This window comes from Gymnoscopelus microlampas, assembly GCF_963454915.1.
Source record: "Gymnoscopelus microlampas genome assembly, chromosome: 18".
In the NCBI taxonomy this organism is placed as follows: domain Eukaryota; kingdom Metazoa; phylum Chordata; class Actinopteri; order Myctophiformes; family Myctophidae; genus Gymnoscopelus; species Gymnoscopelus microlampas.
This window is the reverse complement of record NC_139955.1, coordinates 46527805-46599893: the sequence shown is the minus strand read 5'-3', so window position 1 is coordinate 46599893 and position 72089 is coordinate 46527805. Positions and strand designations below refer to the sequence as shown.

Sequence of the window (72089 nt, the reverse complement as noted above, 5' to 3'; positions counted from 1 at the left end):
TAACCTCTTAACACATTCACTGCCAGGTATTATTTGATTATAATTATTTTGCTGCTGCCAGCAGCTTTTGCTTCTCTCTGTCCCTTCTTGGACAAAAAATGGTTATTGTGTTGATGATGTATGGGGTATGGAGTTTTCTGTACTTTGTTCAAGTTAAATAAAGATCAAATAAAAACACTTAAAAAAGGTTATACATATTACATTTTAAATTTATCTTAAATGTAACCCTGAGAGAAATATAGCAATACTCAATGACACATTATAGGTTAGAGGAACACAGTTCTACATTCAGAAATAAGTTCAATCTACTGTATGACAAACATCTTCTCACCATTCTGAACTAATCTTGATTTTTCTTTTTCTCTTGTAATACAAATATATAGTAGTCCAGCCCAGTCCAACAGTGTTGGGTAACGTGCGTTAGTAACGTAACGTCGTTACGTAATATATTACCGAAATGCGGTAACGGGTAATATGACACATTACTACAAGGAGAAGCTGTAATATAGTAGTAAGATGACACTAACTACGTTACTTAGTGCGTTACTGTGATATAGTGAAGTTACTATTAATACTGCTAGTTTGGGAAAGCAGCCAGTCCAGCAGGGGGCATGCACACACTGTCTGGGGAGCCAGGGTGATTATTCCCGCAAAGGGAAGGGTTAAAGGACGACTTCACCACTTTTCAACATATCTTCATATAATAGGTCCTCACTAATGCTCATGATAAAATGATACCATTTTTTCCTAATCAGTCTGTGTCTCAGAGGAGGGCTGTAGACAGTTCAAAAACCCGTCTACCAGTGACATCATCGATGGGGAATCCAAGCTAATAGAAACGGCAGGCTTTGTATTCCTGAAAAGTTGCAATGCAATAATAGATCCCATTGTTCTCGCCTTATTAAAAATCAGAATAAAAAAATGGTAATCTTTTTGGAAAATAAAATCCTGCCTAACGATGATGTCACTGGTAGACGGGTTTCTGGACTGTCCACAGCCCTCCTATGAGACACAGACCAAGTAGGAAAAAAATATATAATTTTATCATGAGCATTAGTGAGGACCTATTATATGAAGATATGTTGAAAAGTGGTGAAGTCGTCCTTTAAGATACTGAAGTTACTGCACCAGTCCCACTCAGGCATGTCTAGGATGAAAAGCCTGGCGAGATCATATGTATGGTGGCCTGGCATGGACCAGGATGTGGAGAATGAAGTGAGGGCGTGTGAGGAGTGTCAAAAACACCAGAAGTCACCACCCAGTGCACCGCTACATCCCTGGGAGTGGCCTGAGTCACCGTGGTCGAGAATCCACATAGACTATGCAGGGCCTTTTTTAGGAGCAATGTTCCTGGTGATAGTGGATGCTTATTCAAAGTGGATGGACGTCTACCCCATGAAAACATCCACGTCCCAAGCCACCATAGAGAAGCTGCGCCAGAGTTTCAGTATTTTTGGCTTACCAAAAATGTGCGTTTCGGATAATGGCAGTTGTTTCACGAGCGAAGAGTTCGAGGCATTCATGAGGAACAATGGCATTCAGCATGTGAGGTCAGCCCCGTTTCACCCATCCACTAATGGGCTGGCCGAGAGGGCCGTCCAGACTTTTAAAAACGGAATGAAGAAGATCACAGAAGGGACTATACAAACCAGAGTTTCAAGGTTCCTATTCAGCTACCGCATCACACCGCATGCCACAACCGGTGTGTCACCAGCGGAGTTAATGATGGCCAGGAGGCCCCGTTCTCAATTTGACCTGCTCATGCCAGATGTAACGGCAAAAGTGCAGCGAAAGCAGCAGAAACAGAAAGAGTGCCATGACACAACCAAGAGACTGAGATGTTTTGCGCCTGGAGATAAAGTGTACATCAAGAACTACTCCTATGGTCCTAAGTGGATCCCTGCCGTCATCCATAGCTCATCAGGCCCCGTGTCCTATACGGTCATTTTTGGAAATGGCCAAATCATAAAGAGGCATGTGGATCAGGTCCGTGCCAGGCTGATGGACGCTGTGCCCAGCGGGATGCCAGAGGCGGGAGCAGGGGAGTCAGAGGACACTAGTGGCGGCGCTGTGAACCGAGAGACACTCAGCCGGAGCTGGAGCCGGAGATTCCGGTCCCATCAGACCCCCCTGCAGTGACAACGGTGAGACGGTCGGGGCGGGAGAGGCGTGTGCCCGAGCACCTCAAAGACTTTGTTACTTAGAGTGAGATTCGTTCCAGAAATAGAGCAACAATGCGCTCTGATCTCACTGGAAGGACGTTCCTTCCTAGTTTAGGCCTTTCTTTTTTGTTTGCAAGTAAAGGACACTTTTCTGCATTGTGTTAAAAAAAAAAAAAAAAGAGAGAGAAAAGGGAAATGTTTGTGTTTTCACAGTGGCTGATTTTTTTGAAAAATATTGTTTTCTGGTTGCAATGTGTTAAGTGGGTGATACTGCTGGCTGTTTACTTAAAGGGGAGGAAATGTGATATAGTGAAGTTACTATTAATACTGCTAGTTTGGGAAAGCAGCCAGTCCAGCAGGGGGCATGCACACACTGTCTGGGGGGCTGGGGGCTGTCTTGGTGTATGACGTAGTTCAGGACCCGGATGCGATGTCTCAGTTGAATTGCCAGCTACCAGCGGAATGTGTTGTTATTGTTTGATGCTGGAGTTTGAAGTAAAAAGGATTATTGTGCAACACCCGTGTGGTTATTCCCAGTGACTATATAACAGTTACCCACCAGTGAATGTGTTTTTTGTATCCACCCACAAAGCCGCAGCCTACATTCCCGGAAAACTACAAAACCCACTGACCCGTTCGATCCATTATTATTTCCTGTCGGCGCGCTTTGCGATTGTGAATGTGATGCACCAGTCCAGCACACCACAACAAACAACAACAACATTGACACCAGGGGTCTATTCCACGAAAGCGGAATTAAATTATCCTGGTTTAAAAGGAAAATCCAGGTTTGACAAGCCTGCGCTGTTCAGCCTGGTTTATTCAGTTCCACGAACGCCAAGCCGGGCTGAGAAGGAGTGACTTTGTCAAGCCAGGATCGTTAAACCAGGCTGAATTTGAGTTCACCTATTGCTATAAAAGACCATGAAAGTCGATAGCAGAGTCCTTGAACTTGACCAATCATGGAGCCCAAAACCAGAGTGGCGTTCTTCTCTGTGGCTGAACAGCAGCACTGCAGCATCTCATGGAATCATACAAGGAATTAAAATGTATAATAAGCAAGAAAGGAAACACGGCCGCAATAAATATAGATCCAGAGAAAGCGAATTAGCAAATTAAATGCAAAAGTTGTCCAAAAATATGCAACTAATTTATATACAAGTGACAAGTCAATAATAAATATATAATTCAGTTTAAACATGAGGAGTTTATGTGAATATTGGAATTATAATTATAAACACTTAGAATCATTTTCTAATTTTTAATTTCTAAAATCGAAGATCTACAAGTGAAAAGCTTCCCTTTTGGCGGCCGGGGGTCCCCGGTCAACGGGGGTCAACGGGGGTCCAGGGGTACACGGGGCCGGGGGTCAACGGGGGTTCGGGAGTACCCGGCCCCCCGTGTACTCCCGGACCCCCGTGGACCCCCGGCCGCCACGGGGACCCCCGTGGACCCCCGGCCACCATGGGGACCCCCGTGGACCCCCGGCCGCCACGGGGACCCCCGTGGACCCCCGGCCACCATGGGGACCCCCGTGGTCCCCCGGCCGCCACGGGCCCCCCGTGGACCCCCGGCCGCCATAAGACCATTTTTTTCCGAGCTTGTAGATCAGGGGGGGCAAACTCATTTTGGGGTGAGGGCCGGATTGGTCAAATGGTGACTTGATGGGGGCCGGAACCAGTTGCGGGCGCACATGCGCGCTCTCACGCACTCAGACATTGGCCCAAAGGTTTGTCCAGTAGCCTATTCAGACCTCCAGGCAGCCTCCCCCCAGGCCGAAACCGAATTATTTTAAATATATATATATATACATTTTCTTAAATATTATTTTTGTACCATTGCTGTCATGGCTATGCCTCTGTTGTAGATCTACATGATTATGGCAACACTTATCATAACTATAATCCATAGATCAGTTATTTAAAGAATATTTTTAGAATTATTTATTTAATATTGTGTAGTAATAATACAATATGTCTCAAAACCTTAGCATGCCATACAGTTGCAAATTAAATAAATATGATTTCAAGAAATTAAAACTAACATTGAATAGCCTAACAAAAGGCAATATAATGTCTGCAGTTCAGGCCTGGAATTTCGTCATTTTAGGGGCAAGGCCACTTGGCCTTTGGTGTTGTAATTTTGGCTATTTGCACGATTTTAAATTGTTTTAAACAATAATAAAAAAGGAACATACAAGATTTCCAACGATAATATATAGCCAATGTATGGTTCTGTATCAGTATGAGTCAGTTTTTGCAGATTTCATTCTAATTGGCTACTATGCCTGCATATGAATTTCATGAGCCTGTTGGTCACCCTGTCTTGGCGAAGATATGCCCTGTTGCGCACTCTCCGCACAGCAACCGCAGGTGAAAGCAATTCACTTAAACAGGGCTGTGTTGTGCACCAAAAAACGGACTAAAACTGTCACACACACACACACACACACACAGTCAAGCGTTCGCAAGCTCTTAACTATCGCTGGTTATCCTACTAATGTCACACCCTCTGACAAGCGAATTCTAGTTTTCAAGATTAGTACAGCAACACTGGTTACAAAGTGGGGGGAGGTGGGGGTGCGGGGTGGAATGCAGCCCTCTCTCTACTTTGTGATGCATTCTCTCAGGTAGAGTTGAATGGTGATGGTCCTCTGTATGTTAATGACCTTGGCTGTGGCTTCACGGCTTGGCCATTGTTCTCACATAACAAGTTTGTCCAGTATTCAACCCCCAGGCAGCCTCAGTAAGGAACTGGCGGGTGCTGGCGTTTTTTTTCTGCCTTTTTTTTTTCTCTCTCGTTTTTTTTCCATTAGAGGTAGTATTAAATGCCGTTTTTTCAAATCACCTCGCGGGCCGGATTTGACGACGTCGCGGGCCGGAATTGGCCCCCGAAACACCAGTTTGCCACCCCTGTTGTAGATCTTCGATTTTCGCATAACAATTGAATAAGTGTGGAAAAACTCATTGGTTTACGATTGGAGTCATTGGACTAACAGCTATTTCACAAAAAACTGAAGAACAAGGCACTGGATTAATAAAGCTTGGCTGTTAGCCTGGTCCGGACCAGGCTAACTTCACAGCTAAATTGCCATGGTAACTAAGGCAGGATTGCTTCAATTTTCTTTCGTGAAACTGGATCATGGATAAACATATCCAGGTTTACTGGCTAAGTTAATCTGCCAAGCTAACTCAGCTTTCGTGAAACCGCTTCCTGGATAATTTAAACCAGGATAGCCGATTAAACCCGGGTTAAACCCGGTTTATGCCTAATCCAGGTTTCGTGGTATGGGCCCCAATGGCAGAGGCTGAGAATGAGATATTAGTTGAGGACAATAAGGAGGAGATTGAGGAAAATAAGGAGGAGATTGAGGAAAATGAGCCGCTTGGGGAGCGATCCGGGCGTTTCGTTTTCTGCGTGGATAATGATATATTCACACTATTTTTAATTTGTAAGAGAAAAGGACGAGAAGAACATTTCAGTCAAATGTAATCTATGCTGTGCAGTGCCAGGGAGGAAGACGAGGGAGCTCTCTACGGCAAAGAAAAGCACAAGCAACCTGAAAAAACACCTGGAAAAAGTGCACCCTAATACCAAACTCAAACTAACTTGGAAAAGAAAAGCAGATGACGCTGGCACGAGCAGCAATCTTAAGCAACAAAAACTTGATTTCACCAGACCAGCCCGTACTGAACGACTTGAACCCAAAGAAGTGAGGAGACTGGTAGCGGAGTATATTGTGGAAGACATGAAGCCTCTGTCAACAGTGGAGTCGCCAGCTTTTAGAAAGCGTGTCGGCAAAATCCCTGTTAAAACCGATAAGGTAAGATCATGCATGAGTTTATAGCCTGAAACATGACTGTCAGATATCGTGACCGTCCGTCATGGATGAACTTAAACCTGGTATTTAAACCTTCTCTCTTTTTGTCCGTACATCTACATAAACATTCATATTTCACATATAAAGTGCTGACCTCATGGCCACGGATGTTACAATTATGTACGTTCCCTCAAGAGTACCCGAATATTCTGAATTGTTAAATAAACAGCATTTTAATCCGATTGGTGGCCATTTCCCCCGTATTTTCTCCATATGCTTTCAACTACGTGACCCTATCGGTTGGGAGCTGTATTGCACTCTGATACATTATAACTCTATGAGAAAATGGCCACCAATCTGATTAAAATGCGTTTTATTGAACAATACGGAAGATACGGGTACTTCTGAGGGCCCGTACACAATTGTAACATCCGTGGCCATGGGGTCAGCACTTTATATTTGAAATCTGAACGTTTATGTTGATTTATGGAGCAAAAGGTGAGCAAGTGCAAACACCAGGTTGAAGTTCATCCATGACGGTCGTAACAGACGACCTGGTGCGTGTATACGTTCTCATAGAAGCACATGGCTCATTTGCATGCAAGACGTGGATCATGGTGGAAACTGGAAAGTAACTAAGTACTTTTACTCAAGTACTGTACTTAAGTACAATGTTTAGGTATGTTTAATACTTTATTGGAGCATTTCCAAATGTCAGTACTTTTACTTCTACTCTACTACATCTCAGACGCAAATATTATACTTTTACTCCACTACAATTATTAGAAAACTTTAGTTTTACAAGTTACTTTGTAGATTTGGATTATTATTACAGAACATACAGCATGATGTGTTTGTTCATTACTTATTTAGCATGTCCTATAGCAAATGTCTAGGTCTTTCTACTGTCCATGTGACCGAACTCCATGCATATGACCGAAATTTACCTCTTTTTCAAGGCATATTGAAGAAAGCACTTTAAACTTCATTTGCATTCTATGCTGCTCATGCCTTGTCCTTGTTCTGTGGACTTTAATTAAAAAAAAAGTATAGAAAGAGGCTTGTCTTGTCATGTCATTATAGGCTACATTATAGAAGATATATGTCTATTTGTGAATTGATTAATTTAAGTAAGTAAATTGATTCATTAATGTCATTTATAATCATATATTATAATTTAAATGCCTGCCCATCTGCCATCTCTGTGTCCCAATTTCCAAAAATAATTTGTGGGCTAATAATGATAATACAAAATCTAGATTATTTAATTGTTCAATTTTAGCTTTAAAAAAAAAAAGTAACTAAAAAGTAATATGTAATATTAATATATTACTGTTGCTCACTTGCTCAGACAGTAATATGTAACGAAATGTATTACTTTAAAAGGAAGGTAATAAGTAATAGTAATATATTACTTAAAGTAAAGTAACTTGCCCAACACTGATCATTTTGGGGGTCCTTGACATTAAATAGTTTGAGAACCACTGATTTAGAAAAGGGTTTGGAGGACAGCTGCTTTTTACAACAAACTCTCCTGGCGGTATTTGACAATGACTTCATTCTTCACCTTGTTGCCATTATGCTCTGTACTGTGTGTTTGCTGTATTCCTGTTTGATTAGTATAGCTCTGCATTTAACCAGTTCAACCACATGAATCCTAGCGTCCCTATTCGGGGGCTTGTCGTAATAGGCAAACATTCAGTGAAAACAAAAATCGTCTCACTACACGCCACGAGGCATTGTGTGAGCTTGTAGATCGGCAGAGATTGATGAGTGATAGAAACGGACGGGGCCAATTACAGACCCCTTGCACACCCATCTAAGTACAGTAAATTTCGGACTATAAGCCGCGACCTTTTTCCCATTTTTCGACCCTGCGGCTTATATAACGGTGCGGCTTATCTTTGGATTTGTATAGCTAACGGCCACTAGGGGACCTCCTAAATCTAGGGATTTTACACCCGCGGCTTATAGTCCAGTATGGCTTATATATGTACAAATCATTCAATTTAGCTGCTGCGGCTTATATTCAGGTGCGGCTTATAGTGCGAAAATTACGGTATATAGGGTTTAAGTCATTGAACCCCTATATGTACTTATCACACAATGAATAAAGAAAACGACTTCCATTTTCACTTTAAAAATGAAACATTTTTTGTTGTTGACAATTTGCACCTATAATGACGTGCCCAAAATAGGGACACCAGGTTGAAAGTGGTTCAAACACTCATCACTAATAAAGAGTGAAGCTGGTTTCACAGACTACAAAGGCTACATGCCTGCCAATGTCTGGATAAGTCTCTGCCAACTTGTGTAGTGATGGACGGCGACCAGGCGTGCGTTTCCAAACCTGACATTTCTTGAAGTTCTGTGCCTTGTAGAATAACAAGTGTATAACCTAGTTTAACCATGCAGTCAAATGGCCAATAGTTCACTCCTGGCCCTTGCAAATGGAAACGGTCATTGTTTTCCTTTTTTTTTTAATGATTGTGATTTATTGCATTTGGTTCCATTTGTACACTCTCAGAGTTAGATTAACATTGATTTTACAATATGAATTGGGGTCCCATAGAAATGTCATTAAATGGGGGTCCGTAGCCTAATGCATGTCAAACTGGGGGTCCTTGAAATTAAAATGATTGAGAATCACTGCTATAGAGCCGTAAAAATCTTCTCTTATGGGGGTCCCTGGCATATCTATTCAAATGGGGGTCCGCGGGCTAATAAGTGTCAATTTGGGGGTCCTTGACATGAAAAAGTTTGAGAACCACTGCATTAGTCAAAGCATCTGTGGACTAGTGACTCCTCAGTAAAATGTAAAATGGAATGTTTTAACTAAACCAATACTAAGAATCTTTGAATGGGATTGTGTGTTAATAGTGATGTTTTGTTTGTTTTTGCATGATCAAAATTTTGATTTGCAAATTCTTACTTTTGATTGAAAAAATAAGGCCCTGCTACAAATAATAACTTCTCTAGCTGTGGTCTTTTGGAGCAGTAAGGATGAAGTCATTAGTAGACACGATTTCGGGTTTTATCGTATTTGTTGGCTGTTCACGTCATCCAATGCCATCTGCAAACTCACAACACCTTGCATCGCCTATTTTCGCCACTAAATAGGCAATTTATGAAATATTGGAAGAGGGTTTGTGCCCAATAGCAATGGTCTGAGACTAAAGAACCCTACCTCCCCCTTCTCCCCTTGCAGGAGGAAACAAACTGCAGACCACGGCGAAAGCGGATGAGATGAAGGCGGCGGAGATATCCAAGCCAACGCCACACCCTCCATGGCTGCCCCAGAGATCAAGAACGATGTCTCTGATTGGCTGTCTGCGGCGGCGCTGGCTGCACTGCAGAACGACGTGCAGCCTGTTGGACACGACTACGTTGAAGAGGTATTCTGACAGTTCACTTGGGTGTTGCTTGCCAAAAATAACTGATCTACATGCTAACACGTAACACGTCGCATCACGACACATTGTTAGCTTGTAGATCAGTGTTTTGTGAGTATAAATGATATTGTTAAATTGTCCTCTTTTTTAGTAAGGCAAAAAAGTGTGCACAACTGCAGCAGCCCAAATAGGGAGACATCTGTTTTTTGTTTAACAAACCCCACTGGCCATGAACCAGAGGGGAAGGCCAGTGCTGTGGATGTGGGGATGTAATCGTTCTATATTAATTTGCACTCCATCAAACACAAGTATAAAAGAGTTAAAATGAAGACTGGCTCTGAGTCTGCCGTACAATTGTATTTTTACGGCGTTGCTCGGCCATACCCTACCTGTCTATGAGAGGGTCTGTGTGTAACAAACCACAGGACCGATCAGTGCCAAACTTTGCATGCACGCTACACAGAATTAACTCCACATTGGAGCCATGCTGTTGGATCCTATAAGAGTTCAAGTTAAAACCCACTGCTATAGAGGGAATTGAACATTTTGTGTTACCCATCTCCTTAGGTCCGCAACGATGAAGGCAAAGTCATCCGCTTCCACTGCAAGCTGTGTGAATGCAGTTTCAACCATCCCAACGCGAAGGAGATGCATCTGAAGGGAAGGAGGCATCGACTGCAGTACAAGGTTGGTACATTTTCATAGGTGCAGGCACAAGTGTTATTATGCCTAATGTATTATCTTTGGCTGATGTCGCTTGCTGATAAGAACTGATCTTCAAGTCATGTTTTAGCTGGGACAACGTTATTTTTAGCATGACAGGTTTTTAGACCGAAGCGAGTAATCTACATGACCCAGGACACTAGACTGAACTATTTTGAATGGTTAAACAATAAGTCATAAGTTGATCATGCCGTCATCTGTCCTGACATTTCCTCTTCGCCTGGTCTTTTAAAAAAAGGTGAACCCTGACCTTCAGGTGGAGGTGAAGCCTAGCATCCGTGCCCGTAAGATTCAGGAGGAGAAGACGAGGAAGCAGATGCAGAAAGAAGAGTTCTGGAGGAGGAGAGAGGAAGAGGAGCGCTGGAGAATGGAAATGAGGTACGATGAGGTCTTTGATGACCAGCTGATGTTTTTTTTTGTTTTTTTAACTTGCGTCTCCATTCTGGGGAAAACATCTGCCGAAAATAGTGCAGATGTATTTTCCACGGAGATTTGATGTAGAGGGGAAAACGGGAGGGAACCAAGTATAGACCGCTGGGTGATCCCAGTCGACTAAGTATATAGGGTATTTCGTGTAATGTTATACATCTTTATGAAAAGGTTTTGTATTAAAAAAAATCAATAGCCAAAAACAATGCATAGCCAAATATTTTTCCAGGACCCTTGATAAATTCCAGGACCTTTGATGAAGTTTGATCAATTCCAAACCTTTTCCAGTACTGGATTTTTTTTTTTTTAATTTCAAAATATTTCCAGGAATTTCATGACCGTGGGGACCCTGAGGGTTTAAGTCATTGGTTCTCAAAGTGGGGTCCGGGGACCCCCAGGGGTACTTGAGGGGTTCCAGGGGGTCCCCAGCTAAATGATGGACAGGGACCAAATGGACCCTTATGGGTCTGTAACTCTGAGAGTGTACAAATGGAACCATAACGGGTCCATACCTAGAGAGGCGTACAAATTTTCTATTATGGGGGTCCCTGGCTTATCTTTTCAAATGGGGGTCCGCGGGCTAATAAGTGTCTATTTGGGGGTCCTTGGCACGAAAAAGTTTGAGAACCACTGCGGTTCATCAGTGGACATTCTCCATGTCTAATATGCTGAACTCCCAGGTCACTGTTTTTTTTTTCTTCCCCAAACTGCTGAAACTTTCCAGGCGTTATGAAGAGGACATGTACTGGAGACGCATGGAAGAAGAGCACCACCGGGATGACAGACGCCGTCTGCCCGACGGAGGCTATCCTCAGGGGCCCTTAAGTAAATGTACTTTGTTACTTTACACCACTGCTAGATAGCCTGCCTGTAGATAGTGCTTTTGTAATAGTTTCTAATTGTAACACTCATACTGCATGAGTTGTTGTACCCTATATATCGTCTTAGTAACATTATTATGTTTTCTCCATCAAAGCATGCATGCTGTACGTGTGAAACAGCTTGACCGGCAGAAATACATCTGCTTTGAGGGACCACTGTCTTTTACATCATTTCTGGAGTGTGGTGAGTGAAACATTGTTCCACAGCACACCCTATGCCATTGATGTTGTACAAATGATTGGGGTCCATTTGGTTCCATTGTTACACTGTCTTAACCTGTGGCGTTCCCAGGAATTACATTTAGGGCAGGCGAGATCCCCCCCCCTTCGAAGAGGGGGGGGGGGGGGGTACTAAGGGGGGGGTACTCGGGGGAACAAGTTAACAACAACACTACACTGACTACAAAACTGAAAAACGTTAATAAAAACAATAATAAGTGTATATTCAATGTATGTATTTTTATTCTAAAACAAGAAATGACTAAAGTCATAATATAGCCGCTAGCGGCAGGCTTTTTTTGCCCCAATCTGCAGCACAAAATGTAAAAGTGGTCTTTAAAATGAAATCTCAGCCATTCCAATGCAACCAAAATAACTCGACAGAGAGGTTCATCGGTTGGCTACCAATATAAAGGATGTGTGTGTGTGTGTGTGTGTGTGTGTGTGTGTGTGTGTGTGTGTGTGTGTGTGTGTGTGTGTGTGTGTGTGTGTGTGTGTGTGCGCGCGCGCGCGTGTGTCGCAATGTACTTGTGTGAAAGTACAATAGTATTGGTATCAAAATGTACGTAAAGTTCCAAAAGTGAAAGTACTAAAATGTTTGAAAATAGCAGATCTGCAAGTAGGTATTATACTTGTAGGTGTAAAATAGGGCTAAAGTGTTAAATGTATGTTTTATAATGTAATGTACAATATTTGCCTCTGAGATGTAGTTGAGTAGAAGTAAATTAAATTTGTATCAGCAACAAAAATAGTTAGCCTAGCCTACTTATGCTTAGGCTATGAAAGTTAAGTGCAACTCTAATCCTAAGTGAAACCACCTTTCAGGGTGAAAATGGCGCAGCCTCGCTTCTCCATCTAAACGTGCAATACAGGGGAATCCGCAAAAGTGTGATGTTATGTGTCACGTAGGCTGACTAGGCTCTCTTGCATGAGTGAAATAAGCAGTCAGTTCTATGAAAACAAAGCCAAAAGAAGCGACTAGGCTACATGAGCAGTAGCACAGACTAGTACATTGGCTATTTGAAAATAGCATATCTACATGCGCGCAAAGTGTTGCATTCACAACGCTTTTTGAGCTTGTAGATCGGCTATTTTCAAAAAGATCTTGAAAAGAAAAAGTTAAAGAATATTTGGAATATATATATATATATATACACATACATATATATATACACATACATACATACATACATACATACATACATACATACATACAGTACATACATACATACGAGCAGTAGCACAGACTACTACATTGGTTATTTGAAAATAGCAGATCTACATGCTCGCAAAGTGTTGCATTCACAACGCTTTTTGAGCTTGTAGATCGGCTATTTTCAAAAAGATCTTGAAAAGAAAAAGTTAAATAATATTTGGAATATGTATTTATATGTATATATATATATATATATATATATATATATATATATATATATATATATATATATATATATATATATATATATATATGTATTTATATGTATATGTGTATATATATATATATATATGTATATATATTCTGTCAGTCATTGTACGTATATTGTAATGAATTGATTACTGCAACAAAGTAAGGATACAGCACTATTGTTACAACTTGTGCAACTTATTTCAACTTAACCACAACAACAATATCATTATGTGCATGCAAATATGCACTGAAGGGCAGAGCAGATCACTCACTCCAGACCGTTCTTTGCGATCCGGGGCGACCGTGTTTAGGGGCGAGGCAGAACGGCACTGGTCGCTCACCCCAGACCGTTGCGATTAGGGGCGACCGTGTTTAGGGGCGAGAGATAGTGAGTTGTGGCTCGTTGAGTTTTTCGGAGCCTCAACAGTATGTTCGTCTGTTAAGACCCCCCTGCGGGGACGGGCGATGTGAAGTCGGCGAAAAATAAATGTTCTAAGTAACTAAGTACATTTACTCAAGTACTGTATAAGCGTGCATCCGTTGTTTGGCCGCTATTAGACCTTTGCAGTCAGAGGTAAGGGGGGTGGGAGGACAACTGCCCCGCGTGCCTGCGCCGCGAGGGGAGGCGGGTGCTGCAAACGACGGCCGTCCATTGGCTAGGACGGCCGTCCATTGGCTTTAAAGTAGTGTCTCCCCATTGGCTGTGAAGTAGTGAAGGACAGCCAGGACAGCCAATAGCAAAAAAAGTGTCGAATACATGTCGGAAATCTGTTGAGTGGTAGTAGTGCTGTCTGTAGAGCCGCGCTTTCAGCTAGCGGCTAAAAAAACAGCATTACAGAAAAGGTGAACATGATGTTCTGCGCAAATGATTGACTAATTTCAACATTGCGATTACAACAGCAACAATAATAGCAACATCAAATAGTGTTCAAGCATGTAGTGATGTCTACAACATGAGATGACGGGGCTTGCTGCACTTGAAAATATCTATAACTGAATCATAGTTCAGACCTTCAGTTAAATCTCTCTCAAACGCTAGGAGACACAGACTATTTAGGCGAGAGTTTGTCATTGTACTTCTGTGTGTACTTTTTATGCCAGGTGAGTACAGGTGATGGCCCAGACCCCCACTCCTGGCACTCCTGGCACCCCATGAAGACAAAGGCATACATTTGCATCACTATAGGCGAGGGTCGCTCTGCTGAACGGTAGTGATTGGCTGCCTGCCCGCGTGAATGGACGAGCTCGGAGGCGGGTTAATGGCCCGACGGTCTTTTACTTTATTTTCTAGGGGTGGCGAGATTTTAGTTGGGCAGGCGGCCGCCTGCCCTGCCTCTATGGTGGGTACGCCACTGGTCTTAACATTGATTTTACAATATAAATTGGGGTCCCAGAGATAGACATGCCATTAAATGGGGGTCCTTGATATTAAAATGGTTGAGAATCACTGCTAGAGCCGTAAAAGTCTTCTTATTATGGGGGTCCCTGGCATATCTTTTCAAATGGGGGTCTGTGGGCTAATTGTCAATTTGGGGGGTCCTTGACATGAAAAATTGAGAACCACTGCCATATGCAACAACGTGCTGGGTGTACAGTACAAGGCAGTGAAGGCACAATCCATTTTATTTAGGATAGAGTGATTCAATGTCTTCAGTAGGGCTGTCAATCTTCCTCATATGATTGCTTTTTCTGTGGCTATTTTAATCCATTTTTATGACACATTAATACAAATTAAATCAATTGCACAACAGATGTATCAATAAGCTTGTGCAATCTTGTTTTGTATTCAGTTGCCAAGAAATTTGAAATTCCTAGTACCTCAGACTTAAAAGTCTATGATGACTTGAACACTGAAGTTGACGAGGAGGCGTTTCAGTTTTTTTTATAAAGAAACCAGACCTTGGTGTGTTGGAGATTTGTTCACCCCAAGACCCAAATCCTGAAGGCGAGTTCTGTCGCTTATCAACATGGAGCCTTATAGCCTCATCCATACAGTCCTGGCTAACCTAAAATGTCACACAGGTATATTTTTGTACTTTGAAATGATCTTTGTTTCTATACGCCCAATGTAAGTAAAAGAGAGAAAGTGTCTGAGGAAGAACTGTGTTGGTGTGTGGATCCTTCCGTATCCAATGTGAGCTTTTTACATTACACTTGCCACAAACATTCCTCTCTTGCTAATCACACTTGTTATGTCAACATTATTGCTAGATTCAGTGAGCCCCTCTGCAAGCAATTCCATTCCAATCTCCTTAAATATACTTGGCCACCAAATGTAGTGGCCTGTAGGACCAGACTGAGGAACTTGAAGGGGTCCTTGGGGGGGGGTTCCAGGGGGTCCCCAGCTTGATTGATTGCTAGGAACCAAATCGACCCTTAATGGGTCTTTAACTCAGAGTCTATAGCGGGAACCAAATGGACCCGTAGTGGTCCATTTGGTTCCATTTACACACTCTAGACTGATGCCTTGCCATGTAGATTGGGCTCCCAGAGATGAGAATCGTATGAAATGGGGGTCCATGTGACCTCATGCAAAACAAACTGGGGGTCCTCAAAATGATAAAGGTTGATAATCGCTGCTCAAAAATCTATGTACACGTGTTTCTCAATGGTTTGTATCTGTCTCTCTTTCTCTCCCATCCACCCCTGTCTCTCTGTCCCAATGGTTCCTTGCTGTTTCTCTCATTCTTTCTCTCTCTCTGACTCCTCTCTCTACGCCACTCTCTCTATCAACAGGGGTGCACATAACTGGTGCGCAGGTGCGCATGCGCACCCAAAATAAAAAATGCGCACCACATCAGACGACGCGAGGCGCTTTTGCACACCAACAGCTGGGACAGGAATTTCCAAGCTTTTATTTTTTAGCAAAAATAAAAAATAAAAGCTTGGAGATCGAGGCTAGGAATTTACTTCCTGAAGCCACACTCACACAATCACTCTAAAGCACCCGTCGGCCCCATGTACTTGGGGTGATTGTATGACTCGCGTCGCCTCGCATCGCCTTGCATCGCCTCGCATTGCCTCGCTGCGTGCACGCAGCCAGCAGCGGCTGTTAGAGACACTCGTCACCGATGACGAACGCACCGTAATGGTGCAAAATATGCCGTGAACGTCCCAATCTGGCGGATAAAATCAGCGCAGCAGCACAGGCCACCAACCTTGGGGGCTTTACCTAACAGCGTGAGAAAAAAAAACGGCGAAAATCGGCGGAATTTACGAACAGAGCGTCCTTTTTTTCTCGCCCCCCCCCCCCCCCCCCCGTTGACAAAACTGTCCGGTGGGCACCGTGCTGAACCCCCCCCCCCCGTTGACAAAACGGGAAGAGACCATGCGCACCAAGTCACATCTCCAGGTGCTCTTCTGAGTACCAGACCTAAAAAGTTATGTGCACCCCATCAACCCTATCTCCCTGTGTGTGTCTTTCTCTCCCACCTCTACCGGGGTTCCTCTCATCATGCTGTCCCTCAGGTACAGACGGCGCGGCCTCCAGCTACCATGTACCAGAACGGCAGGCTGAAGGAGGCCTTGGTCAGGTCAGTCAAAATGTGTACATCTGTTTCACCCATTGAGACCTGAAGCCGATTCTACATGTCTCCTAAATCTCAACATTATTCTGAAAAATGTATGTTTCTATATCAGTGGTGCTCAATCTTTTTCATGTCAAGGACCCCCAAAATGATATGTATTTGGCTGCGGACCCCCATCAAAATATGTTGTTCCAGGGACCCCCCAGAAGCAAAGATTTGAGTTAAAAATATATATATTCAAAGATTTGCACACATTTCACGATTTTTCAAAAATAGCAGATCTACAAGCTCATAGCGCGGCACTCGGTGCCGCGCTATGAGCTTGTATATCTGCTATTTTTGAATAGCCGAAAGTGTAAAATAATGCTTTTTAGCTCAAATCAAAAAATGACACAGTTCCAGGTCTTAATGGGTTAAAAACAACAGCAGTTGACCCAAATGGTTTCCAATCAGGAATGACTTGACAACAGCATGATAGTCATAATAACCATTATCCACAAAAAGCAAGTGGTTTAAAAATAAACCACTTGACTTAAATGATTATGTAGGTGTCCTCTGCTGCCTCGGACACACGCACGCACATTGTACTTTTACAATAACAAGACATAGTCTGGTTATGGCATTGCCTCCCTGTCAAATTGTAAGCAGAGTTGTACCGATACTTGTATCGGAAAAGCTGCCGATACTGCCTAAAAATTCTTCTGATGACTCCAATATTCTTACCTATTTTATTAGAAATGAGTGCTATATGATTTTTCCAGGTGAGTTTTTCATCTATAATTACTCCAAGAAATTTGGTAACAGTAACTCTATCTAGAATATTATTATCTATTTGTATAATATAATGTTATCACAATGTGTACCTGCTTCACTGTTGTCCTGTCAAGGTTCAAAGATTCAGGATGTCACATACACATACAATACAGCTCTGCTAGAGAGAGACCTACTAAAACATCCTAAAATATGTATTCAATTCCTTATTACCTTCAGTATTTATGGATCTTATTGGACCTCAGAATGGTAGAAGGCATTTAACAGGGATGTTATGAATTTACTGAGCAACGCTCTCACCTAATTCCCCATTCTTAATGACAAATATATGCCACACTAGTACGTTCTGTTTGACTATGTTCACATTGAGCCCATATTCAGTCACTCATTTTTAGATCTGACCAGCAGATAAAAATGAGGAAGTGAATGTCAGACAAAAGTGTTTTAAAGTGAAATGCCCTTTTAAGTTTAGTTTAGATAGTTTCACTATACATCATTCTAATTGTGTTTCCTTTAATTTGGCATAATAGGGTGCTGTACGTTAAGAATTGTTTTGTTGTTGAATTTACAGTAAATGCAACTAATGCAACTTTATCTCATTATAAATGGTAAATGTACGACATACTTGTAGAATTCTGGTCTTTTGAAAGGCAAAATATTACATTACTCTGAGTTTACTTTTGTGCAATAAAACTAATTTGAATTTTACATTGAATGTACGACATGTAGGCCTATAGATAAAAATACAGTTACTGTGACAAATATATATTTCACTTTCAAACATGTTTTGGGTCATTTTACCGTCTACTCTGGCTTTTGTGAAACCACAGACAGTTTTTAAGTTGCTTGTATTTAGTATTTAGATATTTGATATTCTGTTTAGCTGCCACGCCCCCGAAATGTCCATATATAGGCATTATGGATATCCAGTTGTCCAGAACTGACGATCTAACCTATATGCCCATATATGGGCATGACAATATATGGGTATATACTGATGACATCAGGGATCTCCAATCTCCATATATGGGTATATAAGGTACATGGACTGACAGATACAGAGATCTCCATATATGGGCATAAAAGGGACACATACTTTTTTACATTTATTTATTTTCTATTTCATATTTGATTTTACATTTATATTTTATAAATGAGGGGCCGAATCAATTTCAAATGACATGTAAGGCCCAATATTTCTACTAATGCTACACATTGCTACAAAATTCATCCAGTCATTTTGCGGATAAACAAGAAATTGAAGTTTAGGTCTGATAATGATCTACCCAGCATGTTCAAATCATACAAATACTTCAAACCATTTTCCAAAGCACACATTTATTTTGTATTATATATTCTTTTAACATTTGGGAAGAAACTGTGAATTTAACATTGAGGTGCCCTCATGGTTTAGGACCTGTATCCGTTTGGATTTGATAATGTAGATTTCCAGCATAAAAGTTAACTAAAACTGTAACAATTGGTCTTTTACTTTGAAAGGATAACCATTAACTAAAGGAAAAACAACAGGATCAGCAGGTTTTTAACTGAATTACTTTATATAATTAAGCCACAATTCATCATTGACAAATCACATGGTAAATAAATAATACTCTCAATGCTTTAAATAGACTTCTGTCTCTATCTCTTTCCCTAACAAACAAAATAAATAAACAAACAGATCAACAAATCAATATTTCTTTCACAAACCCCTTCCCACCCAAACAATTCCCACGATGTGAAACTGGAGGACCACGTCTACGAAAACCTCGAGGACGAGGCCATGGGGGAAGGAGACGAGGACGACCACATCTCACTTGACTCCCCGGCGGAGGACGACGACGCCGTCAGTCCCCCCTCCTACGAAAGGGCCTCCCTGCCACCCACACAAAGGCCGTCCACCATGAGGCAAAACTCCTCGGTGGAGCCTGGCCTGGAGCTCGACGACGCTAGCCTACACGAGCTGCTTCATCGAGCGACGGTACGCTCAGTCGTGGTGTGGCCCCGTCCGGAAGAAAGGGCCCCACAACAGGCCTCCCTTCTTGACGGCATCGGCGGAGCTAGGACGACGCGGGCGCCAAAGGACCTTATTCCCCTTACGCCCGCCACCCTGGAGTCCCTCCGCAAGTCGTGGGCGAAACCCTAGTCCTCTCCCGTTCCGATCCTTAAGAGTCTCAAATCTTTTTAAGATCAATGCAATGCTATATTGAAATTGTGACGCCCCACAATTTAGTCTGGTCTAGTCTGGGTGGTAGAGGGTGTTCATGCCTTGCCATTTAACTCTTGCCCTATAGGTGAGCAGGGTGGGGCCTCCTGCGCCGATGGCTCATTGGAGAACACCTGGGTCCGATGCCTCCAGGAGGCTATGAAAGCCCTGCCAGGCCAGTCTCTGTTGAGATCCAGAGGAGAACAAACCTGCTGTCTCCACCCCATTCCCTTATGATTATTATGTCTGTTACTTTCCATCCACACACTTCGCACCACCACACTATGCTCCACACATGCACACCTACACCACTGATTTACTGACTACACACCTCATAGGATCCGTAATATGTTCTGTTCGCCTTTCCCTTAGTTGTTTGTCATTAGGCCTTATTTAAAAAACACATCTTGCTTTACCTTTTACCCTGGTCTCCTCCCCAATATGTGTCAAGGCCGAGAGCCAGCTGTGGCAATATGTAGAACATAAAAACATTTTCTAAAAACGAGTGAAAAAAAAGCAGATGGCCATGGCCTCCGTGCCCACCCCCTCAGTTTGGTCTCATGCCCAGGGGCGCCGATTTATGTCCGTGCGCAACGCGGCCGGGTTTGTTACCTTTTTGTGTTTTTTTTGTTACTTTAATGCGGTTAATTTGGTACAAAAAATACTTCATGAAGTGCAGATGTCGTTTTTTTTATTTACATTTTTTTTGTGATTAGTTTGTGATGGGTGCTCGTCATTTCTACTGGGTGCTTTAGCCCCGAGGCACCCAACAACATTGAAACTTTCTTTTCAGTTCTGACTGGCTTTGAGTGGAGCAGACGGGCTAAACATAATCAGGAATGTACCTCCATGTTGACGTTACTGATCAGGAATGATCAGGAACAAAACTGCTTTAAAAGGTTGTTTCAACCCATCCATTACTTTTTTCCAGACCATCAGAACTATACAGACATCTGTAGAATACCGGGGCTATCTTTCTTGTTTTTTGATACGATACAGAAAAAGGTAAGAATTGAGAAGCCGATCGTCGCCTCAGCCCCGATCTGTCTCTCCAACCAATATGCCCATATATAGGCATATATGTACGACATCAGGGATCTCCAAATATGGGCATAACATTCCAGTGTTGCTTCCATGTGGATCTTCATCTGGCTAGTCTATGACGTCAGTCATCTACGACATATCGACGTTGTTGTATATATGGAGATAAACTGACACACCAAGCTCTGACGTCATAGACCCCCTCCTGGAGCCCCATCAGTGGTGGAAAAAGTACTCAAATTCTTTACTTAAGTAAAAGTACCAATACTGCAATATAAAAATACTCTGTTACAAGTAAAAGTCCAGAATTAAAAATGTACTTCAGTAAAAGTACAAAAGTATTGGCATCAAAATGTACTTAAAGTACCAAAAGTAAAAGTACTAAATATTTGAAAATAGCAGATCTACAAGCTCTCAACGCGTCGCAATGCGACGCGTTGAGAGCTTGTAGATCTGCTATTTTCAAATAGCCTCGGTATAAAACAGGGCTAAAGTGGTTAATGTATGTTTTATAATGTAATCATTTATATCTGAAAAGTAACTAGTAACTAAAGTTTTCAAGTAATTGTAGTGGAGTAAAAGTACAATATTTGCCTCTGAGATGTAGTGGAGTAGAAGTAAAAGTATTGGAAATTGGAAATACTCAAGTAAAGTACAAATACCTCAAAATTGTACTTAAGTACAGTACTTGAGTAAATGTACTTAGTTATTTTCCACCACTGGGAGCCCCATATATGGAGCTAACCGAAACATCCAAGCCTGACATCACAGACCCTATCTTCTGGGCATGACTGATATCGGGGGCTCCATATATGGATATGACTGACATCACCCTGATGACACGAGCACCGTACAGACAAGGGTTTATAAGACAGTGCAATCCATCAGTTCGTTCTAGTCCAACGGCGATACTCGAGACCTCAACCCCTTCTTCAGAGAGAAGCAGTAACCAGATCCCAGGTATCTTTTCCACGGATTAGTTCTTCCAGTGAATCTCCCTCCCCTATAGACTGCCAAGGAGCATCTGAATCGACTTCCTGCTTGGATACCATCAGAGCGAGTCTTGAATCAGGTTTGATTACTAAAACGTGGTCTTGTGTTTTATGTTTTATTCCATGAAGGTCAAAGGTTTCGTTCTGGCGCTGCTGTGATCAAAGTTGTCCTTCTTATTTCAGATCTCTGCCGGCCTCTGTGCCACGATGGCTGACATAAGCCTCCAGTTCAAATGGTGGTGCCGTCCTTACGTCATTCTGATCATTGCTCTCTGCAGTAAGACACATTTCATAATGTTGTTTCTTTTTGCTAATTATTTTTAGGCTAATTATTTTTTTAGATGCCATGTTTTGTATAGCCTAGCCTATACTGTAGGTCTTATTATTTCTCTGTTCCCTGTTCCAGTGTGTGCGGCGATGGCAGGTGTACCCACCCACCAGGAACCTGACTCACTGATTCTCGGAGGAACTCCAGCTAAACTTCCGTCTGCTGTCAGCATTCAACGAGAATCTGAACACATCTGCAGTGCGACTCTCGTGGACGCTGAACATGTCTACCTTCCCAAACAATGCCTAAAGTAAGTTCATTCATATTATTACACCAGGGGCGATTCTCCCCTGAGAGATCGGGGGGCTCAGGGTCCTCCTCCCTGTGTTTGTGTCGTTAGCCTGTCATTCTGTGCACATGCACGATTTTTTGTGAGCGAGCGGCACAGAGAGAGAGAGAGAGGGGGCGGAGAGAGAGAGAGGGATATAGGGAGAGGGAAGGGAGAGAGAGGGGGGGAGAGAGAGAGGCATCTTTGAGAACTTCAACAGTCAACAATACGAAACCAAAGGAATATAGCATGACTAAATGGGATATTTCTCTCCTCCAGAAACATCGACCCAATGACCTTGAGAGTCCAGCTTGGACGGACCAACCTGGATCAGGCAGGAGGCGTGCAGAGAGGCGTTATTGATTTCAGGATCAACCAAAAGTGCTCTCCAATGTAAGGATGTCCATGACTGACACCAAAATCAACGTTGATTATTCTAGTGTTATTATTCACCCATTAAGACCTGAGGCGATTCTTAAAAACAAACAAAATCATAACAGTTTTTGGAAAAAAAAATCTTATTTTTTTTTTCCCAAGATTTTTCAAAAATAGCAGATCTACAAGCTCATAGCGCGGCACTCGGTGCCGCGCTATGAGCTTGTATATATGCTATTTTTGAATAGCCAAAGACATCTAAAGTGACACAGATGCGTTCCAGGTATCAATGGGTTAATAACTAATATTGGATTATTCTGATCTTCCTATAGCGGACGGTGGGGTAACGACCAAGCTCTGCTGAAAATGGACTCACCCGTCGACTTCACCGAGGACATCCAACCTGCTTGCCTGGCAGACGACGGCAGTGTGTTTCCCACTGGTACGGACGCCATGGTCTACGGCTGGGGCCACATCGGAGAAGGTAAGCACGGGGACCCCCAAAATGACACCCTGGGGATCGATAACATGCCCAAAATAGGGACGCAGGGTTCAAGTTGTTAATCTTGCATTCAGAACCTTATACTCACACTAATAATGATTCTGTTTGTTTGTTTGTTTGTATCTATAGAACCGCTACCATTCCCCAGAGCTCTGCAAGGAGTGAGTGTTAAGGTAACTGACCATGACCGTTGTAACCGGATCTGGAGCGGCAGGCTGGATGACAACATGATCTGTGCGGAAAACGTGACAGGAGGCCAGGACGCATGCGTAGTAAGAATGCCATTCAAATCCCATTCAAATCTTAATGTAGACAGCTCAGTGCCTGCCTGCCAACGACATCATCGATGGGGATTCCAAGCTAATAGCTGGAAATAAATTAGATGTAGAAAAATAAAATAAATTGTAAAGACTTTACATTGTAAAAAGTTAACAGTGTGCTTTAACAGTAACTGAGCGCTGGAGAGTGAACAATATGCTTACTTGTGTCTCATCAGGGGGACAGAGGAGGTTCCATCATGGTGAAACAAGGCCGTGATTGGCTAATGGCGGGTTTCATGATCAGGAGTCCTGAAGTGTGTGGCGTTCCAGACACGCCCACCGTCTACTGGACATCCAGCAAGAAGTTCATCAGCTCTGCCATCGAAGGTGTGTTCATGTTTTAATGTCCATTGAAGCATGCTGTGTGTGTGTGTGTCTCATTAAATGTAAGCTATTTAATTGTATGTATTTAGAGCTGTCCTGGTGTGTTTTATCATGTGTAGAGATGAGAGATAAGTGTGGGATTCGGCCTGCAGTTCTACCTTTAATCATCAACGGTGAAGAGGCTGTTCCACATTCCTGGCCCTGGATGGTGGCTATCTATGTAAATATACATTATACATATGAATATGCATTATAAATATACATATACATTATACAACAGGTCAGCAGTGGCTCAAGAGGTGCAGCGGTCGTCTTGGAATCAGAAGGTTCCCGGTTCAATCCCCGGCTCCTCCTGGCTGAGTTTTGAAGTGTCCTTGAGCAAGACACTGAACCCCTCCCTAACAGTTAGGGGTTCAGTGTCGTGCTCAAGGACACTAGGAAGTGACACATACTATAGTAACACATTTGGCTGGGGACCCCCTGGAACCCCTTCAGGGACCCCTGGGGGTCCCCGGACCCCTCTTTGAGAACCACTGAGCTAATAGAACAAGGTCATATCTTGGAGAAGTGCTTCATTCATGCTCCATTGTACGACGGTGTCACACGACAAAAAGAACTACAAGCTCACAATATGTCTGCCTTTGATTCACACTTTACCTTTTATCTTTCAGAATGATAGATACGGATTTCTTGGTAATGGTGTACTGATTAATCCGTATCTTGTTGCGACCACCGGCTTATTGACCAGGTAATACAAACATACATATCCATGACATATATATAAGTAAACACAGTTTATAATCACACACTCTGTCTCTTCATCTCTTTCAACATTAAAGTGAAATAATCATTTGTTTCTGTTGTCTTCTCCAGTTATCGCTTTGACCATGTGGTGCTGGGAGCTCACGACCGTAAATCTACTGAAAACACTCAACAGAAGATCTGGGTTGAAAAGGTACAGTATGAACATCAAACATGTGTCAGAACATATTACATAACTAACACTATGTTCACACTAATCTCTCTAGACAGATTCACAGCTCCTTTGAAAATAGATCTACAATCTGAGCTTTTAATTGTTTTCTTTTATGTAAACAGGGCTTATGTGGTTAATCTAAACGTGTGTCTGTCATTTCTCTGATAGGTCTTCAGGCACCCCAAAGCGACTGGATCCAACTATCCTCAGTATGGCATGGAGTTGATCAAACTGTGGCAACCTGTGAAGATTAACAAGTATGTTAAGCCTGTGTGTGTCCCTGAGGCTGGTGACTTCCCCCCTGTTGGCAAGACGTGCAAGTTCACTGGATTTCAGTGGTGGGGTAAGGAAACAACATAAACACACATTCATACAGGTCAACAAGGAATTTGATTGGTCACGTTATCAGCATGTACTGATAATGGGGCGGGACTTACGTTGTATGTACTTCCCCTGGAAGCGCTCTTTCATTGACCAATCACAGCACAGTATTCATTTCCTGGGACAGATCTGCACAGCATTAACGTAACTTCCTTGGGCTTTAGGGCGGGACTTCCTGTACTTCTGCTTAGAGACTTCACTGGCAATTCATAATCTCTACAAGCTCACATCACAGCATGTTGTGAGCTTGTGGATCACTATTTTCGAAAATGTGTGAACAATAAATAAATACGTATTTTTTCCTATAACGACATGCCAAAAATAGGGGTTAAAAAGTGGTTAAATATGTATTTTGTAATGGATTACAATTTTCCACTGTATTTATAAACGACTGTACAAAGTCCTCAACTTTGAATCCTGTGTGTTTTTCCCCAGGAAACAAACCCAATCTCCAGGAGACTTCTCTCACTATCATCAGCAATGATCAGTGCAGACGTGACTGGCCTGCAGATGCTGACCCCGACAGCACCGCTGACATATGGATCACCAGCACTACGTTCTGTACTGGACGCTCTGAGTCCCATCCCTACGTGAGTGACACAGAGATGAAAACATCACACGATATTTACACATAATAACACACATCACATGATATTTACACATAATAACACACATCACATGATATTTACACATAATAACACACATCACATGATATTTACACATAATAACACACATCACATGATATTTACACATAATAACACACATCACATGATATTTACACATAATAACACACATCACATGATATTTACACATAATAACACACATCACATGATATTTACACATAATAACACACATCACATGATATTTACACATAATAACACACATCACACGATATTTACACATAATAACACACATCACATGATATTTACACATAATAACACACATCACATGATATTTACACATAATAACACACATCACATGATATTTACACATAATAACACACATTGAAAAACACAACTGCTTCTTGTTTCAGGGTGACTGGGGAGCACCCCTGATGTGTGAGAACAACGATGCCTCCTGGACGCTGTATGGTAACTACCTTCGCGGTTGGAGGGGAGGTCCTTCTGTGTACACCAACGTCAAGACGATGGTTTCCTGGATGGACGAGATCGTCACTGCAAACCCAGGCCCTCAACCCTATCAAGTCTGCTTTAAGAGATTTGATGGTTAATAATTCCGTTTTCAGGACAGGTGCACCTCTGAGAAACATCTCACATTAACCTCTTCAACCCTGGTGCACCTGTTTTCATTTAATTAACCACTTCAACCCATTAAAACCGGGAAAGAATTCGTGTCATTTAATATCTAAGTGTTGGCTATTGAAAAATAGCAGATCTACAAAAATCTACAATCTACAAAAACAATCGACAAAAATTCTACAAAAAAGGAGATCTACAGATCTACAAAAAATAGCAGATGTACAAGCTCACAGCGCTGCGATCTTGTACATCTGCTATTTTAGAAAAAACAGGGTTTGTGTTAAACACTTTTTTAAGTGGGGGGGGGTCCCTGGAACAGTTTGAGAACTACTGATTTAGAAGACATTTGTAGAAAACCCTGGTCTACCTGTTTTTATTTAATGAAAGGGGAGGGGGTCCCTGAGCGCTGTATGGGTGATGTCCCTGCACCGGGCCGGCGGGGACCGGGCTCCTGGCGGAGGGAGACCCGTTTTTTTTTTTCTGTCTAGCAACAGGTGCCAATAGTTGTTAGAAAAGTTTTTTTTTTCTGCCTAGCAACAGGTGCCAATAGTTGTTAGAAAAGGGGTGGAGGAGGACAAAAAGGAAAGAAATGCATAAACAACCTCTCAGAAAGCCTTACCATGTCTATGTTTATCTTCATTTATTTTGTTTCTTATTATTCATGTAAAATGTAGCCAGGGTTTGTTTTTGCTGTTTGTTTTTTTTTGTTCTAAAATGTCTGTCAGTATGTTTTTTTTTTTTTCAAATGTCATTTTTCAATGTCACTGACTTGAGGGTACTGTGGATATTATTGCCAAACAGATCAGTACTATTACCATGTTGTGCTTACCGGTGGACAGACCTTGGGAAGGGTGGGAAGGGGAAAAAAAGGGAAAAAGCACCAAACAATGTGTAGGAAAAAAAATAACTTTACAGAAGGGAGGAATAAAAAAAAGGGGGGGACATGTATTTCCATATTTAATTTACAATGTTTTTACTTTACTTTATTATGGATCCCCAAAAGGACTTGCCTAAGCATGGCTATTAATGTTCATAGTCTTTTTTCGATTGTTTTTTGTTTACTTTAAAAAAAAAAAAGTATAACATATAATTTTGTTCTCTCTCTGCTCATGTTGTACACTGTCTGCAATGCAAACATGGTGCTTAATAGACACAAGTAAAACAAAAAAAAAGGAAGGATAACTGGAACACTGGGCACCATTTTATTCTTAATATTTGTTTACAAATGTGGGGGAAAATACATATATAATTTTTCAATTACATTTAAGGCCCACTATTTCTACAAATGCTAGAAAACCTGTGATAGTCACTAGCCAGTCATAAACAAGAAGTTGAAGGGTCTAGGTCTGATAATGATCGTGTGCATGTTAAAATTATTCATGACCATTTTCCAAAGCATGCATTTATTCTTTATTTTATACATTTAAGGGAAAAAACTGCGAATTTAACGTTGACCAGTGTACCAGTATCTGTCCTGAGTTTGAACTAAATGTCAATAAATCTCTCTCTCTCTGTATGTACTTTGTACTTGTGTCTTTTACTGTTAATGTACTTGATGTGGGATGAAGATTTTACCACGACTTAAAAAACTAAGAAAATAAAATGCAACTTTTTAAGTGCAACCTCTTAATTATGGGTTGGTATGCTATCTATGTAAATGATTCCTGTCAGAGAGTCCTTTATACCACAGGGTTATTTAGTAAATGAAATGAGTCCAGCATACAGGAGTTTCAGGGGGTGATAATAGGTGTTACTGTATATGTGGTCTGAAATAAATAACACAAATAAATGGTCTTTGACTTTAACATAAATCAAACATCTATGTGGCAGTTTAGCTATATCTGTTGTGTCACATGGGCACAGATCAAAGAACAAATTGTCATGTATTTGGCCGCAGACCCCCATCAAAATATTTTGTTCCAGGGACCCCCCAGAAGTAAAGATTTGAGTTAAAAATGTTCGCTTTAAAAATATATATATTCAAAGATTTGCACACATTTTCACGATTTTTCAAAAATAGCAGATCTACAAGCTCGTAGCGCGGCACTCGGTGCCGCGCTACGAGCTTGTTGATCTGCTATTTTTGAATAGCCCAAAGTGTAAAATAATGCTTTTTAGCTCAAATCTAAAAATGACACAGTCTCAGGTCTTAATGGGTTAAACACCAGTGTCTTTTGAATTCTTACCCCATACAGCATACAAATCTTCAAATGAATCCAGTGACTCTAATTCTGGGTTGAGCACGTGTGAATATTTGAAAAAATATATATAATTTGTAAATATATTAAGTTAAATTTAAATTACATTTTTCATTTTTGTCAATTAAAAATCATTGTTTTGTTTGATGGCCTTCCCGCCCTGAATGGCATTTGTCAAAATGACAAAGTTCCGGGGCGTCCGCTGGCCTAGCGGTCCAGGCGCATACCACATAAGCTGGTAATCCAGCTTGACAGCGTGTCGCGGGTTCGGCTCCCGTTCCCGACGACCTTTGCTGTATGTCTCCCCCCCATCTCTCTCCCCATTTCCTGTCAGCCTACTGTCCTGTCCAAATAAAGGCATAAAAGCCCCCAAAAAATATCTTTTAAAAAATGACAAAGTTCCAGGCCTGCTTGGGACTCAGCGATGCATGTACTGAGTTTGAAGTCAATCGGTCAGACGGTTCTCGAGATACGTGAAGGACAGATACACATGCACGCATGCATGCACACACACACAAAATCTAGCCTGGGATCCAGCCTGCTTCGCTACGTTCGGCGGACTTTTATTTCTCTCTTCGCTACTCAGTCTGGAATGCACCCCATTGACTCGTTTTGCAGAACTACACTGGAACTACATCTGTTACGTTAGGCAACGTCGTTGCTGATTGGATGTTGTTCAAACGAATGACGAATCACAACGATCACACTGTTTTTTTTGTCGCGCCCCGCACCACAGACCAATCAGAAGCCACGGCACGATTCGAGACGTTTGGCATGTCCCGCCTCCCTTGGAGATAGGAGGCATTCCAGACTGAGTAGCGAAGAGAGAAATAAAAGTCCGCCGAACGTAGCGAAGCAGGCTGGATCCCAGGCTACACAAAATCTGCATAATTTGTTAATAGACTATACTATTGTTGTTGTTATGTTATCTAGTTGAAAATGCCAATAAATATATTGTTTTAAAAAGAAAAATACTCTACACGTAACGGTAGTTGCCGACAGATTCAGCTGCGGAGCTCTGAATCTGTCCTGAGCATACATGGGCAACTGGCGGCCCGGGGGGCCACATGCGGCCCCCCACCTTCACTTAATGCGGCCCGCAGGTTAATATCAGAACACTGATATATTATTGATTTCAGCTGTTTACAATTCCTAACATGACAACATGACCCGCTTTCATTACTTCAGTCTATATTAGTAGCTCAATGACTAGTACTAAAATTCTATTGTCTTTTTTATGTCCAATATATTTGTATTTAAGTTCATAAAATGAACATAAGTATAACTAAATGCATTTGAAATTAAATAAAAATGTTACTTTTCAGAATTCCAATTGAAAAATAGCAAAAATTAATTCTGGATTCCAATTGAAAAGTAGCAAAATTAGCAGATCTACAAGCTCAAAACGCGTCGCGCTGCGACGCGTTTTGAGCTTGTAGATCGGCTATTTTTGCTACTTTTGTGTGACATAGACTGGCAATATGCAATGTGGCCCTCTGGAGTTTGTATGGAAATATAGTGGCCCTCTCCGTCATCAAAGTTGCCCACGTATGGTCTTGAGAGATTATCAACACGACAACAGAAATGTACAGACGTGACATGATGCCATTATCAGGCCCGACGGTCTGGTTTACATACTGTATGTCGTCTCTGTCGGGTGGAAAACCTCATAATGTCCACAACTGTTACTTTTCAGGATGCAAATTGAAAAATAGCCAAATGTAGCAGATCTACAAACTCACATTTGTTTTTCGTGGATCTGCTTCTTTTGATGCCTTTGTGTGATGCTGTAGTATGATCAAGTAGGGCGTTCATTTAAAGGGCAACACCACTTTGGTAGAGGTTTGGGTTGTTTAGTTACCTTGCCATGATGTAACTCCAAAGGTGGACAAGAAATCAAAAATAATTGCTCCATTGATTAGAAATTGATAATTCAAAATATGCTCCTCATTGACTTACATTGTACGGTAAAACAGCTCTCAAAGTCACTCTTTTAGCACATAAATGAACCCAAACATAGCTGATTCAGACAATATAGAGCATCACCAAACCCAGTACTGTTTTTTTTTTTTAAATAAAAACGTCAACTTCCTGTTGATTTTACTATTTGAAGATCCGGATCCGGATCCGGATCCGCCGAATGGCAAAATTCAGAAAATCCGTCTCCCCCCTCCTCCTTTACACCACGGCACAGAAGGGCTCTCAGGTGTCTAGAAGAGGGTGTTGTTGTGAATTTAAACTGTTTGGTGTGTTTGTAAATGTATGGGTTCATGCTATAAGTGCATGAGAACTTTCATTTCACTTAAATACATGTGTCCATGTGGAGAGGATCGCTAATTAACAACTAAATTGTCGGATGAAAGGCCGATCATCACCCCAAACATAATGACTTAAAGGGCAGTCGTCTGCTACAGTGTGTGAGGGGGGGAACCTAATCGTGCAAACCGCTGTAATAATTAAAACCGCCGTAATAATGTCCACTCAGTTATTTTAATGTCATCTTGTCAGCTTTGATCTTTGAGTCTTGATTGAATCTAAGGAAGACAATGGGCACCGTCATTTAAAATCAATGTCACTTTTCAAACAAGAGTTGTAAGTTAACCATTGTTACACATTTAGCTTGATTAACAGCTTGTACCTGCCATTGTTTGTAAAGTAGTAAAAAAAAAAGATAGATTAAAAGAACCACTGACTAATGTAGGGTTGTTTTTACTGATGTACTTTAACCGATAAACATATTTGTTTCACAACACAAAACACTTCGTATCACACTGTCCACTGTACATGTTTTAAATAAAGCTTGTCAAACTCCAGAACCCTGGTGTTTTTTTTCTAAGTGGCGTCTTAAGTACATACTACATTAAATGTAGTATCTGGTGTTAATGTACTCCAGAATCTAAAGTTTAAAAAAAAGAATATTACCGTAAATGCTTTTCATAGTACAAAGCTTTATTAAAGGTAGGGTAAATTGTTTTTTTGTTAAAAGGTTAAAGCACTATATTCCCATAGTTTGTTCAATAACAGGGGTCTCCATGTCTCTCCAGCTCTTTAATAAACAGAAAATACACTTTTAAGTAGTTGACAACATTTCAGCCAATCAGGAGAGAGTACCCATTTATCAGCTTCATTTTGATAGTAATCCAGTTTTGTCCGCTCATTTCTTTGTGTCATCACTTCCAATTTCACTTTAATCTGTATCCTGACTGAGTTCTCTATCCTGATTGGTATCCCGGCCTGAAAATGCATTTTCTGATTAATAAAGAGCTGGAGAGACATGGGAGACTGCTGTTACTGAACAAACACTCTAAAGCAACATGCATCAGAATATAGAGCTATTTAACACAAGGAAATCCCTTACCCTACCTTTAAGTTTAACTTAATTGTCTTATATGTAGCATGACATCCTATCTACCTTTAAATATATTATGGTTAAAACTGTACAATTATGGGGAAAGGCCTGCTACCCCTTCAACCAAGTGATTCAACTATGATTTGAACGTTTTGAAAATAGACTGGATCATTTCATCCCAAATCCATTCTTTCAGGTGAACAATCTCAAGTGATCAGAAATGTTTTAATAATGGCATTGAAAGCTGTACAGTACACTAGATATACATATTGTTTGTATGGTGGAAATAAACAATATAAAAACCTTTCAGGATTCAAATTCAAAAATAGCGAAAGCAGTAGATCTACAAGCTCAAAACGTGTCGCGTTTTTTCAAGCTAGCAGATCTGCTGCTTTTGTGTCACGCTGTAGTAGCCTCGGAAACCCATGCCTTTTTTTTTGTTTCAAAAGAAAAAAAGCCTGGGAGAACCTTGCAGGAACGCTGGTCTTAGGACCTTGTTATCTCCTAACCAATCAGAGTGCTCCAAACCCAGGCGCTGGAATCCAGCGCCTGGGTTTGGCTCCGCCCTTCAAGACCATCGATTGGGCTCGTTCTTTCAGTCTACGCTGTAGTATGATCAAGTAGGGCATTCATTTACGAAAAGAAAACAACAAGTTAGAATATGGAGAGACGTGGACAGTAGGTGGCGACGGTGTGGCAGTAATAAACATCACTACTTCTATGGCCTATGCTGACAGCGTGTTTGCATTTCCAGAGGCTTAAGTACTATATGTCGACTCCGTGTGGTCTTAAAGTTAATTACTTTACAACATTGTTTTTCTTTTGTCTATTCTAAGGGGCCGTGTCCACAGAGAACACCTTTTGAGATGAGGAGCACTTTGGATATCTCTGCTGTCGGGCAGAAACCAACTATGTCCAAAATATTAACTTTTCAGGAAATGAAAAAAAAAGAAGGAAAAAAACACTTTTAAAACAACACAATACTGCCTCATCAAAGTTGGTATGGTGACTTTATACATTGTCATATTTACTTGAATGTGTCCTTATATTATCATTACTTTACCCAAATACAGCTCAAGTGGAGTTGGGAGGTTTTTGACCCTTGATGTGGAGATAGTTGTTTTGTCCATCATTGAATAGAATGAAGAAGTCAGACAGGGAAAAAAAACATTTGAGGATCCAATGGAGTTGGGAGGTTTAGTCAGAAACGCTTTTACATACTTTTCATTGGTTCAATATAAAACCCACACACAGACGTTCAATAGCACTATTTTATTAAAGAAAATAAAAAAGATGAAGGAGATGGGAGGTTTGTGCCCGACAGTGACAATATCGTCACGTCCATAGCGCTCACACACAGCGTGATGCCCGCACTGTTCCATCCTATCAGCCATTGAAGTGCTCTGCGTTATTAAGCACAAATATCTTTGCTGAAATATGGACTTCTCATGTAGTTACGATTCAACGTCGGCTCGTAATTTACGGGGTTCTCAGACACAGCCTGGAGGATCAAAAAAGAAGCGCAGCTTGAAACGCCCAGGAGCGTCAATGTCTGTGTTTTCCTGTTGTCGTCACGGACGATTCTCATTTTACTCGATCAGATGTGTTTGTTTTACTTTGTAACTGATAATTAACAATGCAACTGAAATGGCAACATTCATCCACTCAGCTGACAAATGACGGAGTTGTGACGATCCCACACCCGTCTACAGTACAGACTTGGGAGGACGATATGAGGAAATGGCCTAATGTAACATTCGCCAAAATGTTATTCAACTTAACCGAATCAACGGCAGTGGATGGTAACCGACAGGACGCTCTGAAATGTGCAATGGGATATCAGTATCTCCACAGCAAAAAAGTTGGTGTTGTGCTACTCCATCAACTGGATGGCTTTGTTATTTTAAGGCAAGTGTTGAACCGAGCCTGTGCATTAATAACGACCCACACAGTCCGTGGGTGTTGGTACCGGAGGATGGTGATATTGAGACGGCTGGATGTACATGTACGCGTGTCGCTGGACCTGGTCGGTCGTGCAGTCATGCAGCAGAAATCATGTTTAAGGTAGGTACCATTGCCGAAATGTATTTAAGTGGGTGATTGATCGACGTTATGGCTAAAGCAAACAATAAACCTATCCAACATGTGAAAACAGGCATTAAAGTTTCCATAATCAATGGTGGTCAAAAGACTAGCCATGGATCACACGACACGACGGTCGTCTGTCACGAACGTCATGGATGAGTGACGGCCGTCAAGTGCTTACCCCATGGCCACGGATGTTACAATTATGTGCGGGCCCGCAGAAGTACCCGTAGATTCAATAACAAGCATATTAATCCGATCGGTGCCCATTTTCTCACAGAGTTATAATATATCAGAGTGCAGTACACCTCCCAACCGACAGGGTCACGTAGTAGTGAAAGTAAATGGAAAGCAAAAGTTAGCTTTTGGGCGGGCTACAGAACAGCCAGCGGAAGAGAGCTGCTGGGGCCGTTCATAGAAGGGTGTAGCCCATATAGCAGTTACCTAGGTTTCTGTTCTTTTGGCCTTTTGCCTGTGTACGTTTCTTGAAAGTACTATTTTCATTTGGCTATTTTTGGACAGCCCTGCAATGTATATTATTGCACAAGAACGTTGGTGTTGGAGAGTTTTGGTAAATAAAAAACAGCAAAATGCATTCTTCGACGGTTGTCTAATTCTTGGAGCCTTGAGCCATCGGCCAACCTTTACATGTAGAACCAAAGAACCTCACGGGTCCATTTGGTTGGTCGTTGAAATTAAAGTGTGAGAACCACTGGTCTTATAATTGCTGGCGTGAAGTCCACATAACCAGCTCTGACAGTGTAGATACAAAAAAAAAACGGTTCCCGGAAACCAAAATGTGATGGAACCGATTCTGGTTCCTCAAATGTTGGTTCCTTCGGTTCCTTCAGGTTTCCGGATCCCAACTCTACTCACAACTCGACTCACTTCTGACTTTTCTTCTTCTTCTTCTTCTTCTGCTGGACGTTCAGTCTTTACGCCCCCTTGTGGGACATGGTGGAGTCCACCAGCGCGGGGGGCTTGGTGGTCTTGTAGGCGGCGGACTTCCTGACGCGCTCCCCCTTCACGTTGACGATGTGGGGGAGCAGAGGAGGGGTCCTCAGGCCCAGGCTGGTGCCCTGGGGACGGTGGGCCCTGAGCAGCATCTGGTCCCCTTCCACCCCGGTCACTGCAACCCAGCCTGCAGGGAGGACATCAGAAATCATCTTCATTGACACATCACAGGTTGACAGCAAGGGCCAAGGCTTGGATATTTACGATGAGACCGACACGGAAGCTTATGAATGGCCAGAGTGTGGCACTGTTTTACCCTGCGCAGTGAATGGGTTTTTTGACAAACTTTAGACTAGATTTTCTTACCGTAATAAAAATTGTCATAAATTCTATATGATTCCAGTCGCTAGTTCAAAGTCTCCTTTGAACTCCTTTGAAGGACCCCCATTTGAAAAGATATGCTAGGGACCCCCATAAGAGAAGATTTTTATGGCTCTAGCAGTGATTCTCAACCATTTTAATTTCAAGGACCCCCCAGTTTGACATGCATTAGGGCTACGGACCCCCATTTAACGGCTTTTCTATCTCTGGGACCCCAATTTATATTGTAAAATCAATGTTGATTTAACTCTGAGAGTGTACAAATGGAACCAATGGTCCATTTGGTTCCATTTGTACACTCTCTGAGTTACAGACATACTAAGGGTCCATTTGGTTACCATCTCTCATTTAGCTGGGTACCCCCTGGAACTCCCTCAAGGACCCCTGGGGGTCCCCGGACCCCACTTTGAGAACCAATGCTGTACATGATATTAGACATTAAGGTGCATAAGGTGTATCAAAGAGAAGATCAGCGCATTGTCCACCAGATTAAGGTGCAAAGAGTGTCAGCGCAGTGTCAGAACCACATAGTGTACAATTGTGTGCTTTTGTGTTTTCTATTTTTATTTAAATATATTTTAGCTGTTATGTATTGTTATGTAGTGGAGCTTCTCAGCTGAAGATTGTCTGTTAGTAGGCCTACTCTGTACCTGAGTGCCTCTAAGTCACAATAAAACTGAATCTGATCTGAATCTGAATATTGTTTTTTCCGACTTCGTCACCATCTGGTGGCCTTTTGAAACTTTTTAAAAACCTGTTGACATGTATGAAGGGAATCAGGGAAAAGTTTCATCTGAATTCATAACACCATTAACTCTTTTAATGCCGTTGACTCGATAACGCGTCAATTGCTAGTTTGTTCAGTGTGCCGTCGACGCGTTAGACGCGTTGGACGCGCGTTCATTGTTTAATCTCTGATCGCGCTATAATGTTTATTTTTCACCATCATTTTGGCTTCCTGATTCTTTGAGACTCACCCGAAACCGGATCCAGAACGGAGATTTCACTTCCGGTTCAACTTTTTTTTCCTCTGTCATTTTCGGCCAGAATAGGTAAACACACGTTTTTTCACACGGTGTAACAGACTAACAGAGACCTCCCCTTCTATTTTCTTTGGTCCGGGTGACGATCAGTCATCGTATTAGTGTATCACATCGTTTTAACGGCGATCATGGATCGTCGAAGACGTCACATCCGGTTCATGACGTAATGACTGTTTGTGTCATAGAGGGGGGGCGGGGGGGGTCATCGGGGTGATCAAGCTGTCATCTACTGCTCTCTACTGGTAGAATTGTGCTATGAGTTTGAAATTGCAGTTAGAGAATTTATTTGAATGGAAAATGACAAAATACAAAAATTTTAAAAAAACGCAAATCGCTGGCACTGGGGGAGTACTTTATGAAAATACTCTGGCAGTCAAAGAGTTAAGACACTGGTTCAGGTGTTTCTATCATCTGAATGGTCTCATCAGTGTAACAGCTCATGTATAAACAGTATTTAACATGTGTGTGACCTGCGGAGGACAGTGTGAGGTCAGCGCTGGCAGTCAGGTGACCCTGTCCCTCCAGTGTGAACTCCTCCCACACCAGAGGAGGAAAGTCCTTCATTCGCTCCTCGCCTCCCATCGGCACCTACACACACACACACACACACACACACACACTTAACGATTTAGGCATTTAGGTGGCGCTCCTATCCAGAGTGACTTAAGCAAGGTAAACACACACATAGAATGCACAGAGACAATGTAGTGTCTCAGTAAACTATAGGATCATCATCAGTCTAAACAATATACTATCAAAATAATCTGTACAAACTATAGGATACCAGGTAAACTATTAACTTAGCATCTGTTTAAATAACATGCCATCTAAAAGAAACATTGTGGTCAAGAAAAACAAGCCTTAAAACCCCCACCAACACACAACAAACACACTTAATTCAGACTTTAAGTGAAACAAAGTTATCAGGGATCCGCAATGTCAGAGATGTTGTTTCAATTCAAGACAAGACATGCAATGCTTTTGTTAGAACGTGTGTAGGGAGGCAGTGCCTTGCTCAGGGACGGTTTCTAACTACAGGTCAGAGATTATTAAACAGAAAGATTTCATTTGATAAGTGCTGCTAATACATGCTAGATGTTAAAAACACCATAAATTATGTCCAAAAACTGTTACTTTTCAGGATTCAAATTCAAAAGCATTAAAAGTAGCAGATCTACAAGCTCAAAACACGTCACTTCGCGCCAATGTTTCGAGCTTGCAGATCTGCTACTGTTGATGCTTTTGTGTGACGCTGTATTATGATCAAGCAGGGCAGGGGTCTTCAACAGGGGGCAGAGTTACTAGAGGGGGGCCGCCAAATGTTTGTGTGATATGATTTACATGAACCACTTGAACCCTACTGTAGCATCTCTACTCTGAGGAGAACTTTAGCCAAAAAATAGCCGATCTACAAGCTCACAACGCCTCGCGCTGCGAGGCGTTGTGAGCTTGTAGATCTGCTATTTTTGCCAAAGAGGTATAGGTGTAGAGGGAGAAGTTTAGTCTGAAACACAATTTTATACAATATAGAGGTGGTCCCTGCTTCATCTCTCTCTCAGCTAGGGGGTCCTTGGCCTGAAAAACGTTGAAATCTCCTGAAGTAGGGCGTTAATTTACGGGGGGGGGGGGGGAACACAAACAGTTTAAATATGGAGATATTAGGAGGTTTCTTATGTAGAGTTCTCACCCCCAGCAGACTGTGTCCGCTGTGTTTGAGGTAAACATCGTCAGCTCTCTCCAGGCTGGTGATGTGAACTGGAAGCATGTTGGAAGCAACAACACTCAACCAACACGACTTCTCACCCTGTAGAGACACGTGAGTCCCATTAAAATCAACACTCTGACTCTGTCCCAGTCAGTCAGTCAGTCAGTCAGTCAGTCAGTCAGTCAGTCAGTCAGTCAGTCAGTCAGTCAGTCAGTCAGTTTGACTACTTGATCCACATCAAATTGAGACCATGGAACCAAATAGCACGGGCAAGGCCTAACTACTTTAGCCCGAAACAAATCGGTTAAAAACAGGACAAACAAAAACATTATTAGCCTAAGACAGAACATCACATACAACACCAGAAATTGTGTTTATCTGATTACTTGCCAAGTGTGTGGATTACAGTATGTAGGAGAGACAAGCAACTCCATAGCAAATAGAATAAGCCAACATAGATACAACATTAATAATGAAAAAGATACCCATTTATTAATTGTTCAACACTTTATGACACATGGGATTGATACTATAAAAGTATGCGGCCTGGAATACAATGACCGCTGGACAATTGGACAGAGAAGATTCCATGAAAAAGAATGGATTACAAGACTTAGCACAAAATATCCAGAGGGTCTAAACTTCTAAACTGCCCAACAGAACTGAAACTATCCACATATTCTTACTAACCTAAACAATAGAGTTGATCACCTACATCAACCACAGAGTTGAGGGGGAGATCTCATTGTTGAGTTAATGAGAATATCAATGAAGGCACATTGATACCAAGAGCCATCAACATTTGGACCATCAACAGGGAGCTAATTGTCTTCCAAATTGTAGGTGTGAACATCAGAACTGTGGATATGCTAACTTGGTTCCAAAACTGTATCCTTTCAGCATCTACCCCATAGTCATAAAATATAGTGTAAACACATCTTTAAATGGAATTAAGAAATAGTTTTAATCCGAGGGTATGCGGTTACCCTGACTCAGAGATTAGACGCCTCTGCCCTGCACAGTCTGAGCCAAATCACAAAACCTTAATAACAGAAGTAGTCTAGGTAAGCTTAATTAATTGCAAAACATGACACCCCTTATTCAAAACAGATGGCGAATGCATTCTTCTCTTTATAGGGCCTACACAGGTAATAAAATTACCTGTGAGACCTTTATGAATTGAACCTCACAGTCAGCAGCAGTCAGTCAGTCAGTCAGTCCTTTATCATCACTGGGATTCAGCTGATGTCCCTTAAACCAGGGGTTCCCAACCACCGGTCCGCGGCCGGAAGTCCAAGTTTTCCCCGTCGTGAATCTATAACCTTGTGTCGCCAGGATTTTCCACAGAGCAGAGAAAAAAGTTGAGTCGGTCACATGAAGATACCAAGGATTAGTTAGTGATGTCACTGAGGCTTATAAACAGCTTAGTCCGTTCCTGTAGTGACATCACTGTTGAATCCTTGCTATCTTTATCTTTGCCTTTGTTTCAACATGTGTTGACGTGCGCCGTGCGACTACAAGCTATAGCCAATTTTGTCACGATGATGATCGACCGCGCTAATTAAACATTAGTCTCGCGTAGCCAGACAACTATTCCACAATCTCTGAATGCTATATAGAGTCTGGAACTACAACTCCCCAAATCCAAGAGAGGAAGCTGGCACTTCCGTTCACGAAAATATATTTACATTTTACTTTTTAATTTCCATTTCTGCTAAACAGCGAGCTAAATACACTTAGATGATTTGTATTTATATTAGGATAAATTTGCGCGACTGTAAAAACTAAACGGAAGTGGGGAGGACTGAGGAGGCTTCATATCCGGTTTATATTCTAATCATGATCACAGCTTCCGAGTCCCAGACTGTATGACCGGAAACATTTGAAAATTGTGGGAGGCAACAGTCTGGCCACGCGACGCGAGACTAATTAAACACTAAACAGGATTATTATTTCATGTCAACATTCAAGTACATCTATCAGAAGATGTAACTCAGGTAAAGTAATGCGTCACTCTGCAAGTTTAACCATAGAGTTAGAGTTTAACTAATGTTTTCCACCTGTCCAAAGTCATTTCTGATAGACACATATCCTTTTTTTTATCATCCTGTCCTTGTTGATATATCGCCATTTAGGTAAATGATATAACATTATGTAGTGATATAATAATATAAAAATAGCAGCCAGTGATGTGTCACTGACTGTCAGTCAACGTCAGTTAACTCCCCCCCCCCCCCCCCCTCGTTGACTAAACGGTCCCGGCACCGAACCGGGTCCAAGCACCGGGCACCATGACGGTCTGCGAAAGGTTTTTGAACGGTCAGCTGGTCCGTGGTAACAGAAAGGTTGGGAACCCCTGCCTTAAACAGTAAACTGAAGTAATTAGTAGTCCAACTAGTCCATAAAGGTCTACAAGTACTGGAGTAAGCTGAGCTTTACAACTGCAGAGTAGTTTCCGGGCTATGGTTGATGCCTACACCCCTGTCCGACCACTTCGGTCTGCCACCTCGGGGCGACTGATTGCCTCGTCACTCAAGGGTCCTTCTGGTCGATCAACACGGTCACGACTTTTTTCTGTTCTGGCCCCACTGTGGTGGAATGAACTTCCCACTGATGTCAGGACAGCAGAGTCACTGCCCATCTTTCGCCGCAGGCTGAAAACCCACCTCTTCAGGAAACACTACCCTTCCTCTTTGTCTGGCTTACTTGTTGTTAACTAGTTGTACAAACTCTTGTTTTATTTTTGTATTGTTTTATTGGATCTTGTTTAGTCGATACACTTTTTGTATTAGCTCGTGCTCATTTGATTTTGCTATTTTGTCTCATCTGTTTAAGAAAGTAGGTAGCTGATATATAGCACTTTTACCTTAGCGCTAGGTATACTCTTGGTTGCTTGTTTTTGCAGGAAATGCACTTAAAACTTCAGGTGATTAGTAGTTTCGTTCCCTACCTATGTTGAATACACTTATTGTAAGTCGCTTTGGATAAAAGCGTCTGCTAAATGACTGTAATGTAATGTAATGTAATGTAGTTCTACCCGAGTAGATATAGAACACAAGTACAGACTAGTAGGCTGCAACACGAGTAGTTCTGAGTACTGAGTATTGAGTAGTCCTAAAACAAAAGAAAAGGAAGCGCTGCCTGGGTTCAATCACAGTGGCTCAAAACAGGTGGAACAGGTAGAGTAATAGAAGCAAAGAAACCAAAGTTCTGCTTGTGGTGACTGAGGCAGACTAGGGAAAAAATACTGAGGCACTCCGTCTTCACCCATTGAGACCTGAAGCCGATTCTACATGTCTCCTAAATCTCAACAGTATTCTCAAAAACGTATGTTTCTATATCAGTGGTGCTCAATCTTTTTCATGTCAAGGACCCCCAAAATGATTATGTATTTGGCCGCGGACCCCCATCAAAATATGTTGTTCCAGGGACCCCCCCAGAAGCAAAGATTTGAGTTAAAAATGTTCGCTTTAAAAATATATATATTCAAAGATTTGCACTAATTTTCACGATTTTTCAAAAATAGCAGATCTACAAGCTCATAGCGCGGCACTCGGTGCCGCGCTATGAGCTTGTATATCTGCTATTTTTGAATAGCCCAAAGTGTAAAATAATGCTGTTTAGCTCAAATCTAAAAATGACACAGTTCCCGGTCTTAATGGGTTAAGGTGGGGGAAAAAAAGGATTTATTTTAGCAGATGAGCAAGGCAACAGCTGACCGACACGTTTTTTCCACACTTAGGTCTTCAACAGGGTTCCCTGGTCTGCCTTCACCACAACCCACAAGCAGCACTTTGGTTTCCTTTGCGTCTATTGAGTAGTCCTATAAGTACTCCCACAACTACCTATACTTGTCTACCCGTACCGAGTAGTTTTATATTAAGAAGAGAGTATTACTACGGTCTTTATTTAGTCAGTAAACCTTCCCTTGTTCAATTCAGGTTAAAAGCCCTGGAGGCAAAGAGACAGAGAGACAGACAGACAGACAGACCGACCGACCGACCTTTAAGTAGTCGATCCTCCCCACAGCTCCCAGGAACAGAGTCATCCCAGGCTTCAAGACAAAAGTCCTGGGAACGATGGCCTTAGTGGCCACGACCATCTTCACCTCCTCCTCTGTCAACAAGCTGAGCAGCTGAGACAGACAGACAGACAGACAGACAGACAGACAGACAGACAGACAGACAGACAGACAGACAGACACACAGACACACAGACAGACAGGCAGACAGACAGACAGACAGACAGACAGACACACAGACAGACAGACAGACAGACAGACAGACAGACAGAGAAACAGTCAGACCACAGACAAAGATTCATGTTATCTCTGTCTACTATGAAATGAAAACCTACTCAACAGACTACATGAAGTGTTGTGTGTACAGACTCTGTTTCACTCTATATTGTTATTTTTGCTTGGCCTCTTATTCAGTTCTTATATTCAGGCCTGTGTGAAGGTTTTATTGTGACATCATCTCTCCATATTCATTGAATGTGATGGATTATAGATTAAAGTTGATTGAACTCACATCCTGTTCCTTCATGATTCCAGGTGTGTCGTACAGCCAGTGAGCGTCTTTCAGCTCGTTGTGAGTGAACTCCACCACCGGAGCACTGGAACCTGACAATAGAAACAACAATAAACCAGAATACTGAATTAAAACAGTGTTCATGTGCACTATGGGTAGAGCAAAACTACAATTTATAATGTAGGCATGTATCAGATGCTCTTCATCCAGAGTAATCTCTCAAGACCAGATTCAGAGCTGCGCAACTGAATCTGTCGGGAGCCCCCATAGGCGGCGGGTAATGAAGGCTAGGGTAGGCTAAGCCTTCCCAAATGTTATCCTGATTTTTTTTTGAAATTGAGCAAATTATATATAATAAATGTGCGCAGCATTATTAAATTTTCATCCTGGGGCTCTGTATAAATTGGTCAATATCTAACCCTAACCCTAACCCTAAAACCGAAATAAAGTAACCAAAAAGTAACTTTATCCGCGGTAAACCCGAAAAAAATCGCGCGCGCGCGGGAGGGGGACACATGCACGCGCGCTGCGCGCGCGTGCATGTGTCCCGTATCAGCCTTCCCAAATGTTGGGCTCACCCGCCGCCTATGGGAGCCCAGTTCAGAATGTGTGAGCGTTGGCCTACAAGTGGGCGTGCCTTCAGATCAGGAAGCAGGCCGCGCTTTACCGAATCAAATGTAGTGGGTGGGATTTACATCTGTGCGTTCGCTTCCCACTGGAAACAAACCCAAAATCATTTGACAATAGCGTCCTCGGAGCCGACAAAACCACGGAAAGATATTCACATTTTAACTTGCTCTTTCATCATAGAAACAAGTGGGCTTATTAACCAAAACCATCCATGTTCTCTGGGAGAAATGGTGTTAGTGTTCTGTGTAGAAATATTGTTAGTGGGAATGAAGACATAGGCGCACCACCGGAAGTGGAAGGCTGAGGGCAGAGACCAAATGCCGGTTTCCAGTCATCGTCTGTCTATTTGTGGTCAAGTAAAAAACAAGCCTAAGTACTAAGTATTACAAAAGAACAAATGACCAAGGTGTGTCTGCATGGTCGTCATAACTAGGTCAGTCGCTCGTATCAATTGAAAACACTACCACTGCAAATAGCAAGTGTTATTTTATATTGGATACAAGCTCGGGGCTTCCATGAACAAATGTGTTTATCGTCAAAATGACACCAATGTTTCAGCAGACAGAGCCATTAAGACCTGGAACGCATATGTGTCACTTTAAATTTCTTTGGCTATGGTGCCGCGCTATGAGCTTGTAGATCTGCTATTTTTGAAAAATCGTGAAAACATATTTTTTATATTTTTTTCAAAAAAATGTTGGCTATAGTAAAGTACACACACACACACACATAGCGCTGCATGTGACCAACCAGGCGTGTTATTATGTTGTCATAATTCATAAAGTATTTAATAGGGTGTTATAGGGGACTGACCTGGTCTGCTGTCCTCTCCACTGTCCTCCTCGCTGTAGGCCAGACTGTCTGGATCAAACTCTATGAGCCGTCTGCTCCGGTCAGCCTGCACCCGAAACGTCCTGCCTACACGACCTACACACACACATAAACACACACACACACACACACACACACACACACACACACACACACACACACACACACACACACACACACTCAACAACACAATACTGGCATGTGCTTTACACGTGTTTTAATAGTAGGGGTGTAACAAACAAAAAAAGGCATGGGTTTCCGAGGCTAGTAGGGGTGTAACAATCAGGGTTCAAGACTAAGGGAATTCCGACGTCCCGGGGAGGTAAAAATATGTATTTGCTGGGACGCAGACTGGGGTAAGATTTATTTTTTTGAGCCAACTGTGCATATTACTCACTGCTCAAACGGTGCACAAACTCATGGCACGAGAGCAGAGACCACTGCACGAGACATAGACATGTTTATATAACGATTAATCAAAGTTACCACAGGCAGTACTGATCATCCTCCTCAGGCACAACTTTAGTTGCAAACATGTCCTAAGACATTGTTTCTCAAAGTGGGGTCCGGGGACCCCCAGGGGTACTTGAGGGGGTTCCAGGGGGTCCCCAGCTAAATGATGGATAGGAACCAAATGGACCCTTATGGGTCTGTAACTCTGAGAGTGTACAAATGGAACCAAATGGACCCGTTAGGGTCCATTTGGTTCCATTTGTACACTCTCAGAGTTAAATTAACTCATTCGATGCCATGCTCATTTTTGAATTTTGGCTCTGAGTGCCACAGCCAAAATTCATTGTAAAAAAAAAAGTGCTTAGGAAGCGAGATACAGCCTTTTTAAGTTATAGGTTAAACAAGGAGTGGATGGAGCAGCAAATCTTCAAATCATCATATCTTGGGTTCTGAACATGTTTTTTTTTTATTTTGATTTTTTTTTTTCATGACGTCTTTGACGCCTTCTGGCGCTCAGGGCGTCAGGCCACATGACGTCTTCTTTTGGCACTGACGTCTTCTTTTGGCACTCAATGAGTTAACATTGATTTTACAATATGAATTGGGGTCCCAGAGATAGAGATGCGATTAATTGGGGGTCCGTAGCTTAATGCATGTCAAACTGGGGGTCCTTGAAGTTAAAATGGTTGAGAATCACTGCTAGACAGCCGTAAAAATCTTCTCTTATGGGGGTTTTTGATTGATTGATTGATTGATTGATTGATTGATTGATTGATTGATGTACTTTATTTAGTAAGACATGAGAACAGTACATGGCAGTACATAACAGTACATGGAAGTACAAATTCGCAATACAAGGTCTACTAAACTGGATAGCTCAGTTAAGCACGTAGCTTGTTTAAGATGAGATCCCCATGCACACAAATCATGTTGACATATAAGAGACAGACAGATATACACACTACTATACAGAATGTCATACAATCAGTTTACAGGTTACTGGTATGAAGTATGAAGGGTGAAAAATATGTACAAAAAAGAAAGAGAGTGGGGGGGGGGTAGGTTAGGTTAGGACATGGGGTAGGTTAGGACTTGGACAGGGGCCATTTTTGAATTGCAGCCTCCTGAAGGTGTATCTTTAGGGCATTTTTGAAAGTAAGTAGGGTTTTACACTCCTTTACTCCTTTTGGTAGGGCATTCCACATTTTAGATGAATAGCATGAGAAAGAGTTCATTCCCTTTGTTGTGCCAAATCTGGGTTGAACAGGTTTGTGGGTCCCTGGCTTATCTTTTCAAATGGGGGTCCGCGGGCTAATAAGTGTCAATTTGGGGGTCCTTGACATGAAAAAGTTTGAGAACCACTGTCCTAAGAGGTTTCACTTTGGGACGGTTATTTTGGGACGGTTATTTTGGGATGGCGGAGGAAAAAGTGTGGAGCCCTGGTAACAATACCGAACCAAATGGCCCATACCGAACAGAACCGAACGAACTAAAATACAGAGTTTCCATAGTGACATATTAAGCTGGTGCACCATACCCAGTCCCAACACCAACACTTATCAGTGGAGTGTTCTCATATCAACGTCCTTAATGGTGAGCCGTGAAAAGGCTTCTACAGTCCCTTTTTTTTTTACCAACTTTGAACTTTGTTTTATTCGTAGATTAACGCCTTACTTGGTCATAATAGAGCGTCACACAAAAGTATAAAAAGTAGCAGATCTGCAAGCTTGAAACCCGACGCGTTTTGAGCTTGTAGATCTGCTACTTTTTGAATTTGAATCTTGCAAAGTAACAGTTTTGGACACCTGACAGAGACGATCTTAGTTAGGGCATTATTTGACTTTTCTGATGAGGACATAATGAGACTCAGAGTCTCTCTCTCTCTCTCGCTCTCCCCCCCCCCCCCCCCCCCCCCCCCCGCATGGGACATTACTTTTTCAAACAACCACGGACTACTTTTTTTCGCCGATAAAGTATAGTTTTGGACCGGACCGCAACGGAGGGGCGCAGTCTCAAGCGAACTAGAGCCACGAGAGACACCACCGAGCGCGAGAGTTGCCGTGCCGAACGTTGCAAAGTTGGCTTGTGCCTACTCAGCCCCGTCTGAGTTATGTACCGATTAACCTCACATCACCAGTCTTTCCACCTCGGAGGAAAGCCTGGTCTGCGTTACTAAAGACCCATATGATCCGGTCTAGGCCACGCCTACTGAAAAAAAAAAAGAAAAAAGAATCCTCTTTCCGGATTCTGCCCATCCGGTTTTACGGTGCCGCTTTGTTTTGGTTCCCCAATCCCTATTTAAATGGAATGGAATTTCCCCGTGGGATAATACCGACGCTAAATAGTCTCCGGATAGTGCACGCACATTTACATTTAAAAAATAAGCTAAACTATGCCGCATCAAGGATTTTATTAGCACGGACCTATATTGGGGTGAGACGTCTTTCCGGTTCTGCCAATCCGGCCACTTTTTTTTTTAACTTCCGCTCCCGACCGGATCATATACCCGTATATTGGAATGCTGCCCAGGCTATGTACCGATAGGCACAGAATCGTAAATGATGTTTGTGGGGACTGCGTTTGCCCCAACTGCCACTCAAAAGTGACTACTGGCCAATCACAGCGCGTCTTTCCCGGGACTTACCCAGCTCTCAACTTCGGGTCCACAACCTCAGTGCATTAACATAGCTCTCTCTCTCTCTTACCCACTAAGTATCCCTGTTTGCTGAAGTGCTGCAGCCTCTTCAGCTCTTCGGGCGAGAGGTCGCCCTCTGTCTGTGAGGAGGCCGTCTGCAGCCTCTCCTGTCTCCTGAACATCCGGTATGGAGTGGGGTTGATGATGGGGAACTTCAGCAGGTTCAGGGTGGTCCCTGGGTCAACAACACACAGAGAAGAGCTGTTATCCAGAGGTAAACAATGGGTCCATTGCTGCATCTCATAAGAACAAGATCAGAACCAACAGCAGAAGCTCTGCATGGGAAACAAGTTCACACACTAGACTGTTGGTTCTCAAAGTGGGGTCCAGGGACCCCCAGGGGTACTTGAGGGGGTTCCAGGGGGTCCCCAGCTAAATGATGGACAGGAACCAAATGGACCCATATGGGTCTGTAACTCTGAGAGTGTACAAATGGAACCAAATGGACCCTAACGGGTCCATTTGGTTCCATTTTGAACCAAATGGACCCTAACGGGTCCATTTGGTTCCATTTGTACACTCTCAGAGTTAAATTAACATTGATTTTACAATATGAATTGGGGTCCCAGAGGTATAAATGTCATTAAATCGGGGTCTGTAGGCTAATGCATGTCAAACTGGGGGGTCCTTGAAATTAAAATGGTTGAGAATCACTGCTAGAGCCGTACAAATCTTGGGGGGTCCCTGGCATATCTATTCAAATGGGGGTCCGCGGGCTAATAAGTGTCAATTTGGGGGTCCTTGACATGAAAAAGTTTGAGAACCACTGCTTGGTGGAATCGTTGCTCTCCGGCAGAAACCTTGTATTCACCCGTTTCCTTGGCTGTGTGTTTTCCACTTCCTGTCGATTTGATCCAATGAAATCCAATGAAACTGGTCAGATGACCAATGATATCCAATGAAATGGACAGGAAGTGGAAAACACACAGCCTAGGACACAGGTGAATAGAATGCGTTTCCTTTGCTTGATGTTATAGGCAACGCGAGGCAATGTATTACAACAACAAGGCAATTCAATGTGCTTTACACAAAATATCAGGCAAAGGAAACACATTATAAAAGACATTAGCCCATTGAGACCTGAAGCCGATTCTACATGTCTCCTAAATCTCAACAGTATTCTGAAAAACTTATGTTTCTATATCAGTGGTGCTCTATCTTTTTCATGGCAAGGACCCCAAAATGATATGTATTTGGCCGCGGACCCCCATCAAAATATATTGTTCCATGGACCCCCCAGAAGCAAAGATTTGAGTTAAAAATTTTCGCTTTAAAAATATATATATTCAAAGATTTGCACACATTTTCACGAATTTTCAAAAATAGCAGATCTACAAGCTCATAGCGCGGCACCGGCTATGAGCTTGTAGATCTGCTATTTTTGAATAGCCCAAAGTGTAAAATAATGCTTTTTAGCTCAAATCTAAAAACGACACAGTTCCAGGACTTAATGGGTTAGGACTACAATCAAACAAAAGTAAAAATAACAATTGCGTAACTTTTTATAAAAGTTAAACAATACGATATTGTCAAACTCCGATTCCAATATCAACCGAAACAACACATGCAGGCTTTTTTTCACCAAAACTAAATGTCAGGTAACAACATCACATACAGTATCTCCTACAAGGCTTTCCAAATATTTACATTCTGAAATGCTGAAGCCTGCAGCAGTTCAAATAATAAATACAAATCAACAGAGTACAGAAGTCCTGACGTCACTCGTTCATCCCCTGGTTCGTAAAGTAATGTCTCTATGGTGAATAACATTGGGTCATCTTAGAATCGTCTCATATAAGAATTGTGGTCCAAAAATAAACAAACTGTCTCGGCGATATTGTCAGGGAGGAGGTTCTGTATCGTTTATGATAGTCAGTCACTTATATTTGATAAAGTCTGTTTCTGGCGAAAATTTAACTAATTCGGCGGAAGTAACATTATCGTTTTCTCACCGTCAGTTGATGCTTCATATCCATAAGAGTCAAACCGCCGGGGTCATGAGTTTATTTTTGTAAGACAGTTCTTATTTGACGCGATATTAAACACGTCTATGGGGATTCAGAACGGGGTGTGGAAAACCGCGAACCAGGTAGGATGTGTAAACTACGTCAGACTTCGGTGCTCTATACCGATATTCTCAAATCTAAAGTTTTCTATTTTCTATGTGTGGAGTTTGCATGTTCTCGCCGTGTCTCCTAGGGTAGTTGATACCCTCACAAAAACATGCAGTAATCCTGGTCGCTATACCGCCTCGCCCATGACAGCCGGGGCGCCTGATGGGGGGGAAAGGAACTGGTTGGAATAACGTGTTCCTTCCACGTGCTGCGTCCTACCAGGGAACTCCCCCCTGTCAGGTGACAAGAAGGTCAGTTGGCTCTCATGCACTGAAGGAAGCATGAGCTCGGCCCTGGCCTCCCCAGGCTGTGGGGGACTGGTGTAGGGCTGGTGTAGGGCTGGTGTAGGGCTGGTGTAGCGCCCAGGATCACTTAGGAAATTGGCACCGGGTGAAAAAAATGGGTTACAAAAATTGCGGGATAAAAATTATTAGAAAAAAAAATAATAATCTAAAGTTTTCATGTTAATATCGGCCTATAATATTGAGGGGACGATATCATCGGCCATCTCTAGTTGCAGTCAGTGTGTGTGCGTGTGCGTTTGTTTGTTTGTTTGTTTGTTTGTTTGTTTGTTTGTTTGTTTGTTTGTTTGTTTGTTTGTTTGTGTGTGTGTGTGTGTGTCTGTGTCTGTGTCTGTGTGTGTGTGTGTGTGTGTGTGTGTGTGTGTGTGTGTGTGTGTCTGTGTCTGTCTCTCTCTCTCTCTCTCTCTCTCTCTCTCTCACCAGGCCAGGGTGAGATGGTGGCCTTGTGGATGACCTCAGAGCCTTTCGTTTTGCAGTAGTCAGAGTCCAGCAGCGTGTTGAACAGGGTGGACTTCCCCGCGTTGGCCGTGCCCACCAGGAACACGTCCCCCTGGTACTTCCAGGACCTCTGCAGGCTGGAGATCAGGTTCTCCACGCCGTAGCCCGTCTTGGCGCTGATCAGGTGGACGTCTTTAAAAAAAAAGAAAAAGGGAGGGGAAGGCGGGGGCGGGGCACATGGAATAATCCATTAAGACCTGAGGCGATTCTTAACACATTTACTGCCAATCCCGAGATATCTCGGGACATTAAATCCACCCGTTACCCGCGGATACCGAGATATCTCGGGATCGTCTTTTTTATTTTATGTGGAAAAAATGTTTTTTGGTACCATCCTTGATTTTTTTTTTCCCCCATGACGCTTCCGACCCATCCTATGAGAACATTTCCGACAACCGTTTCCGGTTCGTTTTTTATCTTGAAAAAACGTTTTTTCCCTGGTTTTGGCTAAAGATCATGGTTTTCACACGGTTTAAAAAACGAATGGTAAGCTCCGGTTGTATTTTCTTTTCTTTGATCGACGAACGGTTATCCTCTTTGTGTTTAAAAACGATCTGATAGCCGATCGGAGGCTCAGCTAATCTAAGATGGCCGGTGGGGAAGGCCGGAAATCACGTCACAGCCAAAATGGATATGACGTTTGCAGCCTGTTTTAGCCACTGATACCACAGAAGAAGAAAAAGAAAGAAAAGCCTAAACATTATGAGGGCTCGTACGTCCGTCGTTGCTGTTTATAAACACCATCCGATGGCGGATTTTAATGGATATAAAATGTTTGTGAACGGTTCAAAAAGCTATAAAACTCAAATCGCTGGCAGTGGGTGAGTACCTTATGAATAAACTCTGGCGGTGAATGTGTTAATGTGTTAAATATCCTCATGTTGAATCCATACCTTTCACGTTGTCTCCCAGCCCGGCCTGGCTGCAGTACTGGGTCAGCTGGCGGCGGATCCTCTGCAGGTAGTTGGGGGCGTCGGCGGGCAGCAGGTCCACCTTGTTGCCCAGGACCACCACGTGTTTGTTCCGGCCCACCAGGCCCAGCGGGTCCGGCACCACGGAGTCCGGGAGGTCCAGGAGGTCCACGATCAACAGGACCAGAGCTTTGTGGGACTTGATCCCACTGACCACGTTCCTGCAGTTATAGAGACGTACCCATTAAAGACGGGGGTGCCGTGATTTCCCTCCCCCTAAAACATGATCATCAGGTATTATGGTTATAATAGGAGGAAGATTTTTTTCAAAAAAGTATACAGAAATTGTTAAAATTATGTTTTTATGTGGACACGCCTCCAGTTCATTAAGTATACCTGGTTCTCACCTTAGCACCTCCTCCACCACCTTAGCACCACCCACCTGTCCTAGTCCCTCCTCCTCCTCCTCATGCCCACACCTGTTGTGTTATGATAATGAGGGGGAGGGTATGTTTTCACTGTGTCACTAAAGCGCTGTTTTTCTATTGGCACGTCTGACCCTTAAGGTTTCAGCCTCCAGGAAGAAACTCAAAATAGTCAGAGAAGACATAAAACACCATAAAACCACCACCAGGGGGCTTAATGAAGTTCTATCAACCTCATAGACACATGAAAAACAGAAAAAGTGCAAAACCATGGCACCACCTCTTTAACATTTTTGCCTTCCTGCGATACCGATTCTGACGATACCCATAACTACCGTGTAACGAACCGATACCAGTGTGTAATTTAAGCCAATATTTTTATACTTTGGCTGTTCAAAAGTAGCAGATATACAAGCTCATAGCGCTGCGAGCTTGTACTGTAGATCTGCCTTTTTTTTTTTTTTTGGGTGAAAATCTTTGTGTACTGACAAGAAAGAGTTTTGTTCCAGGTGTCCCTGTACCTTAACACATTAGCTGCCAAAGACGTATATATACGTCTTTTAATTTTTTAATTATCAAAAAAATTTTTTTTTTTTTTTTGCATTTTTTTATAATTTCAACCCTTGTCGAATTATGAACAGATTAGGAGCTAAAAATGTTCGAAGATTTGCTGCTCCATTCACTTCAATGTTAAAATTCAAACGGACAAACAATTCACTTTGTTTTTTGGTTTAAAACTACTGCTTTTGAGCTATATTGAAACATCAACCAAACATGTCAACGAGGTCAAAATGACCTCGTTGACATTTGTGAAACCACACCTGAATCTCATCTGTGATTAGAAACCATCTGGGGATCAATCATACTGGAGGAAAAAAATCTGTGGCTACGCGAACAGGTACCAAAAACATGGCAAAACCCTGGCAGGCAACAGCTAAAAATCTGAAAAAACTCTGGCAGGCAATGTGTTAACCCCAGAAGCAAAGATTTGAGTAAAAAATGTAGTTTAAAAAAGTATATATATATATTCACAGATTCAAATATATTATATATATAAGATTTTTTTTCTACAACTATGAGCTTGTATATCTGCTATTTTTTAACTCATTCACTGCCAGAATTATTTCTGGCGCGTTTGAACACTGCCATATTTTTCATTGAAAAAAAAAAAGTACTCAGGAGCCGAGATACAGAATTTTTAAGTTTTAAGTTAACAAGGAAGTGGATGGGAGTCTATATCTTCGAAAAATCATATCTCCTTGGTCTTTGGGTCAAAAAAAAAAAAAAAAAACTAAAAAAAAAAAAAAAAAAAAAGAAATATTTTTTATTTTTTTTATTTTTTAAAAAGTCGTTTTAGTCGTTCTAGGCAGGCATGGCTTATGGACAGAAGTCGTTTTAGTCGTTCTAGGCAGGGAATGAGTTAATAGCCAAAGTATAAAATAATGGTTATAGGCTATAGCTAAAAATCTAAATCCGTTCCCGGATTGAATGCGTTGAACAAATCTGGGACACTGGTTCTCGAGGGGGGGGGGGGGGTCTAGATGTATAAAACAATCATTTGAAACTGGCAGATCTACAAGCTCACAATGTGTCACGATTGTGAGCTGGTAGATCGGCCATTTTCAAATGGCCTGTATAGAGCTGAAGTGGTTAATGTGTGTTTTGCGATAATAATCAAAGTCTAAAAAGTAACTAGTAACTAAAGTTTTCAAATAATTGTAGTGGAGTAAAAGTACAATATATTCCTCTGAGATGTAGTGGAGTAGAAGTAAAAATACTGAAAACTGGAAATACTCCAGTAAAGTAAAAAATACCTCAAAATTGTACCTAAAGTACAGAAGTAAATGTACTTTGTTACTTTACACCACAAAAACAACTCTAACCTGTAGTCCTCTTTAGACATCTTGACCTCCAGCGCCTTCTTGTGGTGGGTGAGGAGGTAGCAGCGTTGGCACACGGCGTTCCTCAGGCCGCCGCCCTCCTCCTCCTGGGCCAGGGGCTTGAACTTCTCTGAGGGCATGTACCCGGCCGTGTGCTGGTCACTGCAGTGGAGCACGGCGCCGCAGCCCGAGCAGCACGTAGAGCTGGCCGGCTCGTCCAGGTCCGGCGTGCCGAACACCTTCTGCTCTCCTCTGGCCTTCACGTTCTTCCTCCTTATTATAACCCATTAAGACCAGGAACACATCTCTGTCATTTTAACATTTAACACATTGGGTGCCAAAACCGTATATATACTTCTTTTGAAAAACTGATGTTTTTTTTTTCTTCACAGCACCAGGAGATATGATTCTTCGAAGATTTAGACTTTAATCCACTTCCTGGTTAACTTATGACTTCAAACGCCTGTATCTCGGCTCCTGTGTACTTTTTTTTTTACAATGTATTTTTGACTATTTTCAACTGGCTGCAACTATGGAACGGATTACCGAATGTTTTAAAAAATGTTCCCCCGATTGTACGAGACCTCTATGTGTGTAATGAGGGGATCACCGTGAGGACGGTGATCACTGAAAACATTTTGTGACTACTTGAAAAAGGTTCAAAAATGGTTACAAATCCAGGCACTCAACGTACACTTTTTTAATAAAACTCTGGCACCCCAAGTGTTAAGAAGGATCTGTGTCATTTTTTTAGATTTCTTTGGCTATTCAAAAATAGCAGATCTACAAGCTCGTAGTGCGGCACCAAGTGCCACGCTATGAGCTTGTAGATCTGCTATTTTCTTTTTTATCGTGGAAACTTTGTGCAAAACTTTGAATATGCGTTTTAAGACGAACATTTTTAACTCCCGATCTGTGCCTTGGTGGGGTCCCTGGAACAACATATTTTGAGATTGGAGTCCGTGCCCAAATACATATCATTTTGGGTGGTCCTTGACCTGGAGGAGTTTGAGAACCACTGATATAGAAACATACGTTTTTCAGAAAACTGTTAGGATTTAGAAGACATATGTAAAATTTCCCAGAAGCAAAGATTTGAGTTACAAATGTTTGCTTTAAAAAATATATATATTCAAAGATTTGCACACATTTTCATGATTTAAAAAAAATACTTTCTGGCCTTGACGGCCCATACATCCAAACAGAAAAGTCCTTTCTGATTGTATTAAACAACGTTAAACTCACCAACATGGCAGCTGTACGGAAAGCTTGAATTATCCTCTTTCTATCTGCAAGGTTTTTGTTTCATAAAAATCCACCGTAAACATTATTATGAGCTGCTTTCTGTCAATACATTCCGTGCAGGTGATTATTTTTAGGGGTCAGAGTTTGGAAGTGCTTGTTTTCGCTTTAATCCCTAGATACCTGATCAAATCGACAGGAAGTGACGCCCACAACGCCCTAGGAAACGTGTGGATAGGTTGAAGATGAATCTATCATTAACCCTGCTGCTAAAACCTTCCCACAATCTCCAAGTGAAGGGGATTTTCAGTGGTTGTCCATGATAGCGGCCTGGCATCCTCGCTGTACAGTTTACAGTAATAGTAATCTAATAATAAAGTAATACATAAGTAAACCAATAATCTAATAACTAATACATACGTAAACCAAGAACCTATCATCAGCCTTTACATTGAAACTATACACACTATATGATGCCAGGTCAACAATGACCACCTGTCTACATCAGTGGTTCTCAAACGTTTTCATGTCAAGGACCCCCAAATTGACACTTATTACCCCACGGACCCCCATTTGAAAAGATATGCCAGGGACCCCAATAAGAGAAGGTTTACGGCTCTCTAGCAGTGATTCTCAACCATTTTAATTTCAAGGACTCCCAGTTTAACATGCATTAGGGCTACAGACCCCCATTTAATGGCATTTATACCTCTGGGACCCCAATTGATATTGTATAATCAATGTTAATTTAACTCTGAGAGTGTTCCATTTGTAGTTTCAATGTACATACCATATATATTATATATATATATATATATTATATTTTATATTATAATGTTTAGACAGATGCTAGGTTCTTGGTTTACCTATGATCCTAGATTACTGCGGCACAACACTGTCTCTCTGCATTTGATGTATGTGTTTACTGTAAATCGCTCTGGATTAAGAGCGTTTACTAAATGCCTACATTGTCATTGTAAATAGTAATCATCTCAACAGCTCCTCTCAGTCGCTTAAACAAGAGGTGACCGCTGGGCTTCCTCTGTAGCTGCCCCCAAAACTCTGTCTGGAATAGTCTCCCGTCCCACATTAAGTCATGACCCACTATTATAGACGTTATTAAATCAAGTCTATGGACCCACCTCCTCTCCCTCGCTTTTAGTTCTGTGTGAGGACGCTCCATGGCTTGTGTCCACTCTGTCCTTCCACTACATGAAGTTTAATGTGTTTTTAACTCTTTTTTTGTTTTTGGTTGTATCTACTTGACTGTGAGTTACTTGTTTCTAATGTTGCTTTTATATGGCTGTCATGTTGCTGCTGGTCATCCTTGATTGGACAGCACTTTAGGTTAACGGCTGTTGTTTTTAAATATGAATAAAAGATGACTTGACTTCTCAGATAAACACACTTTTCCCACCTGTCCTGGTTGAGGGGCCATGGTGGGGGTGGGGTTGGGTCGAGCCAGATGTTCCTCCTCCTCCACATAGTCCAGGAACACAAACTGCTCCTCTCTCTGTGGGTCCACCATGGAGGTGTAGCTGTTAGGGCTGCAAGACATGACCTCAACTCAGCATCACTATTACTTTCAAAAGTGTGTCTCCATTACGATGAATGCGTCTCAATGTGACATGGAGGGAGGCTTTGCTTTCTCCCTCCATTCAAAACACAACAAGCAAGCATGGATTAACGCGACTACAGAGTACTACCGTCTACTGCTACTACTGTCTAAAGGAAAGAAAGAATATAATAGAACTGAGTGGGGAAAAAACAAGGGTGGCTAGACAGTGTGACAGAAGATTATGTACACAAAGAAACGGCACAGACTGACGCAGAATTTACGGCAGGGCTTCCAACACTCCTGTATCCTGCAGGACAGGAGTCTCCTGGATTTCAACCACGTCTCCTGACAATATCCTGGATTGTCATTTCTCCTGGACTTGTATGCCATCATACAGAGATGTTAACTTTTAAGTAATGAATGGTTATTATTAAAGATGGGTCTTATTGCTTCAGTCACCAAAACACATGAAATAACATCTTCTACTCTGTTAAAACGTTTAGTTTTCTGCCAACAAAAATAACTCCTTGATTCTTACAGTCTAAATATTTTGTTACTGTTGATCATTGTAATGCAGTCAGAGTCTGTTACTTCTGTGGAACAGTTAATAACAAACACTGTAAGCTTTGTTGTAAACCCTTTCCAGTGAAAGTGTAAAATGATTATTTTGCAATGTTGACAATGCAATGTTATGTATTGGTGTGTGGGCTGTGTGAGGGTGCTTTTTGGGGGCTGGCTAGTGGCCACACCCCCCCAAAATCTCCTGGATTCTGACAGTACAATGTTGGCAGCCCTGACTTACGGTAGAATCCATGATGTAAATCAATGGTTCTCAACCTTTTCAGGCCACGACCCCCCAAAATAAACATATTTGAACTGGGGACCCCCCATTTTCTTTGACTCCGTTCCACAGATAAATATTGTGCAAACAGCCGATCTACGAGCTCACAGAGCTTGTAGATCGGCTATTCTCACAATTTTTGTCTCTTTCTTATATTATTTGTCAATTTGGCCAATGTTTTATACTAGTTTATTGATTACTTTTGTCGTTGCTTTTTTTAGGTATTAAAACGGTCTTAAAAGTCCTTAAATTGTCACTTCACTGTCATCTGGGGACCCCCCAACATCATGTGGGGACCCCCCAACATCATGAGGGGACCCCCCCCCCCCCAAAAAAGGACCCCCCCCCCCAAAAAAAAAAAAAATTATGTTGAGAACCACTGATGTAAACAACACAAGGTGAAATCCACAAGAACAGTGAGAAGCAGCACAGAAGCCAGGGAGCTTGTAGATATCCTCATGTTTGGGTTCATTGCCCACACAGTACCTCCTGTTCTTGTCCACAGCTCTGCGGACGGTGGTGTAGCACCTCCTGGAGCCCCCGGTCCTCCTCCTCCAGCCTCCTCCCAGAGCGGCCTAATGTAGGACAGTGTGCCCGGGGACAGAGGCAGGAGGCCGGGGAGGCTGTCTGCTGTGTGTGTGGGTCAGAGACCAGGCAGACACACAGCGTCTCAGTGAGGAGAGCTGCTCCACAAGCGGAGCTCGTATTAAAGTGAACATAATGTTTATAATAAAGAGTACATCTTAAATTAACACTGTGTAACTCAGACAGATTAATCTGTCTGAGTTAAACATTGAGAAGAATGTCAACAAACACACGCGCTGCAGGGGGCCGCCATCTTGTTTCCTGGTCGGATATGACGTGTTGAGGGTTGACAACGTAATGACGTAAGGCTAACGTGAGGTTGTTTTTTTTTCCCACACGTTTTTGAAGGAAGAACGTTTATTTTATTGTATTAACAAAAACAGGAATGACTTCCATCGTTAATATAACAATAATACAATCTGAAATGAATATTTTTCATAAACTGTAAAACAGTGGTGTCCAAACTTTTTTCAAAGGGGGCCAAATTAGAAAATATGAAAACATCCAAGGGCCAGCTTGCAAGTTTTTCAATTTTTCAATTTACAGTCCGTACATCTACATAAACGTTCAAATTTCAACTTTAAAGGAATTACCTCATGGCCACGGATGTTATAATTATGTACGGGTTCTTAGAAGTACCTGTATCGTCCGTATTGTTCAATAAAAGGTCTTTTAATCCGATCGGTGGCCATTTTCTCATAGAGTTATAGTGTATCAGAGTGCAATACACCTCCCAACCGATAGGGTCGCGTCGTTGAAAGCGGAATGAAGAAAATGGCCACCAATCGGATTAAAATGCTTTTCATTGAATAATATGGAAAATACGGGTACTTCTAAGAAGCCATACATAACTGTAACATTTGTGGCCATGGGGTCAGCACTTTATATTTGAAATATGAACGTTTATGTAGATGTACGGGTCAAAAGGGGAGAAAGTGTAAAGACCAGGTTGAAGTTCATCCATGACTGTCATGATATGACATATTTCAGGGTTTCAGGGCTACGTTTGACTGACGTAACGGTTTAGATTTGTTTTGTTTTTTTCTTTCCCAAGTTCATTTGACTGCTTGTCAGAGAGACAGACAGACAGACAGACAGACAGACAGACAGACAGACAGACAGACAGACAGACAGACAGACAGACAGACAGTGTTCCTCGGCTTCTTTTTATTGTAGTATTAGTATTATTATTATTATTATTTGACCACAATGTTCTCACTAAGAAACACGTGTGTTAGAACAGCCAGGATAGTGGAGAGTTTTTGTGCAAAAACAACAGGCAACGTGCTGGTGAGTTTTACTAAATGTGTATTATTATTATAAAAGTAATGTTTTAGAGTTTGCATTATAGTAGCTGAAATATGTGCTGCACTGCTAACTAACACTATATAAACTGATTACTATGTCTTCAAACTCCACCATCAACACAGACTTCTATTGATTCATGCTTTATTCTATAACTTGCTGGAGTTCTGCATTCCATGTCAATCAACTATTAGCTGAACATATTGGCATGGCTTGGTTGCAGTGGTGGAAAAAGTACTACATTTCTTAAGTAAAAGTATCAATACTGCAATGTAGAAATACTCTGTAACAAGTGAAAGTCAGTTAATTAAAATGTACTTGAGTAAAAGTACAAAAGTATCAACATATACTTAAAAGTACCGAAAGTAAAAAAAATACTCATTGTGCAGAATGTCTATTACATTACATTACATTACAGTCATTTAGCAGACGCTTTTATCCAAAGCGACTTACAATAAGTGCAATCAACAAAGGTAGGGAACGAAAGCTACTAATCACCAGAGGTTATAAGTGCATTTTCTGCAATAACAAGCAACCAAGAGCATACCTAGCGCTAAGGTAAAAGTGCAATATATCAGCTACCTATTTCCTTAAACAGATGAGACAAAGTAGTCAAATGAGCAGGAGCTAAAAACAAATAATTGTATTGACTAAACAAGATCCAATAAACAATTCAACAATAAAACAAGCATTCGTACAACTAGTTAACAACAAGTAGGCCAGGCAAAGAGGAAGGGTAGTGTTTCCTGAAGAGGTGGGTTTTCAGCCTGCGGCGAAAGATGGGCAGTGACTCTGCTGTCCTGACATCAGTGGGAAGTTCATTCCACCACTATGCGCATAAGTATAACATTTATTAAAATATTTTCAAATAGCCAAACATTAAATAGGGCTGAAGTGGTTAATGCATGTTTTGTAATAATAATTAAAATCTACAAAGTAACTAGCAACTAAAGTATTCAAATAATTGTACTGGAGGAAAAATACAATATTTGCCTCTGAGATGTAATGAGTAGAAGTAAAAGTACTGAAAATTGGAAATACTCCAGTAAAGTAAAAGTACCTCAAAATTGTGTAGTACAGTACTTGAGTAAATGTACTTAGTTACTTTACACCACTTCTTGGTTGTGCATTATAGTAGCTTATAATGAACCATTACAGCTACACATTCAGTGTAACAAAGCAGACACATATAAAAGATAATTGTGTTAGACTATCTCTGTGTGTGTCTGTGTCAGATAGTATGAACACAGACCTTTGGACATGGAGGACATGCAGAGTTCACATGGTGCAGTGATACAGCAGCACATAGGAAGAATATTAGTTTAAAATTGACAGAGTCCAGTCACTATGGGAAACATGGTATTAATGAGTTACCTGGAAGATCTCTCTACAACTGTTTTAGGCTGCTGGAGACCCGAGTATATAGCAGAATAATCCTTCATCATGTGAACATACAAACTGTTATATTTTTCTCTTCGCTGCAGTATGTTGTAGAACAGGGACGTGCACAGATAGACTCTAGGTGGTGCTAGAGCACCTGCCCTTTGCCCTCTTGACCAGAAGTGCCCTTTTGAAAAAAAAGGAAAAAAAAGTTGTTGTTTTTTTCAGTTTACAGCAGGGGTCTTCAACAGGGGGTCCGGGACCCCTAGGGGGTCCTCAGAGTTACTACAGGGGGTCCGCCGATTCTTTATGTGATATGATTTTTCTTTTTACCATAACCACTCGAAACCTAGCATCCCTTTTCTGAGGAGAACTTTAGCAAAAAACAGCAGATCTACAAGCCCACAACGCCTTGCGCTGCGAGGCGTTGTGGGCTTGTAGATCGGCTATTTTTTGGCAAAGAGGTATATGTGTAGAGGGAAAAAAGAGCAGACCAAGTCAACAAAAAAAAAGTATAATTTACTTGAGCACCTGCCCCTCAAAATGTCTGTGCACGCCACTGTTGTAGAATGATTTATTTTGCAATGCGGAAGTCAGGTGACACGTTTAAAATCCCTGCAGTGATGCAATTAGCCTTTAAATTAATAACTGTTTTAATTATTAATCAGGTAGGTCTGTATTGATTAAAACACGCTTGTAGGCCTACAATTGGTATCATTTTATGCAATTAGGCTTTAATTTAAGGGTTTTATTCTGTTAGGGTTTCACTCTACTTTAATATATGTTGTGTTTTTATTCAGTCCATAAATCAAATGGCTGTATCACAACTTTGACCACCATAGAAATGAACATAAAATAGAAATATGAGAACATAATATTAAAAACTAGTATTTAATATGTTAATTACATCAAATGATGGTTTGCTTGCTGTCCATTTGACTTTAATAATGAAGCATGCTGTTCCTAATTAAAGGATAAAAAAAAAAAAAGGACATTTTGTGACTACTTGAAAAAGGTTCAAAAATGGTTACAAATCCAGGCACTCAACGTACACTTTTTTAATAAAACTCTGGCACCCCAAGTGTTAAGAAGGATCTGTGTCATTTTTTTAGATTTCTTTGGCTATTCAAAAATAGCAGATCTACAAGCTCGTAGTGCGGCACCAAGTGCCACGCTATGAGCTTGTAGATCTGCTATTTTCTTTTTTATCGTGGAAACTTTGTGCAAAACTTTGAATATGCGTTTTAAGACGAACATTTTTAACTCCCGATCTGTGCCTTGGTGGGGTCCCTGGAACAACATATTTTGAGATTGGAGTCCGTGCCCAAATACATATCATTTTGGGTGGTCCTTGACCTGGAGGAGTTTGAGAACCACTGATATAGAAACATACGTTTTTCAGAAAACTGTTAGGATTTAGAAGACATATGTAAAATTTCCCAGAAGCAAAGATTTGAGTTACAAATGTTTGCTTTAAAAAATATATATATTCAAAGATTTGCACACATTTTCATGATTTAAAAAAAATACTTTCTGGCCTTGACGGCCCATACATCCAAACAGAAAAGTCCTTTCTGATTGTATTAAACAACGTTAAACTCACCAACATGGCAGCTGTACGGAAAGCTTGAATTATCCTCTTTCTATCTGCAAGGTTTTTGTTTCATAAAAATCCACCGTAAACATTATTATGAGCTGCTTTCTGTCAATACATTCCGTGCAGGTGATTATTTTTAGGGGTCAGAGTTTGGAAGTGCTTGTTTTCGCTTTAATCCCTAGATACCTGATCAAATCGACAGGAAGTGACGCCCACAACGCCCTAGGAAACGTGTGGATAGGTTGAAGATGAATCTATCATTAACCCTGCTGCTAAAACCTTCCCACAATCTCCAAGTGAAGGGGATTTTCAGTGGTTGTCCATGATAGCGGCCTGGCATCCTCGCTGTACAGTTTACAGTAATAGTAATCTAATAATAAAGTAATACATAAGTAAACCAATAATCTAATAACTAATACATACGTAAACCAAGAACCTATCATCAGCCTTTACATTGAAACTATACACACTATATGATGCCAGGTCAACAATGACCACCTGTCTACATCAGTGGTTCTCAAACGTTTTCATGTCAAGGACCCCCAAATTGACACTTATTACCCCACGGACCCCCATTTGAAAAGATATGCCAGGGACCCCAATAAGAGAAGGTTTACGGCTCTCTAGCAGTGATTCTCAACCATTTTAATTTCAAGGACTCCCAGTTTAACATGCATTAGGGCTACAGACCCCCATTTAATGGCATTTATACCTCTGGGACCCCAATTGATATTGTATAATCAATGTTAATTTAACTCTGAGAGTGTTCCATTTGTAGTTTCAATGTACATACCATATATATTATATATATATATATATATTATATTTTATATTATAATGTTTAGACAGATGCTAGGTTCTTGGTTTACCTATGATCCTAGATTACTGCGGCACAACACTGTCTCTCTGCATTTGATGTATGTGTTTACTGTAAATCGCTCTGGATTAAGAGCGTTTACTAAATGCCTACATTGTCATTGTAAATAGTAATCATCTCAACAGCTCCTCTCAGTCGCTTAAACAAGAGGTGACCGCTGGGCTTCCTCTGTAGCTGCCCCCAAAACTCTGTCTGGAATAGTCTCCCGTCCCACATTAAGTCATGACCCACTATTATAGACGTTATTAAATCAAGTCTATGGACCCACCTCCTCTCCCTCGCTTTTAGTTCTGTGTGAGGACGCTCCATGGCTTGTGTCCACTCTGTCCTTCCACTACATGAAGTTTAATGTGTTTTTAACTCTTTTTTTGTTTTTGGTTGTATCTACTTGACTGTGAGTTACTTGTTTCTAATGTTGCTTTTATATGGCTGTCATGTTGCTGCTGGTCATCCTTGATTGGACAGCACTTTAGGTTAACGGCTGTTGTTTTTAAATATGAATAAAAGATGACTTGACTTCTCAGATAAACACACTTTTCCCACCTGTCCTGGTTGAGGGGCCATGGTGGGGGTGGGGTTGGGTCGAGCCAGATGTTCCTCCTCCTCCACATAGTCCAGGAACACAAACTGCTCCTCTCTCTGTGGGTCCACCATGGAGGTGTAGCTGTTAGGGCTGCAAGACATGACCTCAACTCAGCATCACTATTACTTTCAAAAGTGTGTCTCCATTACGATGAATGCGTCTCAATGTGACATGGAGGGAGGCTTTGCTTTCTCCCTCCATTCAAAACACAACAAGCAAGCATGGATTAACGCGACTACAGAGTACTACCGTCTACTGCTACTACTGTCTAAAGGAAAGAAAGAATATAATAGAACTGAGTGGGGAAAAAACAAGGGTGGCTAGACAGTGTGACAGAAGATTATGTACACAAAGAAACGGCACAGACTGACGCAGAATTTACGGCAGGGCTTCCAACACTCCTGTATCCTGCAGGACAGGAGTCTCCTGGATTTCAACCACGTCTCCTGACAATATCCTGGATTGTCATTTCTCCTGGACTTGTATGCCATCATACAGAGATGTTAACTTTTAAGTAATGAATGGTTATTATTAAAGATGGGTCTTATTGCTTCAGTCACCAAAACACATGAAATAACATCTTCTACTCTGTTAAAACGTTTAGTTTTCTGCCAACAAAAATAACTCCTTGATTCTTACAGTCTAAATATTTTGTTACTGTTGATCATTGTAATGCAGTCAGAGTCTGTTACTTCTGTGGAACAGTTAATAACAAACACTGTAAGCTTTGTTGTAAACCCTTTCCAGTGAAAGTGTAAAATGATTATTTTGCAATGTTGACAATGCAATGTTATGTATTGGTGTGTGGGCTGTGTGAGGGTGCTTTTTGGGGGCTGGCTAGTGGCCACACCCCCCCAAAATCTCCTGGATTCTGACAGTACAATGTTGGCAGCCCTGACTTACGGTAGAATCCATGATGTAAATCAATGGTTCTCAACCTTTTCAGGCCACGACCCCCCAAAATAAACATATTTGAACTGGGGACCCCCCATTTTCTTTGACTCCGTTCCACAGATAAATATTGTGCAAACAGCCGATCTACGAGCTCACAGAGCTTGTAGATCGGCTATTCTCACAATTTTTGTCTCTTTCTTATATTATTTGTCAATTTGGCCAATGTTTTATACTAGTTTATTGATTACTTTTGTCGTTGCTTTTTTTAGGTATTAAAACGGTCTTAAAAGTCCTTAAATTGTCACTTCACTGTCATCTGGGGACCCCCCAACATCATGTGGGGACCCCCCAACATCATGAGGGGACCCCCCCCCCCCCAAAAAAGGACCCCCCCCCCCAAAAAAAAAAAAAATTATGTTGAGAACCACTGATGTAAACAACACAAGGTGAAATCCACAAGAACAGTGAGAAGCAGCACAGAAGCCAGGGAGCTTGTAGATATCCTCATGTTTGGGTTCATTGCCCACACAGTACCTCCTGTTCTTGTCCACAGCTCTGCGGACGGTGGTGTAGCACCTCCTGGAGCCCCCGGTCCTCCTCCTCCAGCCTCCTCCCAGAGCGGCCTAATGTAGGACAGTGTGCCCGGGGACAGAGGCAGGAGGCCGGGGAGGCTGTCTGCTGTGTGTGTGGGTCAGAGACCAGGCAGACACACAGCGTCTCAGTGAGGAGAGCTGCTCCACAAGCGGAGCTCGTATTAAAGTGAACATAATGTTTATAATAAAGAGTACATCTTAAATTAACACTGTGTAACTCAGACAGATTAATCTGTCTGAGTTAAACATTGAGAAGAATGTCAACAAACACACGCGCTGCAGGGGGCCGCCATCTTGTTTCCTGGTCGGATATGACGTGTTGAGGGTTGACAACGTAATGACGTAAGGCTAACGTGAGGTTGTTTTTTTTTCCCACACGTTTTTGAAGGAAGAACGTTTATTTTATTGTATTAACAAAAACAGGAATGACTTCCATCGTTAATATAACAATAATACAATCTGAAATGAATATTTTTCATAAACTGTAAAACAGTGGTGTCCAAACTTTTTTCAAAGGGGGCCAAATTAGAAAATATGAAAACATCCAAGGGCCAGCTTGCAAGTTTTTCAATTTTTCAATTTACAGTCCGTACATCTACATAAACGTTCAAATTTCAACTTTAAAGGAATTACCTCATGGCCACGGATGTTATAATTATGTACGGGTTCTTAGAAGTACCTGTATCGTCCGTATTGTTCAATAAAAGGTCTTTTAATCCGATCGGTGGCCATTTTCTCATAGAGTTATAGTGTATCAGAGTGCAATACACCTCCCAACCGATAGGGTCGCGTCGTTGAAAGCGGAATGAAGAAAATGGCCACCAATCGGATTAAAATGCTTTTCATTGAATAATATGGAAAATACGGGTACTTCTAAGAAGCCATACATAACTGTAACATTTGTGGCCATGGGGTCAGCACTTTATATTTGAAATATGAACGTTTATGTAGATGTACGGGTCAAAAGGGGAGAAAGTGTAAAGACCAGGTTGAAGTTCATCCATGACTGTCATGATATGACATATTTCAGGGTTTCAGGGCTACGTTTGACTGACGTAACGGTTTAGATTTGTTTTGTTTTTTTCTTTCCCAAGTTCATTTGACTGCTTGTCAGAGAGACAGACAGACAGACAGACAGACAGACAGACAGACAGACAGACAGACAGACAGACAGACAGACAGTGTTCCTCGGCTTCTTTTTATTGTAGTATTAGTATTATTATTATTATTATTTGACCACAATGTTCTCACTAAGAAACACGTGTGTTAGAACAGCCAGGATAGTGGAGAGTTTTTGTGCAAAAACAACAGGCAACGTGCTGGTGAGTTTTACTAAATGTGTATTATTATTATAAAAGTAATGTTTTAGAGTTTGCATTATAGTAGCTGAAATATGTGCTGCACTGCTAACTAACACTATATAAACTGATTACTATGTCTTCAAACTCCACCATCAACACAGACTTCTATTGATTCATGCTTTATTCTATAACTTGCTGGAGTTCTGCATTCCATGTCAATCAACTATTAGCTGAACATATTGGCATGGCTTGGTTGCAGTGGTGGAAAAAGTACTACATTTCTTAAGTAAAAGTATCAATACTGCAATGTAGAAATACTCTGTAACAAGTGAAAGTCAGTTAATTAAAATGTACTTGAGTAAAAGTACAAAAGTATCAACATATACTTAAAAGTACCGAAAGTAAAAAAAATACTCATTGTGCAGAATGTCTATTACATTACATTACATTACAGTCATTTAGCAGACGCTTTTATCCAAAGCGACTTACAATAAGTGCAATCAACAAAGGTAGGGAACGAAAGCTACTAATCACCAGAGGTTATAAGTGCATTTTCTGCAATAACAAGCAACCAAGAGCATACCTAGCGCTAAGGTAAAAGTGCAATATATCAGCTACCTATTTCCTTAAACAGATGAGACAAAGTAGTCAAATGAGCAGGAGCTAAAAACAAATAATTGTATTGACTAAACAAGATCCAATAAACAATTCAACAATAAAACAAGCATTCGTACAACTAGTTAACAACAAGTAGGCCAGGCAAAGAGGAAGGGTAGTGTTTCCTGAAGAGGTGGGTTTTCAGCCTGCGGCGAAAGATGGGCAGTGACTCTGCTGTCCTGACATCAGTGGGAAGTTCATTCCACCACTATGCGCATAAGTATAACATTTATTAAAATATTTTCAAATAGCCAAACATTAAATAGGGCTGAAGTGGTTAATGCATGTTTTGTAATAATAATTAAAATCTACAAAGTAACTAGCAACTAAAGTATTCAAATAATTGTACTGGAGGAAAAATACAATATTTGCCTCTGAGATGTAATGAGTAGAAGTAAAAGTACTGAAAATTGGAAATACTCCAGTAAAGTAAAAGTACCTCAAAATTGTGTAGTACAGTACTTGAGTAAATGTACTTAGTTACTTTACACCACTTCTTGGTTGTGCATTATAGTAGCTTATAATGAACCATTACAGCTACACATTCAGTGTAACAAAGCAGACACATATAAAAGATAATTGTGTTAGACTATCTCTGTGTGTGTCTGTGTCAGATAGTATGAACACAGACCTTTGGACATGGAGGACATGCAGAGTTCACATGGTGCAGTGATACAGCAGCACATAGGAAGAATATTAGTTTAAAATTGACAGAGTCCAGTCACTATGGGAAACATGGTATTAATGAGTTACCTGGAAGATCTCTCTACAACTGTTTTAGGCTGCTGGAGACCCGAGTATATAGCAGAATAATCCTTCATCATGTGAACATACAAACTGTTATATTTTTCTCTTCGCTGCAGTATGTTGTAGAACAGGGACGTGCACAGATAGACTCTAGGTGGTGCTAGAGCACCTGCCCTTTGCCCTCTTGACCAGAAGTGCCCTTTTGAAAAAAAAGGAAAAAAAAGTTGTTGTTTTTTTCAGTTTACAGCAGGGGTCTTCAACAGGGGGTCCGGGACCCCTAGGGGGTCCTCAGAGTTACTACAGGGGGTCCGCCGATTCTTTATGTGATATGATTTTTCTTTTTACCATAACCACTCGAAACCTAGCATCCCTTTTCTGAGGAGAACTTTAGCAAAAAACAGCAGATCTACAAGCCCACAACGCCTTGCGCTGCGAGGCGTTGTGGGCTTGTAGATCGGCTATTTTTTGGCAAAGAGGTATATGTGTAGAGGGAAAAAAGAGCAGACCAAGTCAACAAAAAAAAAGTATAATTTACTTGAGCACCTGCCCCTCAAAATGTCTGTGCACGCCACTGTTGTAGAATGATTTATTTTGCAATGCGGAAGTCAGGTGACACGTTTAAAATCCCTGCAGTGATGCAATTAGCCTTTAAATTAATAACTGTTTTAATTATTAATCAGGTAGGTCTGTATTGATTAAAACACGCTTGTAGGCCTACAATTGGTATCATTTTATGCAATTAGGCTTTAATTTAAGGGTTTTATTCTGTTAGGGTTTCACTCTACTTTAATATATGTTGTGTTTTTATTCAGTCCATAAATCAAATGGCTGTATCACAACTTTGACCACCATAGAAATGAACATAAAATAGAAATATGAGAACATAATATTAAAAACTAGTATTTAATATGTTAATTACATCAAATGATGGTTTGCTTGCTGTCCATTTGACTTTAATAATGAAGCATGCTGTTCCTAATTAAAGGATAAAAGAGTCCCACTCTGAAGTTATTTGACATAATGCCATTTCCAAAATAGATGTTTAACTTATTCAGGGTGAGAATAACACAATACACATGCCATCAATAAAGGCAAAATGATTTTTTTTTTTAAGTATTCTGTCCTTTGTATTCTCTGCTTAGCGACAGTCTCGGGTGTGCTTCTCAACCGGGTCCCAGCTGCAACAAGGAACCTTCTATGAGTTCCGCACCAGAGAAGAACGCCTCCTTCATCAAGCTGACCAATGAGAAGATTCATCTCAGAACCGCCCACTCAGAGCTGGTTGGCTACTGGAGCGTGGAGTACGGAGCGCTGAACCAAGTGGTCCATATATGGAAGTATGGTGAGAGACTGTGTGTGTGTGTGTGTGTGTGTGTGTGTGTGTGTGTGTGTGTGTGTGTGTGTGTGTGTGTGTGTGTGTGTGTGTGTGTGTGTGGTTGCAACGTGTGTGTGTGTGTGTGTGTGTGTGTGTGTGTGTGTGTGTGTGTGTGTGTGTGTGTGTGTGTGTGTGTGTGTGTGTGTGTGTGTGTGTGTGTGTGTGTGTGTGTGTGTGTGTGTGTGTGTGTGTGTGTGTGTGTGTGTGTGTACTGTGTGTGTGTGTGTGTGTGTGTGTGTGTGTGTGTGTGTGTGTGTGTGTGTGTGTGTGTGTGTACTGTGTGTGTGTGTGTGTGTGTGTGTGTGTGTGTGTGTGTGTGTGTGTGTGCGTGTGTGTGTGCGTGTGTGTGTGTGTGTGTTATCCGCATGCCTGACTCTCGCCTCCCAAAACAAGTCCTTTATTCCCACATTATAGCTGAAGGGAAACGGGCTCCTGGAGACCAAAAGAAGAGCTTTAACATTAAAACAAAAATAAACCTAAAATATAGCTGCAAGCAGCGATAATACGGGGCCAGTGAATAGAGAGAGACATGGAAACGGAATAGATTGAAGAGAGAGAGAAGCTCATAGCGAAATCAAATTTTACTATTTGAAGATCTGGATCCGGATCCGCCGATCCAGTCCGGGTTTTATACTTATTAAAAATGGCAAAATCAACAGGAAGTTGACATTTTTATTTAAAAAAAAAAACAGTACTGGGTTTGGTGATGTTCTATATTGTCTGAATCAACTTTGTTTGCGTTCGTTTTTGTGCTAAAAGAGTGACTTTGAGAGCTGTTTTACCGTACAATGTAAGTCAATGAGGAGCATATTTTGAATGATCAATTTCTAATCAATGGAGCAATTATTTTTGATTTCTTGCCCACCTTTGGAGTAATCTGAGTTCCCAGAAGTTTTCGCCGGCTCGGCGAGGAACTTCTGGGCCAGAGCCCTGGGATTTGTGGGCGGGATGTTATTTACGCTCTGAATCTGAGCGGACACGCCTCTTACCGGTCTGAGAGCTGTGCAACTCGTCTAAAAAGTCCGACGAGAGGCAAACAGCAGTACACAACAATGGCGGCCGAAATTTCTCAAGGGGAAATTGCTTCCCGTCGATCCTATTTAGATGCAACACCCACTGCATGTGGATCCCGCCCCCTTTTCTTCATTGGCTGTTGATTTGAATCACAACGCAGTGGCCGCGCCCCCGCCGTCCAAACTCCGAGGCAATGCCTCCCAGACTACCTTTGGAGTTACATCATGGCAAGGTAACTACACAACCCAAACCTCTACCAAAGTGGTCTTGCCCTTTAAGGTACTTCAGTATCAAAAGTAAAAAAAAAATGCTTTTCATAGAACAAAGAAACAAAGCTTTATTAAATATGATTTGAACCTTTTGAAAAAGTACTAATAAAACGCAGAAAGACCGAATCATTTCATCCCAATAGAATACCATCAGTGGTTCTCAACCAGTGGTCCGGGGACCACCAGTGGTCCTTGAGGGGGTACCAGGGGGTCCCTAGCAAAAGTAGTTAACATAGCGTCACTATCATTTTTAACCACTTAGCTTTGGCTATTCAAAAATAGCAGATATACAAGCTCACAGCGCGGCACCGAGTGCCGCGCTGTGAGCTTGTAGATCTGCTATTTTTGAAAAATGCATATCTTTGAATATATAAATATTTTTAAAGCGAATATTTTAACTCAAATCTTTGCTTCTGGGGGTCCCTGGCACAACATTTTCAGATGGGGGGGGGGGGGGGTCCCACCAAATGCATATAAATTTAGGGGTCCTTGGCATGAAAAAGGTTGAAAACCACTGGAATAGAACATTGAGAGAAACGGAGACAAAGTGGTTCAAAGTATTTTAGAATCGAGTGGCAGCAATGTGTTCAATGTGTTGTATTCACTTTGGGGACGAATAGCAGCAGATTGAAATTGCGCACAAATAGCAGTATTGTTCCCACAAATGTGTTTAAAGGTATTTGCTCTGTTTGTAATGAAACTTTGTACCATGATCACTTATAATATATATATATAAAGGAATACACACAATGATTAGACTTATGTCAGGTGGTTGTATTCCATTAGACATCCTTCTCCTGTCTGTCTCTCTCTCAAATACATCTCTCTCTGTACGTCAGCTTGTGTAGATCGTCTAAGTTCGGGGCGCAGACACGCTCAAGTGATATAATCAAGCCTTTACCGGAGATAGGGCATGCATGGGTTTCAACAGAACGGGCGATTATTTCAACATGATATGCTGCATTCAAGTTCAGGATAGTTTTGAAAAGGCAATTCTCTTGAACGCTGCCTTCAGGTACGGCCATGGAAAGGCGGCATTGTGCATTTCTTTCACCGAGGTAAACGCTGCATGCATGGTCTGGAGAGGGAGAGGGCACTTTTTACAGACGGGTAAAAAGGGCAGCAAGGGGCTGAAAACCCCCTTTCATGTGCGCACGTGCCCTGGGATAGGGGCATTCTTTAACTGCAGATGGAATCCTGTGAAGTGACTCATCCGCACATGGTATAAAAAACGGTCAGACGGTTGACCGGGTGACAGTTTGAATGGCGGAGCGTTCCATTCTCTTTGTGAGAATTTTCAGCTGCAAAGCTCCGCAGGGAACACTTTGACCTTTTAGTCAAAGCCAGTACAGATTTCAAGGGTAACACAGACAGACAGACAGACAGACAGACAGACAGACAGACAGACACGCACTCACGCACACCTTTTTATATTGGTAGCCACCATGTAAATTACATTTATATGTCAGTCTTGTAATATTTTTACATACACATTTTTCCTTTAATCTAAGACAGAGTTTTGGTGATCACAACAAAAAGTCCAGACTTTGGGAGTCAGTGTCAAAACTGTACTTGTAACAAAGTACTTCCACATTGCAATATTGATACTTTTACTTAAGTAAAATATTTGAGTAATTTTTCCACCACTGGACTGATGCTATAAAGTATAATCTCTCCTCTATATAACTCTATATATGGAGATAACTGACATACCAAATTAACCTCTTTAACTCTGTTGTACCTGTTTTCATTTAATTAACCACTGAAACCTGGAAAGCACCCGTGTAATTTTATATTTTAGCGTTGGCTATTGAAAAATAGCAGATCTACAAGATCTACAAAAATCTACCAAAAAGCAGATCTACAAAAGTAGCAGATCTACAAGCTCACAGCGCGTCACTTCGTGTTGCACTGCAAGCTTGTACATCTGCTATTTTAGAGGGGAAAAAATGAAAAATCTTGAAAGTATTTTTTTAACCCA

General features: G+C 41.6%; 1 protein-coding gene across 1 annotated transcript; it reads right to left on the bottom strand.

The window, feature by feature from the left end:
* Nucleotides 1-32073: 32073 nt before the first annotated feature.
* LOC311065366 (nitric oxide-associated protein 1-like) lies at nucleotides 32074-57557 on the bottom strand. The gene is made up of 12 exons (XM_084085680.1): nucleotides 57418-57557; nucleotides 55950-56079; nucleotides 53294-53563; nucleotides 50968-51206; nucleotides 49997-50206; nucleotides 47171-47335; nucleotides 43995-44108; nucleotides 42552-42643; nucleotides 42023-42154; nucleotides 38002-38118; nucleotides 36785-36902; nucleotides 32074-35077 (listed from the first exon to the last, which is right to left on the bottom strand). The coding sequence occupies exons 2-12, from the start codon at nucleotides 56015-56017 to the stop codon at nucleotides 34872-34874; spliced, it is 1731 nt and encodes a 576-aa protein (XP_083941806.1). The 5' UTR covers nucleotides 56018-56079; nucleotides 57418-57557; the 3' UTR covers nucleotides 32074-34871.
* Between the last annotated feature and the right edge of the window lie 14532 nt (nucleotides 57558-72089).

Bases quoted from the DNA above. Each gene is read 5' to 3' on its own strand.
- LOC311065366 (XM_084085680.1), bottom strand. From the start codon at position 56,017: ATGTGGAGGAGGAGGAACATCTGGCTCGACCCAACCCCACCCCCACCA. The intron at 51,207-53,293 runs GTTAGAGTTGTT...CTATAACTGCAG, and splicing joins ATGTCTAAAGAGGACTACAG to GAACGTGGTCAGTGGGATCA. The intron at 47,336-49,996 runs GTGAGAGAGAGA...TTGTTGACCCAG, and splicing joins CACCATCTCACCCTGGCCTG to GGACCACCCTGAACCTGCTG.